Genomic DNA, 72,089 nt, shown 5'->3' on the forward strand with positions numbered 1-72,089 from the left:
AGATAACCGTGTCTGTTTTGTACATGTGAAGTGTCACTTGGACAGACAAGAACTCACAGGAAAAAGGGACAATAAGTACATGTGACCTCTTGTCCTCTCAGCCTCATGTGGAGGCTTCACTTGGGCTACAGCATAGCTAAATGCATTTATTCACAGGGACCTCCATTTCCCTACTCTGCTCCCCTTTTATGAGGCAAGTAGGAGACTTGCCCTTAACACGATAGGTAGTAAATAATTTGACCTCAATCGCCAAGCATTCTGAGTTTAGGTGACACTGTTTACTACAGTACTCTGAAAGTTGCCAACTCCTCAGAATCTGTAGACTTTCTACTTACCATCCTGTTGAAATCCAGATTTGTTCAGAGATTCCTGTGCTTGAAGTATGGGAAGCTCTAGTCACATGGGAAATCGAGACCTCCCACAGGTAGACCAGCTGTTCTGGTCTCAGCTCTGACTCTTCCCTTAGCAGCTAGAGAGTTGCTAGGGTCATGTATCAGACAACTCTTCTTGTCTCTACAGCGTCTTTCATATTTTCTGCTACTTCCTGTGTTTCACAAGGGCTACCTCAAAACTTGCTCCCATCCCAGTCCATTATGATCCTTTAACCCATCCACTTGCTCCTGGGTTGTCTCCCACAGGAATGGCAGGAGGAAGCGCACATTTGGCATAAGGTTAAAGCCTGGCCTTTGAAGCTGGAGTGGAGCCATTCAGTAATCATTAAACTCCAGGTCCTTGTGAAGCAGAACTGTCCAGCCATCTGATGACATGACATTGACCATTTGCTAATGAGTTGCTCACAGAAAGTCTAAATCCATTCTTTGAGAACCTATGACTGCACTGTACTAAAAACTGGACTTAATAAGGGACCAAAGAAAGTAAAATTTAATAGTGTCCTTATCAAAAAAAGAACGAAAAAGGTAAAAGACAAATTAATAACAGATCAGGATTATGACTACTCTCACTCCTTAAAAAAACTTTGAAGAACCACAATTCTTACTCACGCTGCTTTTTATAGAGAGGGAGGGAGGGACTGAGGAACTACACGTTTCCTTCTCAAGGTATTTCCTTAAAAGGAGCCCAGCTAGATGGAATATATAGGAGTCAATTCAACAATATATCCTAATTTGTTTACAACAAGCTACGTTCTGATCAGGGCCCCCTTCTTATCCTTCTCTTCTATATACTATTTCCCATATAAAACAGAATAATATAAATGTAATAAGAAGATGAATCATGCACACAGCTTACTGTCTAAATAAATGAGAGTTTATACTCCACTGGCTTCATCAATGTAACTTTAGTAATACAGGAATCTCTTGCCAAGGAAAATAAAAGTTGTAAAAAAAAAACTATTGCTCATTCCAGCAACTGCCTGAAAGATCCATCAACTCCTCAGTAAAAAGTGTCAAATGACATTTCTCAATGCCAAAGCTCTTTGAATCCCTTGTCTAAAAATCCTCCTGTTGTTGTCCACCAATCCTCAATTATTATGATCCCTACTGAATTCTAACCAAACCATCCCCCACTTTAAAAAACGCACTTTACACCAGACTCCAAAATCAGAATAAATATACCTATACCTAAAGCCCTTCCACATGTGTGACATACTAGTGCCTCTATCGAGATAGTGCTCTTGTTTACAGCATTATGCAAATAATGTCAGCACTGTCTTATGAACAAGTTGTTTGGCTGATATTTGGGAGTAGAGTATATGGGGAGCATAGTTACCACTGTTGTGCATCATATCACAGTAGACTAAGCCTAGAAGCTATGATCAATATCTACGGATATTTCAGAACCCTATTGCCTGAATGATCTACAGGAAAATTCAGAAAAAAACAGTTACCAGTCCAGATATGTAAAAGTGCAATAACACAACCTTAAAAAGTAAAAGGGTCTGAATGTATTGAGTCTATAGATAATCAAACTCATTGTGCACATGACAGAAAACCCTGAACCAGAGAAGGAAGCGATTAATCAGAGCATCTATAAAAATTGGCAGAAGTGGGAGGATCACTTGAGTCCATGTATTTGAGACCAGCCTGAGCAACACAGTGAGATCTTACATCTAAAAAAATAATTAAATAAATTAGCTGGGCATGGTGGCACCCACCTGTATTCCCAACTACTCAGAGGGCTGCAGCATGAGGATTGCTTGAGCCCAGGAGATAGAGGCTGTGGTGAGGTATGGTCATGCCACCACCCTCCAGCCTGGGCAACAGAGCAACACACTGAGGAAAAAGCACGTATATATATAGACATAAAATTCCTTATTTGTGTCACAGATATTTATGAGACATATCCTCCACTAAAAGTGGCATGGGACTGTCTGTTCCCAAAGTTTCTGGTTGGACTAGAGAGAGAGACAAAAAATCTCCTAAGTCCCTTTCTTTCTACTACAAACAGCCTGGGGATGTGGGTGCAGGGACAGTGGGAAAACTCTGGCTTGCCCTGTATGTGCCTGACTCAACGAACATGCCCCTTGCTGCCCAAGTCCCTTATTGCCCATGCGCCTTGCTGTCTTCTGCAGAGGTGTGCAAGTAGACATCGTGACTTTCTTCTGTCTCGCTGACTACGACTAAGTCAGTAGATCCTCAGATCAATCCTCCCAGAAGTTGAAATGTGAGTGAATGTGAGGAGGAGCCCGTGGGCATGGTCCAGGGCCTCCTAGGGAGAAGGGCTTTGAGGTCCCCGTCTTTCTCCTAACAGGCAGTGATGCAGCTATGGTGTTGCTGTTGTAGGGGGCCTGGACAAGGGAGAAAGGAGGGCCATAGAGCACAGGAGGTTCTGGCGAACATGGAGTGAGTTTTGAAGGGGGAAATTATTTGTGGTAGTTGAGTCCTGAGGCATATAAAACCTCCCACAGAGGATGGATTCCAAAGTCCTCAATGGGGACCTGAAAGGGGGTGAAAGAGTGCAGGACTACAGGGTGCCAAATGGGCTTGGGTGAGCCTGGGTGCCACAGCCCACAAGGCAGGTACCAGGCACCAATCTCACTTTGCATGCTCCTTGAATGCCCACCTCAATGCATGTTCACTGGGCATCTTCCAATGGATCCCCTTGCCCATGTGGTGAACTCTGCGGAGCTGTGAGGGTGTGAGGGTTGCATTCCTGCATTCTGGATCCTTTCTCCCCAATTCAGACCCAGCTGATAGATCCTCAGACCAGTCCTCCCAGGAGTTGAAGTCTGAGTGAGTGTGGGGAGGAGCCAGTGGGCTTCTGGAGCATTGGGCAGCATAGTCCCTGACCCTGAAGGGTGAAGAGTCTTCGTCCTTTTCCTGGTGTAATAGCATCACCATGGGCCTTGTGGGGCACTCAAAATGAAGGAGGAAGGTGGGCCACGGAGTGGAGGGGGTGCAGGTGAAGATGAGGAGAGTGCTGGGGGGTGCTATTGGAGTTTTCTTAGTCCTGGAAGTACCTGAAACCCTCAGCAGAAGACACATTCCAGAATCCTTGGTGGGGACCTAGGAAGCAGGGAGGTGGATGGTTAGGAAAGGGCCTGGGAGCTGGGAAACCTGTGGGCTGGTGACCAGGCCCAAGATCTCTTGAGCACCCCACAGAGCTGTCCAGTGACGAGTGCCCTGCACTGTGTGACAACTTCACAACTCCACCCTGGATGTCTGAATAGGACTGTGTGTTCGAACAAAGCTTGGTTGTACAGGGGAAATGGGCCTAGCAAATGGATGTGTGACAAAAACCGTGGTCACTGCAGTTTTAATTCTCTAACTGTATTTTCCTAAATGTCTCCACAGAGTAGAGTTCAGCTGTGAAACCAAACCTCATTGGAAATATCCTGTCTTTTGCCAGGAGCCTTAAGACATTGCTCAGCTAGCTTGACCACCTTAAGTGGCTTTGCAAACATTTCATTCAGAAGGCACACACACTTATACTTGCCCTGGGACTTTCAAAGTGTTTGCAAATTAAAAAAAAAATTGCAAGTTAACATTTGTCCATGAAAGTGGTCAAATATAGCTGTCCTCTCAAGCGCATTTTCCCAATCGTAGTATTGTGTTTGCAGAGTGAAATATGAGTTGGCGAGGAAGATCAACACATAGGCCTAAACCAAGATGATATTTACAACCTCTTCAGCTGATTGGGCCTATGCATGTGAGTGACTTAACATTTGATGTTTTCTATTAGCAGAAATTTCTTTTTGTGGTAGTGTTATTGCACTATTATAGATGCACTGATAAAAGTATCCCATGCTGACAAAAAATGATCATAGCATCTCAGAAGGAAACACTAGCCCAAGAATATTATGTTCTAGTTTCACCTGAATGGATGATCTGTGTTCCCCAGATTTTGCACATGAATCTCTCCTCATGTTTATTGATAACAGATTATACCAATTCATCCCAACATAAATTAAAACTGCTTCCAAAGCCCTTGAGGGTGACTGTCTTAGAGTAACCTCTCTGTAGGAAGAATAACTTTATGAAGAATAGGTTTATGGAATAGTGTTGGAGAAATGTCTTTAGACATTCGTGATCAGAAAAAAACTCTGTATTCTGTGTATTTATATTATTGACATGTATTAATAAAAAAACCTTTTATCTGCACACACACATATATACCCCTAGCCCCTGGAGCCCAGTCATGCAGAGCCTCAAGAAGAGGAACCACAAACTAAAAATCAGGATCCTACACCTGCTCATGAGAGAGATCAGGGTACAGCTGAAATTCAAGATGCTGGGAAAGGAAAGAAAGAATGTCTACGGGGGAAGGAGGCCTATGTGTGCCTCAAGCATTATGCCATGACCAGTAACAGGAGGAAACAAAACATTAGGAAAGGATCTCAAACATTTGCTGACAGTTGACTGGAAAAGTGAGGAGGATATTTTGCAGCACCATGCAGTCCCTGAATATAATGAATCTTTTCTTTTTGTTTGAGATGTATTTTGTATGCTTGAAAATATAGTCCTTGCTAAATCAGGTAAAACCATTTAATTTGACATATACAAATGTACATTACTTCACTAGTTTAATTTGATCTTGTTAGAATGTTGTTGTTTGGGTTTCTGAGCCACGGTGTCAGCAGTGTTGTACATATCCCTTTATAGCATGTAGAATGTCAAGTCATCTTACCTTATAACACCCTGAATAAAGCCTATTTGCATAGGAATGTTAGCTCCATTTTATAAATAAGAAAACTGAGGCTTAGAGATTGAGGCCTATGAAGAAGAGTTGACTCATGGAGATAGAACTCATATTACATTCCAAGATTTGCATTGTTCCTACCATCTATGTTGTTAGAAAACATGAATGATTTTGCTTAAAATGTTTAATACTCGAATGTGTCTGTATGGTAAGGTACTTCAATATTGCCTCACAAGAAAACACAGTTCAATAAAGCAGGATAGCAACTCCAGAAAAGAGCTCAATGAATGACAGCCACTGTTCCCTTTCTTTGGTATTTCTGGCAATATATTTGGAAAAGCTGGATAATTCAGGACACTGGCATGCAGATAGCTATGTTAGTGTGATTTTAAGGGACTTTTAAATGTTGTTTAAATACTATTATAATTAGAAAATTCAGAGTATGATAAGATTATCATGAGACAAATTATTTCCTCAGTGGGTAGCATTTTCAAGCTAAACATTGACAGAATTTGGGCCATGAGTTATTATTTTAGCAATTCACTCTTAAGAGGTTTCCAGAATATGACCATCAACAATACCCAGTAATTTCTTTGAACTCAGGTTCCCATACTTTCACTGGAAGACAGTGATTTTGCTATTATATTTAGCACTTTTTTCTTAATGGGATTTATTTATGGAAAGTCACATATAGGACAGTTGGACCTAAGCATAACTTTAAATTAATTAATTTAATTAATGAATTTTAACTAAAACATTTTCAACAGGGGATGGGCATCAGGACTATAAGGTTTGTCATAGACCCACCAATTTTCTCTCCACTAAAAATACAAAAATTAGCAGGGCATGGTGGCACACGCCTGTAGTCCCAGCTACTTGGCGGGGCTGAGGCAGGAAAATCACTTTAACCCGGGAGGCGGAGGTTGTGGTGAGCCTAGAACTCGCTACTGCACTCCAGCCTGGGCGACAGAGCAAGACTCTGTCTCAAACAAACAAACAAAAACACAAACAAAAACAAAAAGAGCAAACAAAAACAACAACAAAAAAACAGAGTTCAAATGCAGACTTTCTTTGAAAGGTAGTTCAGACCCCAAATGCCTGACCGCAAGACTTAAACACTCTCAGATACGGAAACAAATTGGGTCAAAGCCATATTGAATCATCAAATATGAAAGCATTTCTTACATCTGAGTATAACCAACAGCTAACAATTTTCGGCTTCTTTTCTAATTTCTGCTTTTAACAAATACATAATGCATTTGTCATATCAGTTTGTATGAAATATGCTGAGCACTCAAGGAGATTCTCCCACCTACTCTACCATAATTTTTGAGATTCTGGATGAACCCATAAATCCTACATCCATTTTTGCTCTTATTGTAAATGTATTAAAGTTTGTTTTAATACTGATTTCTGTATTCCTTGGTTCTGCTGAATAGAATACAAAAATAATCTGACTTTCATAATTTGTTTATCATAACAATCAGCTTCAGTTGAATCATAATATCTGAGTTGAGATTGCATTGCTCCTAAGAAAATGAGCAGGCACTCTGCTTGATGTTTGTTTTCCTATATGAAGACCCACATGAGTGTTACTGGATTTTGTCAAATTCTAAATTCTCTGGCTCTTAAAGAATAATTGCATTTTAAAGACTTCCCGCAGTGAAGCCATGAATGACTTAATAATAAAATGGCAAGAGACAGTCTAGCTTCTGTGGCTGATGAAGTAGGGAGAATGCATGTAGGTCAGTAATGCTCAAGGTGGGTATAGGATGCCTCTGCTAAGCATGCTCCCTGCTCTCCTGTCAGTCTTCATGAGCTACTATGTGTAATTAGATTGAAGACACATATGATAGCGTCACCTCTAACCATATCATAGGTCACAAATTACAGGTTTCTGCCTTGAGACATCAGATGATAACATTTAAAGTTCAAAAACCATAAGAAACTAATTCCTGAGTAGTCGATATAAGTATCTTTTACACATATTTTCCAAATTGCTGACTGTTAATTAGAAGAGCTTCTGAATGTAAAGGAAGGACTCCATGTTTAGGGAAGAAATTACCTAAATGCGTTTACTCTCCACTGCTGAACCATTCCATTAGACATTTACATTAAAAGACAGTTTTCAGGCAATTTCCAGGAGTCTATTGAACAAGCCTTAATTGTATTCTTAGGAAAATCATAGCCTTAAATGCATACCTTATTAAAATAGATAACAAATTACATGATAAATGAAAGTGATAATAAAAAATAAAAATAGTAATAGAAGATCCACAGAATAAACTTAAGGGAAAAGGAAAGAGGGAGTGAATAAAAGATATGAATCATTAGGAAAAGGAAACGTAATCCAAAAGCAATAAACTGAAATATTGTTCTTTTTAAAAATAACTATGAATACAGTATCTAATAGTTTACACAATCCTGAAGAAAATGGTAAAAGCTCAACACGGAATATGAATAAGACCCTAACAGAATGCAATAAATGGTAAAATTGAAAGTGAATATATTCTTGAACTCTAGTATTTTCAAAATACGGACGAAATGATTGATAAACTAGGAATACATACATTAGTAAATATATCTCAGGAATACCTGAATATCTAAACATCACAAACACTGTGGAGGAACTTCTGAAAATTTCCAGTTAACACTCAGAAACACTTACTTCTAGAAACAAATATTTGCCTTTTAAAGATGTCTTATTCTGCTTTTCCATTTCCCTCTCCCTCCATTTCTTTTTTCTTTTTCTTTTTTTTTTTTTTTGCCCCATTGTTCATGATATAGGCCTCTATCTAAAATGACAGTGATAGATTAAAACGAGTGTGATCATGTAATTTATTTTACAAAAGGGAATACTTTCAGGTGTAAAAAGAGGCACTCTTCATTTTGACATCATAATGACAGGTGAAAACCTTGGACAAATAGTTACCGTACCTTAAAATCCACAGAAGGGTAAACTAGCTCAAAGCTACATTTTTGCACTTTTGTGCCACAGAGACAAAACAAATACAGTATGGGCTTTTCCATTCGGTGTACTTACGCAGTTCTTGATGTGACATTAACTGTTTTCCAGGAGCTTGTCAAACATCCAACCTATTATTTCAAGCCAAAACACTAAATTATGCAATTTTGTAAATTCCTTTTTTCTTAGATGTTTTGTGTATCAGTGATATTTTTAGTAAATGTATACACAATGTTTGCTTTCTACTTTGAACCACTTTTTATTAGGTTCACTTGATTTAATGTGTTCTGACCTTGGACTGTCTTTTGGTTTTCTTATAGAGCACAGAAAGCAGGGTGGGTTCAAAAAAAGTTGATACTGTATATGCATAGAATTCTATCTTCAAAGTTCCTACAGGGGTCTTATTGAATGTTAGCCATAGGGTGACACTTAGGCTTACAGTTTTAGTCTTTTGCATAAAACCAAAACTTTGCATACCTTTAATGTCATCTAAATACAGTTCTGCTAGTAATATTCCCTCCTGCTATGTTTCTGTTATACGTGACGGGCAACCACAGTTTTAAACGAAGAGAAGCTGAAAGAACGCAAACTGTTTTTATATTGGATATTTGACTTAAAAATATCTCAATAAAGTTTTACAGTTTTATTCAAAGAAGACTTGCACATCTTTTGTTAATTTTATTTCACATATTTTATACCACTGAAAATTGTGGTCAGGTACAGTGGCTTACACCTGTAATCTGAGGACTTTGGGATGCTGAGGCAGGAGGATTGCTTGAGCTCAGGAGACTGACAGCAGCTTGAGCAAAATAGTGAGACCTCCTTCTCTACAAAAGTAAATGATTGACCGAATGTATGTATTTATGTAGCTGTAGTTCAAGCTACTCCAGATGCTGAGGTGAGAGGATCGCTTGAGCCCAGGAGGTAGAGGATGCGAGTAGTCATGTTCATGCCACTGCAACTCCAGCCCGAATGACAGAGGGAGATTTTTTCAAGAGTAAAAAGGTATCATTTCTTTAAATTTTGTATTTCAAAATTTTGAAATTTTGAAAATTGAGTTGGTTTACAAGTGTTGGTATGGTTTGGCTGGGTGTCACCACCCAAATCTCATGTTTAATTGTTCCCAGTGTTTGTGATTGGATCATGGGAGTGGATTTCCTCCTTGTTGTTCTCCTGACAGTCAGTGAGTACTGAGGGTTGGGGCTGAAAGTTCCAACTCTCTAATGGTTTACAAGTGTGTGGCACTTCCTGCTTCATGCTGTCTTTCTCCTGCCTCCATTTGAAGAGGTGCTTGCTTTCCCTTCCTCCATGATTGTAAGTTTCCTGAGGCCTCCCAATCATGTTTGCTGTTAAGCCTGTGAAACTGTGAGTCAATTAAACCACTTTTCTTCATCAATTCCCAGACTCAGGTAGTTCTTTATAGGCGTGTGAAAATGGTCTAATATAGGTGTGATATTGTGAAATGTGTATTTGGTCCTTGACACTGCTTACTGGCATACAGTTTTTAAAATGTTTAGAATCTCTAAAATATGATATTTTATCGTATGCTAATTAGTTGGCTGATGGCTGGTAGCCCCTAAGTAGCTCTAGGATGGGGGATTAGAGAGTTGGGACTTTCAGCTCCACCCGTAACCTTCAGGGAAATGAGAGGGACTCAAGGTTAACTTGGTCAAAAATGGCTGGCCAATGGTTTCATCAATCATAGCTACATAATGAAAACCTCCAAAAAAACAAAAAAAAAAACAAAAACAACAACAACAACAAAATGACAGGGTTCAGAGAGCTTCCGGCTAGCTGAACACAAAGACGGAAGCATGTCTGTAGAGGGCATGGAAGTTCCTTACTCCTTTCCCCATTTCTTACTCCTTTCCCCATTCCTTACTCTATGCCCCTCTTTATCTGCATCCTTTCTAATATCCTATTTTAATAAACCCATAAACATATATGTTTCCCTGAGTCTTTTGAGATGCTGTAGGAAATTAACTCAACCTGAGTAGGACTCATGGAAAACTCAGTTTATAGCTGGTGGGTCAGAAACACAGGTAAAACAACCTAGGGCTTGTAGTCAGGGAAATCTTGTGGGACTGAGCCCTTAACCTGTGCAATCTTACTCTGTGTCAAGGTAGCTTGTGTCAGAATTGAATGAGAGGACACCCAGCTGCTGTGTGCTGCAAAACTCATTGCTTGCTTGGTGTGTATAGAAAAGCCCCCACACATTTGGTCACAAAACTCTTCCATGTTAATTGTTGTGAGGTAAGAACAGAGAAAAAACTTTTTTTATCCATTCCATAGTTATGTTTGTATATTGATTTTCTATCCAGTAACCTTGCTAAATATACTTACTTCAAATTTATCTCCAGATCCTTTCTGAATTTCAACTTACACAATCATATCATCTTTGAATAACAACAGCTTGTTTCTGACATCTCAAACAGTACGCTTTTTCCTTTTTCCTATTTTACAACATTGGACAGACCCACCCAATAGAATGCTGAATAGAACCAGTATTTGTGGCCATCCTTCTCTTATGCCTAATAGGCACTGGAAAGTTTTTTTTAACATTTTACTATGTTTGCTGTGTTTTTTTAATATAGATATACTTTATCACAATAGGAAGTCCCATTGTATTCCTCATTTCCTAAGAGTATTTATCTTCAATAGATGTTGAATTTCATCAAGCACTTGTAGTGCATCCGCACAGATGATCATATGACTTTTTCTTTTATTAATCTGTTAACATGGTGAATTTCATTGGTAAGTTGCTATGTTTAAACAAATCTTGCCTTTCTAGGGGAAAAAATTGGGTCACAACATATTATCCTTTTTTAATAATCTATGTCTTACTAATTTGTTTAGGATTTTTATGTATGTTCTCATAAGTGTCATTAGCCTACATTTTTATGTCATGTACAGATGCTCCTTAACTTACCATGGGATTATGTCCCAATAAATCCATCATAAATTGAAAATTGTGTAAGTTGAAGATGCATTCAGTACACTAACTTAGCAAACCTTATAGCTTAGCTTAGCCTACCTTAAACGTGCCTATTACCCTACAGTTACAGTTACATTTACATTACCCTACAGTTGTGCATTACCCTACAGTTACTTTACCCTACAATTACAGTTACACTTACATTACCCTACAGTTGTGCAAAATCATCTAACACAAAGCTTATTTTATCATAACATTGAATATCTCATGTAATTTATTGACTATTTTCCTGGAAATGAAAAACACAGTGGTTATATGGCTACTCAAAAAACTGTTTCCACTGAATGCATTTCATTTTCACACTATCATAAAGTCAAGAAATTTTAAATGGCAGCATCAGGAGTCAGGGGCCATCTGTATTCTCTTTGTTGGACTTTGGCATCAAGGTTACACTGGCTTCATGAAATGAATTGGGATATAAAACCTCTTTCTGTTCTCTGGAACTGAAATCTCTGCAAGAGTGAATCACTTAGAGATAGGATTTCCCATGTGTGTTTGTTTGAGGATTGCATATCTTTTTTAACTTTGGACACTACTTAAAAGAAAGACAGAAGGGGCAGCTCCAGATTTCCATGGCTTTAAACTTTGTAGGGCACCTCTCTTCCCTACAAAGATGCTTCTACTGATGATGTCACTCTGAAAACAATCTACTCCTGTTTCTGTACTGACATTATCCTCTGTACACAGAAAGTTAAAAATTGCCACTCTATTAACTTGCTTATATAAGTTTTTTCAGAGATGTGTTCTTGCTAAGTTGCCTAGACTGATCTTGAACTCTTGAGCTCAAGCTATTCTCACTCCTCGTCCTCAAAAAGTGCTGGAATTACAGGTGACAGCCACTGTGCCTGGTCTGTCTACCTGATGTTGATCTGTGGTATGTGGTTGTGAATGGATTGGCTAAACCAAAGCTGCAAATAGTTAGGACAATAGCTCCATTTATTTAGTTATTTAAGAAGAATAGGAATAATAACTCACATTTATAGAGTGTTTATCTGTTAGCCAGTTTTCTGAGCTATGTTTCATTGTTTCTGACCTCATTTAATCCTTTAAAAAGGTGAGTCCGAGTTTTCATAAAATTTACAATAAATGACTCTAGTAAGAAGCAGATATGTGGATTCAAGTTTTAAGTTCAGAGTCCGTGTTTTCTTAAAGTAAATACTTCTGAAAGTGTTGAATGCAGAACTAGTGTTGTATATGTTGATTTTATTGGTAATTGCATATTTTCGTACACATCTATGGTAATATATAACACATATATGTTTTTCATTTTTCAACATAAAAGATTTTGGTCTTATCTTGAAGGAGGGGTTTCCCAAAGTATGGCACATAGAGCTAACAGATATTACCAGATGAAACCCTTGGTACAAAAACATTTTTAAAAATGTATAACAACATACCTATTTTACTCTGCTACAGAAAAATAGAACACTAAAGCCATTTGGAACAGTTTGTGGGAACATAGAGAGAAATGATTTCTCAGTCCCCATGGAAAAATGGCACAATAACTTCTGCAAATGCTTCTGACCTTTCTTTAAAAGTTATTAAGAGGCAGGGAAGGAGAAGCACCAAGCCTCTTTTTCCATCTACATAAAACTCCATCACCCTGACAGTCACCACATCTCATTCAGAAACCTCTGCAGCTTCCTGGATCCAGCCTGATATCCTTCTTACTGTAAATAATATACCAATTACAACTCTGAGCTCCATGTGTATCCTCACACCCAAAATGATATTTTTCCAACAAAGGTCCCTACTCAGAATCCACAGTGTTTAGGGAGTGACAGGGGATTATAATTAGCAATTATTTCTCCTTCTTACAGAGATTTTAATGTATATTCTGATCCAAAATGACTGAAAAGATAGAGTTGAAAAAAAAGTGAGACTAAGTGTAGGGGATTCCATTTGACATAAAATACGTGAGAAGTCCCTAGGCTGTAGGGTTGGGTGAAATAATTAGGGCGTAGGTAGAAGAAGGGGGGACCAACCAGGGGAGCTTGCTGAAGCAAAATGACTTGGGTCCTAGCTACCCTGTCTCCTTATAGACTATAGCATGAAATTGGCATGGGTTTCCATCGTGGCTCTGACACTTGGGCCTCAAGATGGTGAGCAAGGTATTTATACCCTGTGGGACTATTTCCACATTTCTAAAGTAGAAATCAGAATATTTAAACTAAAAGATTGCCATGGAGAATAAATGAAATAATATACTAAGTAGGCGTTACATTGCAGATAATTTTGTTTACTAGTTATATATTTTTCTTTTACAATTTATTTTTCCGTTCGATCTGTCTTTACAGCTACATCTATAGGAAGTGATAACTGGTTTGGAATTGTAAGTAAAATACCAAATTGCATTTTAAAATGCATTTGACTTCCAAAGATTATTTGATTTAAATAAATATGTTCATTAATGCTGTCAGACATGCCATGAATTGTAAAATCTGTTTGTAAGTGAACAAAGTATGACTGGGCCAATCCTGAGTCAGTAGTATGTGCTGCAAACTGTTCTCCTGGATCCTTGTGATTTCATAAAGAGTAAGTCAATATTCTGGTCAGGCAACACCACACACATCTCAATACAATGGTGTGTAAAGTGCTCAAGAAATCCCTAAGCAGTCCTGCGGTGGCTAAAAGGGCCACAAGTATCACCACTGCAGTTCTTAGTTTGGCTTGTCATATATCCATAGATTTGACCAATAAGAACAAAATGAGCCCAAGTGAATCCAAGTGATTGATTGCTTGAAGACACAGCCAAAGCAAGACCAGTATTGTGTCAGCACTCTGTCCCTAGTCTCACAGTATGACATTGAATTGGAGGTACAAAATGACAGCGCAAGTGGTGGGTCTCCCGGCCTACGAGGAGCCCACAACCATACCCTAGGGCCAATGCTGGAACCACACTGAATACTGAGATCACGATCACACCTGGCAGCTGTGACTATGGGACAGCAGGGATGACCCAGCTCCTGAACATTCCATGTAGAACGCTTAGGGATGTCATCCACGCTTGTGAAGAGGAGGAACAGGTGTCAAAGACCACCCTGAACTGACTGCCTTCTGAAAGTCCCACTAAAACCAAAGACGCAAATGAATTATTTGGACTGGACGAGGAACCCTAGAGGGAAAGGTCACACAGTGGGAGGCCACACTGGGGGCCTTGGCCAGCTCCTGCCTGAAAACTGTATGTCCTGCTGGGGGTGCCTTATCAAGAGTAAACTCTTGGAGTCCAGGGATATCACCTATGCCCTCTGGGATTTTTTTTACATGTGTGCCCTAACTATCCTGTCACTGCCTCATCCCTGGAAAGCATTCACATCAGCTTCAGCTTCATGGCCAGAGTTGTGCTGAGCCTGCAATGGTGGCTTGGCCTGGCCAAAAAGAAAAGTTTAACACAGAATCTTAGGTAGGAAGTCATCTGCCTTTGTAAGGTAGACATTCATCATTAATCGAATTTGTGTGAGAAGGGATGGGAAATTTGATATGTCAACGTTGCTAGGCCGCGATACACACACAAACGTTCACTTTGACCAGAGTAGATGTCTCCGTGAAAGGTATTTTTACATGAAAACTAACATTTAAATCAGCAGACTTTGGGTAAGCCTAATTGCCCTCCACAATGTGGAGTTGCCCTCATCTAATCACTTGAAGGCCTTCAGAGAAAAAGACTGGGGTCCTCCTCAAGATCAAGAATTTCTGCCTCCACGCTGCCCTTGGATTTGAGGTATCACATCACCTCTGCCTAGGGTCTCCAGCCTGACATCCTGCTCTGCAAGGTTTGGGTGTGCCAGCACACACAGTTCCATGAGCCAGTTCCTCAAAATCAATCAATCAATCTCTCTCTTTCTCTTCACACACACACCCACAGAGGAGCCCTAACCAATAGGCTGCTTACATCTGGAACCCTTAAAGGGCATCACTGAGATCAGTACTGCAGGTTGGTCTCACTCTGCTGCAGGGCTCCTAAGGCAAATGCCTGTGGCGTTCCCCTCCCACCCTCTGCAGACTGACATCCATATGGCTCATCACTGTGGCACCGGGTTTGGTCATTCAACCATGTAGAGATCATTACAATTCCACAAGTGCTCCCTACCCTCCTTCTGCCTGTCACATTCTATGTTCCATCCTGAGGACACTGGGATCTACTGTGTATGTTTCCAACCTTCCAGGAAAGACCTGAGAGCCTAGTGAGGGAGATACACCTGCAAATAGAACTTCAGTGCAGTAATAGCAACGGGCATAGCCGATGTTGTTCACCAACTCATGAGACATCACACTGTGAACACCTCCCACTTAAGTTTCCCCACCATCTAACAACTTATCCTGGAAAATACCCCATTGGTTGGTAAATTGAATTTCCCTCACTGTTTGCCCCAGGGATGCACAGCTACAAAGCAAACTGATACTGGTATATTGTGACAGAGTGGAATCCAAGAATAAAATGCCCTGCAGTGATGTGATTTCCACAGCAGTACATAAGTCTTTATAAGTTCCCAGATGAAGCAATATGCAAGCCTCCCTCAGATTACAAGGAAGTGATATGTATGGAAAATCTAGTTTATTTAAAATTCTGGAACGAGATGTTTGCCTCACTGTAACACTCAGTCCCCAAATGCCAGTAGCTCCTGCCAATTATTCCAACAACTGCAGCTGCCCACAGAAATTTCCAAAATGCCTCAAAGTGGGCGATGATATTCTGGCTATAAACCACAAGTTTAGGATTGAAAGGAAGTGTCCTCAAACTTCTTATTTACATCAAAAGAATAGGAACGTTGTGGTTGGTACAGAGGAAATAACACGGCACCAGGAAGGAGAACACAATGCTCCCCAGGAAGGGCTGCGGGCACCTTCCTCCTCTGTCTTATTTTCTGTGATAAGAATGTGATTCCAGAATAGGTGTAGTGGCTCACATCAGCCTGGGAACATAGGGAGACCCCGTCTCTACAAAAAAAATTATAAAACATAGCCAGGGTTGGTGGAGCATACCTATAGTCCTGGATACTAGGGAGGCTGAGATGGAAGCATTGCTTGAGCCTGAAAGTGAGCCATGATTTCTCCACTCCACTCCAAGGTGAGTGACAGAAAGAGATCCTGTCTCAATTAAAACAACAAAAAAAAGAGAGATTGCAGCACTGACTCGGATGGGCAGAGCAGTGTGTGGAGGCTCACATCATGAATTGTTGCTCCAGAACAACTGCAGGAATAAATCGGGAAATCTGAGAGGACCCACAGACCCTCTGAAGGAAGCGGATTGCTCCTGTAGGACCCGGGAGACATCCCAAATATGGTGAGTGCCCAAACTGTGAAAGTGAGAAAGGGAGATCATCCTACCCTGAGCACACACCCCCACTGGGGAAACTGAAGGTCTAGATTACTGGAGAAGATTCTGGCCTTACCTGGAGATGAGTCAGTTTAGAGAGCTAAGCAAAATACAAGAGTAGAAGAAGCAGCAGAAAAAGCCCTGTGAGCATGCTGTGTTCCCTAGCAAGTCGTCTCTGCCCAGCCACACAAGAGTCTTTCAGGAGGGCAGCCAGAGGCACTGGGAAAAGGCCACAGAAAGAAGGAAATCTATAGCTGGACTTAGTAACAATTTGAACTGATCCCAAAGTGTCCTGGCCAGAACCTGGGGGAGGGTGTGAATCCGGTGTGCAGATTCCACAGGCAGGGGAAGAAGGAAAGCCAACTTATTTTCACAGCTGGGAGCAGGTAGCCTGGGACAAGTTCTCAGCCCTGCTCACCCACTGCCTGGAAACAGACTTGGTGCTGTGGGGTGGGGGATGGTGGGAATGAGACCAGCCCTTCAGATTGTGTAGGAACTGGGTGAGGCCTGTGACTGCCAGCTTTCCCTGACTCCTCTGACAACTTGCATGACACAGTAGAGACAGCCATAATCCTCCTGGGAACATCACATCACAGGATGGTTTACATCACAGGACTCTGTGCAGACAACCCCCAGTACCAGCCTAGAGCCTGGTAGACTTGCTGGGTGTCTTGATCCAGAAGAGAGATAACAATCACTATAGCCTGGCTCTCAGGAAGCCACATCCATAGGAAGGTGGGAGAGTGCTACATCAAGAGAATACCCCATGGTACAAAGGAATCTGAACAATAGCCTTCAGTCCTAGACCCTCCCTCTGACAGAGCCAACCTAAATGAGAAGGAAGCAGAAAACCAGCTCTGGAAATATGACAAAACAAGGCTCTTTAACACACCCCAAAAATCACACTAGCTCACCAGCAATGGATCCAAACCAAGAAGAAACCCCTGATTTACCTGAAAAAGAATTCAAGAGGTTAGTTAGTTATTAAGTTAATTCAAAAGGTTAGTTATCAGGGAGGCACTAGAAAAAGGCAAAGCCCAATGTAAGGAAATCCAAAAAGTGATACAAGAAGTGAAGGGAGAAATATTCAATAAAATAGATAGCATAAATAAAAAACAATCAAAATTTAGGGAACAATGGACACACTTACAGAAATGCAAAATGCTTTGGAAAGTCTCAGCAATAGAATTGAACAAGTAGAAGAAAGAAATTCAGAGCTCAAAGACAAGGTCTTTGAATTAACCCAATCCAACAAAGACAAACAAAAAAGAATAAGAAAATATGAACAAAGCCTCCAAGAAGTCTGGGATTATGGTAAATGACCAAACCTAAGAATAGTTGGTGTTCCTGAGGAAGAAGAGAAATCTAAAAGTTTGGAAAACATATTTGGGGAAATAATTGAGGAAAAGTTCCCCAGGCTTGCTAGAGAACTAGAGACCCAAATACAAGAAGCACAAAGAACACCTGGTAAATCCATCACAAAAAGATCATCACTAAGGCATATTGTCATCAGAGTATCTAAAGTTAAGACAAAGGAAAGAATCTTAAGAGCTGTGAGAAAAAAGTGCCAGGTAACCTATCAGGTTAACAGCAGATTTCTCAGCAGAAAGCCTACAAGCTAGAAGAGATCAGGGCCCTATCTTCAGCCTCCTCAAACAAATCAATTATTAGCCAAGAATTTTGTATCCAGAGAAACTAAGCTTCATACATGAAGGAAAAATACAGTCTTTTTCAGACAAACAAATGCTGAGATAATTCAGCATGACCAAGCCACCACTATAAGAACTACTAAAAGGAACTCTAAATCTTGAAACAAATCCTGGAAACACATCAGAAGAGAACCTCTTTAAGGCATAAATCTCACAGGACCTGTAAAACAAAAATACAATTTAAAAAACAAAAACACAAAACAAAAAAACAAGGTATACAGGCAACAAATAGCACAATGAATGGAATGGCACCTCACATCTCAATACTAACATTGAATGTGAATGGCCTAAATACTCCATGTAAAAGATACAGAATTGCACAATGGATAAGAACTCACCAACAAACTATCTGCTGCCTTCAAGAGACTCGCCTAATACAGAAGGACTTGCACAAACTTAAGGTAAAGGGGTGGAAAAAGACATTTCACACAAATGGACACCAAAAGTGAGCAGAGGTAGCTATTCTTATATCAGACAAAACAAACTTTAAAGCAACAGAAGTTTAAAAAGACAAAGAGGGACATTATATAATGATAAAAGACCTTGTCCAACAGGAAAATATCACAATCATAAACATATATGACCTAACACTGGAGCTCCCAAATTTATAAAACAATTAGGAATAGACTTAAGAAATGAGATAGACAGCAACACAATAATGGTGGGGGACTTCAATACTCCACCAACAGCACTAGCCAGGTCATCAAGACAGAAAGTCAATAAAGAAATAATGGATTTAAGTTATACCCTGGAATGACTGCAGAATAGACATTCTATTCAACAGCACATGGAACTTTCTCCAAGATAGACCATATGATAGGCCACAAAACGAGCCTCAATAAATTTAACGAAATTGAAATTATATCAAGCACTCTCTCAGGCCACAGTGGAATAAAACTGAAAATCAACTCCAAAAGGAACTTTCAAAACCATGCAAATACATGGAAATTAAATAACCTGCTCCTGAATGATCATTGGGTCAAAAATGAAATCAAGATGGAAATTTAAAAATTCTTCAAACTGAACGACAATAATGACACAATCTATGAAAATCCCTGGGATACAGCAAAGGCCATGCTAAGAGGAAAGTTCATAGCCTAAACACCTCCATCCAAGAGTCTGAAAGAGCACAGACAATCTAAGGTCACACCTCAAGGAACTAGAGAAGCAAGAACAAATCAAACTCACACCCAGGAGAAGAAAGGGAATAATCAAGATCAGAGCAGAACTAAGTGAAACTGAAACAAACAAACACACACAAAAAAATAGAAAAAATAAATGAAAAAAAAACCTGGTTCTTTGAAAAGATAAATAAAATTGATAGACCATTAGCAAGCTTAACCAAGAAAAGAAGAGAGAAAATCCTAATAAGCTTAATAAGAAACAAAACTGGATATATTACAACTGACATCACAGAAATATGAAAGATCATTTAAGGCTATTATGAACACCTTTACATGCATAAACTGGAAAACCTTGAAGAGATGGGTAAGTTCCTGGAAAGATACAACCCTCCTCGCTTAAATCAGGAGAAATTAGATACCCTGACCAGACCAATAAGAAGCATCAAGATTGAAATGGTAATTAAAATATTACCAACAACAAAAGAAAAATCCAGGACCAGAAGGATTCACAGCAGAGTTCTACCAGACATTCAAAGAATTGGTACCAATCCTGCTGACACTATTCCACAAGATAAAGAGGGAATCCTCCCTAAATCATTCTATGAAGCCAATATCACCCTAATACCAAAACCAGAAAAGGACATAACCAAAACAGAAAACTACAGACCAACATCCCTCATGAACATAGATGCTAGGAGAAATACCTAATGTAAATGATGAGTTAATGGGTGCAGCAAACCAACATGGCACATGTATACCTATATAACAAACCCGCACGTTGTGCACATGTACCCTAGAACTTTAAGGTTAATAATAATAAAAAAATATTAGCTAACCAAATCCAACAACATACTGAAAAGATAATCCACCATAATCCAGTGGGTTTAATAGCAGGAATGCAGGGACGCTTTAACATATGCTAGTCTATAAATGTGATACACCACATAAACAGAATAAAAAACAACTATCACATGATCATCTCAATAGATGCAGAAAAAGCATTGACAAAATCGAGCATCCCTTTATGATTATAACTCTCAGAAAAATCGGCAGACAAGGGACATATTTTAATGTAATGAAAGCCATTCATGAAAAACCCACAGCCAACATAATACTGAATGGGAGAAAGTTGAAAGCATTCCCTCTGAGAACTGGAACAAGACAAGGATGCCCACTCTCACCACTCCTCTTCAACATAATACTGGAAGTCCTAGCCAGAGCAATCAGAGAAGAGAAAGAAATTAAGGGCATCAAAATTGGTAAAGAGGAAGTCAAACTGTCACTATATGCTGTTGATATGACTGTTTATGTAGAATACCTAAAGATTTCTCCAGAAAGCTCCTAGAACCAATAAAAGAATTCAGCCAAATTTCTGGATACAAAATTAATCTACACAGATCATAGCTCTTTTATACACCAACAGTGACCAAGCTGAGAATCAAATTAAGAACTCAACCCCTTTTACAATAGCTGCAAAAAAATAAAATACTGAGGAGTATACCTAACCAAGAAGGTAAAAGACCTCTACAAGGGAAACTACAAAACACTGCTGAAAGAAATCGTAGATGATAAACAAATGGAAACACATCCCATGATCATAGATGGGTAGAATCCATATTGTGAAAATGACCATACTGCCAAAAACAATCTACAAATTCAGTGCAATTTCCATCAAAATACCACCATCATGCTTCACAGAATTAGAAAAAAAAAAAATCTAAAATTCATACGGAACCAAAAATGGAGCCCACGTAGCCAAAGCAAGAATAAGCAAAAAGAACGAATCTGGAGGCATCACATTACTTGAGTTCAAACTATACTATAAGACCATAGTCACCAAAACAGCATAATACTGGTGCAAAAATAGGCACATAGACCAATGGAACAGAATAGAGAACCCAGAAATAAAACCAAATACAGCCAATTGCTCTTCAGCAAAGCAAACGAAACATAAAGTGGGGAAAGACACCCTTTTCAACAAATGGTGCTGGGATAATTGGCTAGCCACATGTAAGAGAATGAAAATTAACTGAAGATGGATTAAGGACTTAAGTCTAAGACCTGAAACTGTAAGCATTTTAGAAGATAACATTAAAAAACCCTCCTAGACATTGGCTAAGGCAAGGATTTCATGACCGAGAACCCAAAAGCAAATGCAATAAAAACAAAGATAAATAGCTGGGACTTAATTAAACTAAAGAGCTTTTGCACGGCAAAAGGAACAGTCGGCAGATTAAATAGACAACCCATAGAGTGGGAGAAAATCTTCACAATCTATGCATCTGACAAAGGACTGATATCCAGAATCTGCAACAAACTCAAACAAATCAGCCAGAAAAAAATTGAACAGTCCCATCAAAAAGTGGGCTAAGGACATGAATAGACAATTCTCAAAAGAAGATATACAAATGGACAACAAACATGTGAAAAAATGATCAACATCACCAATGATCAGGGAAATGCAAATCAAAACCACAATATGATACCACCTTACTCCTGGGAACACGTCTACACTGCTGGTAGGAATGTAAAGTAATACAACCACTATAGAAAACAGTGTGGAGATTCCTTAAAGAACTAAAAGTAGAACTACCATTTGATTCAGTAATCCCACTACTGGGTATCTACCCAGAGGAAAAGAAGTCATTATATGAAAAAGATACTTGCACATGCCTGTTTGTAGCAGCATAATTCACAACTGCAAAAAAAATGTGGAACCAACCCAAATGCTCATCAATAAATGGATAGCTAAAAAAACTGTGGTATATGTATATATGTGTGTGTGTACATATATATACATATACCACAGTTTATACATATATATATATATATATGAGATGGAATACTACTCAGTCATAAAAATGAATGAATTCATGGCATTCACAGTGACCTGGATGAGGTTGGAGACTATTATTTTAAGTGAAGTAACTCAGGAATGGAAAAATAAACATCATATGTTCTCACTTATGAGTGGGAGCTAAGCTACAAGGATGCAAATGCATAAGAATGACAGAATGGACTTTGTGGACTCGGGGAAAGGATGGGAAGGAGGTGAGGGGTAAAAGACTACAAATTGGGTGCAGTGTATGATGCTTGTGTCATGGGTACACCAAAATCTCACAAATAACCACTAAAGAACTTACTCATGTAAACAAACACCACCTGTTTCCCAATATTTTTTCATTAAAAATAAATAAATAGATAAATAAATAACAAAGTCTTTCAATCTAAAAACAAAAAGTGTTTCGGTGCCAGCTGGGGTGTGTGGTGAAGCTTCATTTCAAAGGTCAACCACTGCCATAGGACATTGACGCTCAGGATGGTTCTGTGGTAGTCATGGCTCTGGGATCCTAGGACTGGTGTTTTTCTCCTCAGCAGAGACAGCCCTCTCCAGGCTGGGACACAGGAAGTAGGGGCCAGGCTAGGTCATCAGGCTGCCAGGGACAGTTGTTTGCTGTGGGATCACAGATGAGATCAGGAGAAGGACAGCTGAAAGGAGAATGGAGACGATCTCTTCAGGTGAGGTGCAGGTGTCTGTTAATGAAGGGAAGACATTGGCCCTAAGTCCTGGCATTGCTCTAGACTCCTGTGGAAGGACATGACAGTGCAAGAAAGAAATCAAGGCTGGTGGGAGGGAGATGGTAGATTACATCACCTCCCATCCTATGTGTTCAATGGTTGCTGATAGGAGCCCATACCCTTTGGGTATCTAAAAGGTCATTTCCTGACACCCTTCCATTCACTGTCCATGACAAGAAGAGATTTGAGATAAACTGAGGCCTTTGGGAAGAAAGGCCAGTAGGAGTTATAAGGTCTTCTCAAAAGATGCACTACCTTACTCTTCTGGTGACTCTTACACTGTGTGCATCGTGTCTTGTGTTCCTGTGTGCTCTCAGGTCGGTCTTCTCAACCTTATGTTGGTCTTGGGAAGAGTGGGTATACTGGAGACGGTCACGTGACCAAAGCGATTTAATAAGGTTTCTGAATGTTTCCTAGGCTGGGCAGTAAATTCCCAGATCCTAGGGCACCACTGTGGCCACAGTACATGAGATTCACCGGGTGTGAATAGTGGAATCTGCATTTTTAAAAGATCCTGGGTTAAAATTTTCATGGACATTTATCTGATAACTACTGGAGCAGGGGAATAGTCTCCTTTCCCAGCTACACAGCTTATTTCTCCTTTGTGAATGTATAGAAGGGACAGGTTTGGTGTGTTCTCTGATGGACGAACCCAAGACCTTCAGGTGAGGAGACTGACACTAACATGCTGCCTGTTATTCTAATGATGCTCTCAAGGCACCATCTCCAAATTATACCTAGACCAATCCTTTCAAGTCTCCATCTCTTAAATATTTCTGAAGAAATCAAATGTCTCTAGCCTGTGCAGTCTCATGCTGTAAAATTCTAAATATTTTGCAATAGCCTTTGGATCTTACTCTTGATTACATAAATACGCAGCACAGTAGAGTTTTTCATGACGCCTCTGACCTGTGGCTCCACCACTCACTGCTGGGTGACACTGACAAACATCCTTAACATCTCTGTGACTTCTTTCTCCATTAGTGCCATGGAAATACTACTAGTAAAGTCATCTGCTTCTTGGGGCAGTTTAAAGCACTGACTGTTAAGACAGTACAGTTGTCAGGACAGCGCCTGCCGTATGACAAATTTCCAATCAATTCTAGCTGTTATTGTTTTGCTGTTTATATTGTTGCTGTTCCCACATTTCCCTGGAGCATGTTCTGGAGAGACAATGCCAAGACTATCTCTGACCCTTTGAATGATCTTTTGATTATCACTTTAGCCCTCCAGGGACTCAATAACTGAAGCTATGTGGCTTGGGGGACAGTTTATTCAGCATTTGCTTTTGGGTTCTTGGTCATGAAATCCTTGCCTTAGCCAATGTCTAGGAGGGTTTTTTAATGTTATCTTCTAAAATGTTTACAGTTATACTATTATACTATTATATTATTATTATTTCCCTCTGTGACACTGCTCTAGTGTCATCTTGCAAATGTTGATATATTGTTGATACAAGAGTGGGGCAGGGAAGTGCTGTGAGGAGAAGAGGAGGGTCCCTGGCGGAGGTTCCACCCTCAGGGCTGTGCCCACGGACCTAGGTGAGGACAGGCGTGTCTGTTTTCGTGTCAAAATGCTGCACTTTCCAAGACCACCTTGGCCTACCATGCTCCCATCCTGTGCCTATAAAAACCCCGAGACCCTACCAGGCAGAGACACACAGGTGGCTGGACATCGAGAGGAACACACCGGCAGAAGAACGTACCGGCAGAAGAACATACTGGCAGAAGAACACACCAGCAGACAGCAGCATACGCTGGTAGGCCATTGACTGGCTGAGCGATGTGGTTGCCAACAGGAATTTGGCCACAGTGGTCGAAGGAGAGTCTGGCCACTGAGTGGCCTGACTCCAGGGGAAGACCACCTTGCCGCTCCCTCCATCTTCTAGCTCCCCATCAATCTGAGAGCTACTTCCACCATTCAATAAAACCTTGCACTGATTTTCCAAGTCCACGTGTGATGCGATTTTTCTGGTTCACTAAGGCAAGTACCCCGGGATACAGAAAGCCCCCTGTCCTATATATATATAGTATAATAATATATATTAAAATATACAATAAATAATAAATAATATATAATTAATATATATTATATATAATTAATAGATTATGCAACATATAATTAATATATATAGTATATCATATATAATATAATTATTATATATAATATATATTATATATAGTATAGTATAATTATATATTGTATATGATAATATATATTATATATATCCTGATTTTTCTCTACATTCTCTGTACCAATTGCTGGGATGAATTGAATGTTGAAGTCTTCTACTATAAATGCAAATGTGTCTATTTATTTCTTCTTTCTGATGTATCGGTTTTCCCTCATGTGTTTTGATGGTGCATATATACTCATGGTGTTTCTGTCTTCTGAATCAATGCACCTCTCTATGATTATTATGTGATGTTCCACTTTGTCCATTGTAATAATCTCCACTATAAAGTGTGTTTTGTAAGGTATTAATTGGGCACCTCCAATTTCTACGTGATTCATATTTGCACGGTATATCTTTTAACCTTTTACTTTGAACTTACTTTTAACATCCTTTACTTTTAACTTCTTTATTTTTAAACTGTGGTTCTTTTTAACAGCATATAATTTGTTCTTGCTCTTTTTATCCAGTCTTACAATCTCTAAAGTTTTACATTTGAGACAGGGTCTCTCTCTGTCATACAAGCTGGAGTACAGTCATGTGATCATAGCTCACTGCAGCCTTGACCTCCTGGGCTCAAGCTATCTTCCCACCTCAGCTCTCTGAGGAGCTGGAACTACAGGTGTGCACCACCATGCCTGCCTCATTTTTAATATTTGTAGAGACAAGGTCTGACTATGTTGCCCTGGCTGGTCTGGCCTTGGCCTCTCGAAGTGCTGGGATTAGAAGCATGAGCCCCTGGGCCCGGCCAAACTCTGATTTTTAATAGACAAGCATAAGCAAATTAAATTTAATGCGGAAACAGTTTACCTTTAAATCTACCAACTTGCTTTTTATTTTTATCTTTCACATCTGCTTTTTATTCAGGTTTTTCTGTTTCCTCCCTTCTCTTAGACCAGCTGAACATTTTATACTACACCATTTTAAACTCCACTATTGGCTTATTAGTTACATATCTTTGTTTTCTAGGGATTGCTCTACGGATTACTACATGCATCTTTAAGTAACAGTAAGCCTTCAAATACTATTACACCACTACACGTACAGGATGTAGGGATGTAATATTTGTTTACTTTTGTTTTTCTTCCCTGTGCTTTTGGGATCATATCCAAAAAATCACTCCCCAGACCAATGTCATGGAGTTGTCTTCTTGTGTTTTCTTCTAGCAGTTTCATAGATTTGGGTCTTATATTATAAGATTTTCATTCATCTTAAGTTTACTTTTATGTATGGTGAGAGATGATGGTAGAATTTCATTCTTCTGCATGTGGATATACAATTTTCCTGATACCATTTATTGAAGGCTGCCCTTCTCTCACTGTGTGTTCTTGATAACTTTGTCAAAAATCAATTGACTGTAAGTGCATGGATTAATTTCTGGACTTGATGATTCTTCATTACTATTTTATTTATTGATGCTGAACATGTATAATTTAATGATGAATAAATTCACTATAAGAAATCTAACAAATCAGATTTGTTAGATTTGATGAACTCCCATCAAAAACACCTACATGAGTTTTGTATGTTTGACTAGTACTTCCATTCCTGGTGAGGTTCAACAAGAGATGAACTTTCTGAGCTTCAGTAACTACTTCCTACCTTGCACGATAATTGCAAGAATGAAATAAATGATAGTGACAATAATAGTAAAGATACTATTAAAATAAGGCTGGGCTCAGTGGCTCATGCTTGTAATCCCAGCACTGTGGGAACCAGAGACAGGAGGATCGCTTGAACCCAGGAGTTCCAGATGGGAACATGGTGCGACCCTCCTGTCTCTGCAAAATAAATAAATAAATAAATAAATAAATAAATAAATAAATAAACATATTAGCCCAGTGTGGTGTTACACGCCTGTACTGTCAGCTACTAGGGAGTATCACATGGCACAATCGCTCATGCCCAGGAGTTCCAGGCTACAGTGAGCCATGTTAATGTCACTGCACTCCAGCCTGGGTGGCACAGTGAGATCTTGTCTCAAAAATAAGCAGTATTAATATAAAACTAACAGTAATACGCTTATGGGCTGAGTTGTGTCCGTTCAAAATTCATATGGTAAAGGCTTAACCCCTACTGTCTCAGACTCTAACTGTATTTGAAATAGGTGGGGTCTTCAAAGAGGTAATTAAGTGAAATGGGGTCATGAGAGTGGGCCCTAAGGCAATTTGCCTAGTGCCCTTATAGGAAGAGGAAATGAGGACACACACATATACAGAGGGAGGACTAAAGCTGACACAGGGAGAAAATAGCTGACTACAAGTCAAAGCGGGAGGCCTTAGAAGAAACCAAATCTGCTAACACCTTGATCTCAGACATGGAGCCTCCAGAATTGTGAGAAAATACATGTCTGTTGTTTAAGCCACCCAGTCGTTGGTAGTTTTTGATGGCAGCCTTAACAAATGAATAGAAATACTTCTAGTGCTCCTGAGGAGGCGAGGATTATCATATCCATTTTATGTGCTAGTACTCCTGCTCCTCTTACTAATATAATGACCGCACAATGATGCCTGTATCTGAGAAATTGAGTGGTACTGAGAAAACTTCAAAACCTGAAGTATGGTAGCTTAAGTCCATGACCAGTGCAAGAGAATTGATTCTCACTTTCTCTCTCATCCTATTTCCACTACTACAATACTCTCACACAATGCTAGGGAGCCTCCTCCATTTGAATGATCTCCCTTAATGATTCATTTAGAAGACAGAAGAAATAAGCTGGGAACTCTCAGAGCTTCCCAAACCCAGTCTATCCATACCTGCCCTGGCATTCTCTGATGCCCTTCTCTGCATACAGTGCTCCTAACTGAAGCCAGTCCCTCACCTCAGTTCAGGATCCCATGACTCCCACCTTCTCAGGGGCTTTGCTTCTGCAATGATCACTCCCGCTCCTGAACCATCAATGGCTCCTTCTATATTGGATCATTCCCGAAGCTAAGGGGGAACTCACCTTCTTCCCCCATACACTTCTATAGCCACTAACGTATTTATCTGCTGGACTTCAAAACAAAATTGTATGAACTTATACAACCAAATTCATTGTAGTCAATTTGCAGAATTATATGGAAAGGAAAATGAACCAGAACAGCCAGAACAATTCTGAACTATAAATTTGGGGAGCTCACACTACCTAATATCAAGAGTCAACATTAATTATATAGTAATGGAGAATATGGTATTGGGGAAAAATTATCAACAGATCAGAATGGAATCCAGCAATAATCTCACTGACATGATAAATTGATTTTTCAGAAAAGGCGAAAAGCCAGTGGAGAAGGATTATCTTTTCGAGAAATTATGTTGTTTTCCTCCTGCCTCTTGGCCGCTATATTTTTTTTATTCCCCTAGGCCCCTTTCCTATATTTCTCCTTTGCACTTCAACTGCTCTTCTGTTTAAGGGTCTGTCTGCCCCACCACAGTGTGACAGCCCTCACAGCAAGTACCACATGTTGTTGGTTGGTCTTCTCATTTCCAGCATCCCAGGTATTTCCTGTAACATGGCAGACATCAATGCATGTCTACTGAATTAATCAATCTTTTGTAATGACCCTAATAGAAAAGCATCTCCTCTGTTTGGGAGTCATTATTGGAGATGATATGTTTCTAGACACCAAACATATGGTCTTTGGTTTTGTCCCAAATGCTCTAGGGTAATAGCTCTGCCATGGTGCCCTGGAGGTCTTGCAGGTAACCACATAGGCCACGTAGGCGAAGCTAGACTGCTGGTTAACCTGAGTCTTAGTACAATACCTTGAATCTCTTTGGAGCAAGAGGAGATAAGCAGCATGGTGGGAGCTGCCACAGATATTTTCTCACCAGCTCCCTATCTCGTTGGAGGCTGACACAAGGCCATTCTTCATCCATCTCCCTAGCATCACTTAAGCACAGGCCTTTCCACATCTTAGGGTACAGCTGTGGGGTATAAAACTGCTCAATACATCAGGGTAAGTGTGTGGCCTCCTCACAGGCAGAAAGACCCACCATTTTTGCTGTCATTCAGTGTTATCCTGTAGGACTAGCCACACGTTGCTGTCACAATGCCGATCTTGCTTTTGCTGTGTCTGCAAGCAATCAACCACTTGGATCCATTTAGGCTCATTGTTCTTACAGGCCAAATCTATGGATATGTGACAAGTCAAACTAACAATTGCAGTGGTCATCCCTGTGGCCCTGTTAGCCCCCACAGGGCTGCTTAGGGACTGCTTGAGCACTTGACACACTATGGTATTGAGTTGCGTGGTGTTGGCTGACCAGAATATTAACTTATTCATCATGGCATCACACATAGCAAAACACACAGTGTTAGGCACATATTGCTAACTTAGGGTTGGCCTTGTCAGACTGTGGTTACTTATGAACCATCTTTAGAACTGATGCCATGTCTGACACCAGATACACTGCTATTTTACCAGTATATTTATTTTAAAGAAATCAGTTTCTGATCTCAAACTCATTTAAAAATGTAACTTGATATCCCTACTTAAAATTCAAAAGGAGTTATCACTTACCAGAGATATAATTGTAAAGGCAAATGAAATGAACAAAATTGAATTTTTTTTATTATGCTTTAAGTTCTAGGGTACATGTGCACAATGTGCAGGTTTGTTACATATGTATACATATACCTAATGTAAATGACGAGTTAATGGGTGCAGCACACCAACATGGCACATGTATACAAAATTGAAATTTTAAGGAAAAAAAAAGAACTATAACTAGTAACCCAAATTTATCTATAATACAATGTTGAGTTCATATATGTTATCTCATGAATTCTCCATAGCAATCATTTACTGTAAATATTCTAATTTCTACTTTAGAAATGGGAAACAACCTCACAGGATATAAGTACCTTATCTACCATCTCAAGGCCTATATGTCAGAGCCATGATGGAAACCCATGGTTATTTTGTGCCATAAGGAGACAGCGTAGCTAGGACCCAAGTAATTTTGCTTTAACAAGTTGTGGTGGTTGCTTTCCCCTTTCTTCTACCTAGGGCCTAATTCTTCATCTGACTCTATAGCCTAGGGACTTCTCACATATTCCGTGGCAAATGGGATCCCCTACATTTAGTCCCACTTTTTATTTGAACCCTAGCTTTTCAGTCCTGTTGGATCCAAAAATATTTTAAAATCTTTGTAATAGGGAGAAATAATTGCTGTGTATATTCTCCTACCCCTCCCTAAGCAGTGTGGATTCTGAGTAGGGCCCATTGTTGGAGAATTATCCTTTTGGGTGCGAGGTTATAAATGGAGCTCAGGGTTGTTATTCGTGTATTATGTATAAGAAGAAGGGTATCAGGCTGGATCGAGGCAGCTGCAGGGGTTTCTGATTGAGATGTGGTAACTATCAGGCTCAGATAAAAAGAAAGATTTGGTGTTTCTCCCTCTCTGCCTTGTATCATTTAAAGAAAGGATGTGTTTGCAGGAGATGTTGTGGCATTTTTCCATGGGAACTGAGACATCAGTTCTTTTCTCCGTGTTCTCACAAACTATTCCAAACGAATTTAGTATTCTTGTTACATTTTTTCTGTTGCACAGTAAAACAGGTATGTCATTATTACTTTTTAAAATGCTTTCATAACAATGATTTCATCTGGGAACCCATATTAGGTTTATGTGCCATATTTTGGCAAATACTTCAAGAGAACAGCAAACACTTTTATGTTAAACAATAAAATATACGTATTTTATATATTACCATGGATTTACATAAAAACATCAGATTACCACTAAAATCAACATACACAACACCAGTTCTGCATTCAACACTTTCACAAGCATTTACTTTCAGGAAACACAAAGACTGTGAACTTAGACCTTGAATCCCCATATCTGTTTCTTACTAGAGTCATTTATTGTAAATTTTATGAAAACTCTGACTCACCTTTTTAGTGGATTTAATAATGAGGTCAGAAATAATGAAACACAGCTCAGATAACTGGTTAACAGATATAAGACAATCTATAAATATGAGTTATTATTTCTGTTATTCTTAAAGAACTCAATAAATGCAGCTATCGTCCTAACTATTCACAGCTTTGGTGTAGTCAATCCATTCAAAAACACACACCACAGATCAAAATCAGGTAGGCAGGCCAGGCATGGTGGCTGTCACCTGTAATCCCAGGACTTTTGGAGGATGAGGAGGGAGAATCACTTGAGTCCAAGAGTTCAAGATCAGCCTGGGCAACTTAGCAAGAATGTATCTCTGAAAAACTTATGTAAGCAAATTGGCAACTTTTAACTTGCTGTGTACAGAGGTTAATGTCAGTACAGAAACAGGAGCAGGTAGTTTTCAGAGTGATGGCATAATTAGAGGCATCTTTGTAGGGAAGAGAGGTGCCTTACAAAGTTTAAAGGCATGGAAGCCTGGAGCTGCCCCTTCTGTCTTTCTTTTAAGTAGTGTCCAAAACTTAAAAAAAAAAAAAAAAAAAAAAAAAAGCATGCAATCTGGAAACAAACACACATGGGAAATCCTATCTCCAAGTGATTCACTCTTGCAGGGATTTCATAGAAAGAGGTTTTATATACCAATTCATTTCATGAAGCTACTGTAACCTTGATACCAAAGTCCAACAAAAAGAATACAGATGGCACCCACTTATGATGCGGCTTCTTGGTTATACTCAGAAGAAAATGCTTTAATATTTGATAATTCAATATAGCTTGGACCCAATTTGTGTCTCCATCTGGTAGTGTTTAAGTCTTGCAGTCAGGAATCTGGGGTCTGAACTACTTTTCAAAGTAAGTCTGCATTTGAACTCTGCTTTCTGTTTTTAAAGGAGTAGTAATGTTCTCTCTTTGTATTATCAAAATTATAATATTATGGAAAACAGAAAGCACATAATTTTGCATCTTAATGGATAGCATATCACTTTCTGGCATTTTAAATTGATATGATTTTTGCAGAATCTTCCCCTGGACATCAGTACCATCTCCCCATTCATCCCCCATCTTTGACTGAGACAGATCCTTGAGATCAGCTTCCAGGTCAGGCACTAAAAAATACAAAGGGTATCAATTGAAGCAGGCAAACAAGAATGATAAACAAGGAAATTATCACATTGTTTTTCCTCAGTGTTAGGAAATAAAATCCTGTAGGCTACTGTGGTAATAAATGTGATGCAAAGATGTCCTGCCTTTGTTTTCCTCTATTATGAAATCTTATTTTAAATGACAATCTGAGGGTAAATCACACTACACCTCAATTTCCTATGCTTTACCATTGTGTATTGTAAACAGTATCAGGTATCTAGGAAATCTGAAGCCTGCTGCATGGATAGCATTTTAATCATAAATTAAATGTAACTTTCTGAAGGATTAGATCAATGTAGTGGCAGATTTATGACAAATCTTATAGTCCTGACATCCATCCCCTGTTCAAGTAACTTGAAAATTTGGGGGTAAAAATAAATGAAAGTTATGCTCAGGTCCAAAGGCCTATATATAACTTTCTATAAAAGAATCCCATTAAGAAAAAAGTACCAAATATAACAGCAAAATCTTCAGTGAGAGTATGGGAACCTGAGTGCAAAGAAATTAATGGGCATTGTTGACAGTCATATTCTGGAAACTTCTTAAGAGTGAATTGCTAAAATAATCCATGGCCCAAATTCAGTCAGTATTTAGCTTGAAAATGCTATCATTTGAGGAAATAATTTCTGTTTCATGACAATCTTATTATACTTTAAACTGTCTAATTGTAAAAGTACTGAAGCAACTTTTAGAAGTCCCTTAAAAACCATACTAATATAGCCAATATAGTAATATACCTGTATGCCAGTATCCTGAATTATCCAGCTTTTCCCAAACATACCGTCAAAAATATTGATGGAAGAGAACATTGGCTGTTTCCTTTGATCAGTATTTCTTTGATTGAGCTCGTTTCTGGAGCTGCTATCCTGTTTCACTGAACTGTGCCTTTTCCTGAGTCCATACTGAAATACCTTACAGTACAAGCACATTCGAGTATTAAGCATTTTAAGCAAAAGCAGTCATATTTTCTAATAACATTGACAGTAGGACAAATACAAACTTTGAAATGTAATTTGAATTCTTTGTCCATGAGTCAAGTGTTCTTGGTAAGCCTTAATCTCTAAGCCTCAGTTTTCTTATTTATAAAGTGGGGCTAACATCCCTATGCAAATGGGCTTTATTCAGGGTGTTACAAGGTAGGGTTACTTGGCACTCTACATGCCATTAAAGGATGCACACAACACTGTGGACACCATGGCTGAGACAATCATACAACAACATTCCAAAAACATCAAATTAAACTAGTGAAATAATGTACATTTTTATATATAAAATTAAATGGTTTCATATGATTTAGCAAGGACTGTATTTTCAAGCATGCAAAATAAACCTAAAAAAAAAAAAAAAAAAAAAAAAAAAAAAAACAGAAGATTCATTGTATCCAGGGACTTCATGAAGCTGCAAACTATACTCTTCACTTTTCCGGCCAACTTTCAGCAAGTGTTTGAGAACCTTTTCTAATGTTTTCTTTCTTCTGTTACTGTTTATGGCATAATGCATGATGCACATATAGACCCCCTCCGCACCCCCCCACCACCATAGACATTCTTTCTTTCCCTTCACAGCACCTTGAATCTCAGCAGCACTCTGAATCTCAGCAGCATCCTGATCTTCTTCTCTCTCCTGACCATGTGTAGAATCTTGACTTTCAGTGGGTGGTTTCTCTTCTTGAGGCTCTTCATCACTGGGCTGCTGGGACAAGGGGTGTGTGTGTTTATGCAGATTAAAACGTTCTGTTATCAATATATGTCAATAATATAAACATACAGAATACATATTTTTCATCATAAGTCTGAAGACATTTCTCCAACATTATTCCATATCCTTATTCTTCATAAAACTACTCTTCCCACAGAGAGGTCATACTCTTAAGACAGTTACCTTCAAGGGCTTTGGAAGCTGTTTTAATTTATGTTGGGAGGAATGTGTGTAATCTCTTATGAATAAACATGGGGAGGAAATCAAGGGTGAAATCTGAGGAGCACAAGATCATCCATCCACACAAAACCAGAATGTAATCCTCTTGGACTTGCCTTTCCTTCATGAGATGCCATGATCAATTTTCAGCATGGGAGACCTTTATCAGTATATGTACACTAGTTCAACAAGACTATCACAACTAGAAATTTCTGCTAACAGAAAACATGGAATGTTAAGGCACTAATGAGCATAAGCCCAATCAGTTCAGGAAACTGTAAACTTCCTCTTGGTCTAGGCTTATATGTTGATCTTCCTTGCCAACTCATATTTCATTCTGCTAACAGAACACTGTGATTGGGAAAGTGCACTTGAGAGGATTGCTGTATTTGACCACTTCCATCGCCATATGTAAACTTGTAATTTTATTAAAATTTGGAAATACTTTGAAAGTAAGTCCCAGGGCAAGTTTAAGGGTGTGTGCCTTCTGAATCGAATGCTTGCAAAGCCACTTAAGGTGGTCAAGGTAGCAGTGTCTTAAGGCTCCTGACAAAAGACACAGGGTATTTCTGATGAGGTTTAGTTTCACAACTGGACTTTACATAGTGGAGACATATAGGAAAATACAGCTACAGAATTAAAATTGGAGTGAACACAGCTTTCATTACACATTCGTTAGCTAGGCCCATTTTCCCTCAAAAATCAAGTTTTGCTGAAATGCATAACCCAGCCCATTCGAACATCCATGGGGGAGTTGAAGTTGCCACACGGCACTGGGCACTCCTCACTGGACACCTATGTGGGCACTCTACAGACCTCAGGGCTTGGGTCACCAGCCCACAGCATTCCCACTTCCCAGGCCCGTTCCTTCCCGCCCTCCCTGCCCCTTCCTCATTCCCCACCGAGGAGTCTGGAATCTGTCATCTATTGGGGTTTCCAGCTGCTTCCGAGACTCGGATACCTCCAACATTACCTTCAGCACTTGCCCCATGTTCACCTGAGCTACCTCCACTCTGTGGTCCACCTTACTCATGACGTCTAAGGCCTTCCCCGGCTGAGGCCAGGGCCTAGGCTGCCTGAAGCTCAGGAAGTCTGCTGGCTCCTCCTCACACTCACTCACACTACACCTCCTGGGGGGACTGGCCTTCGCATCTACTGACTGTGTCTCAGTAAAGGAGATAGTCTAGACCACAGGACCGCCACTCTCTCACCCTCACAGCTCCGTGGCATTCACCACGTGGTCGAAGGGGCTGACTGGACCATGCCCAGCGAACATGCCCACTGAGGTACAAGGAGCATGCACAGTGAGATGGGTGCCTGCCTTGTAGGCTGTGGTACCCTGCCTCACTGCATCCTCCACTTCCTCCAAGGTATCCACTAAGGACTCTGGAATCCATCCTTTTTGGGCAGTTAGTTCCATATGCTCTAAGGATTCAAATACCTCAAATAGTGTCCCCCTTCATAACTCACTCCGTGTTCACTAGGCCATCCTCCCCTCTATGGCCCTCTTTCTTCCCTTATCCAGCACCCCCAAGGGGTGCACCACTGCCTGTTAGGAGGACAACAACCTCAAGACCCTTCCCCCTAGGAGGCTATAGACTGCGCCCAAGGGCTCCTCCTCACACTCACTCACACTTAAACCTCTGGGACAACTGATCTGACAGCAAGGCACATGGGCAACAAGGGGGTACACACAGAGTCAGGCACATGCAGGGCCGGCCAGGGTTTTCCCGCTGTCCCCAGACCCACATCCACAGGCTGTTTCCAGTAGAAAGAAAATGACTTAAGATATCTTTTTTTTTCATCTCTTGCCAAACCATTCTCAGGGGTCCCATGGAAACCTCTCCACATGAACCTTACGGTCCAGGAAGCTTGTTTCACAACATAGATCGCGGAAAACCCTGACAGATATAATTTCCACAAGCATTTGAACAACAGGCACCCCCATCTCTTCTGCTCTCCCTTGTATGGCTACTGCTAGAATCTTGATAAACACCAGTCCCAGGATCCCTTGCAGAGGGTGGTGTGCCACAGCTTCCCAGGTGATGCTAATAATATGCACCTCTTAAAAGATTTGGGAAGTAGAAGTCATTTTCTTATTTTACCCCAAAATGGTCAAAGGTGTGAATGGTCAACATGGGAATGTTTGGGCAGGTGTGAATGGTGAATCTGCGAATGCTTGGGAGGTGTGAATGGTAAATGGAATGTTTGGGCAGGTGTGAGTGGTGAACATGTGAATGCTTAAGCAGGTGTGAAACGTAAATGTGGGAATGTTTGGGAAGGTGTGAATGGTGAATGCCAGAATATTTGGGCAGGTGTGAATGGTGAATGTGTGAGTGTTTGCAGTGGCTTCCAGATTCTCCTAATAATCATCTGCCTCAGGACTTCAAGGGGCTGATACATTTGGCAGACATTTCCTGCAGTTGCCTGAACAGGCATATTTCACTGTACTCCAAATCTAGTATGATTTCCACAATATTTGTGTATTTTATGAGACTTGATTATTCTTCTGTACTATTTTTTTTACTGATGCTGAACATATATAATTGAATAACAAATGATTTCATGATAAGAAATTTCCAATACTGTAATACTCTCACAAAATGCCTCATTCAAATTGAGGAGGGGTTTTGGCATTTTGTGAGAGTATTATAGTATTGGAAACAGGATGAGAGTGAAAGTGAGAAGTAATTCTCTCTTGGTCATGAACTTAAGGCAAAATAATTCAGGTTTTGAAGTTTTCTCGTCACCACTCAGTTGCTCAGATATAGACATAATTACATGGTTATTACACTAGTAGAAGAAGCAGGAGTGCTAGCTTATAAAATAGATACGATAACACCTCCACAAGGGCGCTAAAAGTATTTCTATTCATTTGTTAGGGCTGCCATCAAAAACTACCACCAAGTGGGTGGCTTAAACAACAGACATATATTTTCTCACAATTCTGGAGGCTACACATCTGAGATCAAGGTGTCAGCAGAATTGGTTTCTTCTAAGGCCTCCCTCCTTGCCTTGTAGGCAGCTGTTTTCTCCTGGTGTCCGCCTTAGTCCTCCCTCTGTACGTGTGTGTCATCATTTCCTCTTTTTATAAGGACACCAGGCAAATTGCCTTAGGGTCAACTCTAATGACCCCATTTCACTTAATTACCTCTTTAAAGACCCCACCTATCTCAAATACAGTTACATTCTGTGGCACTAGGAGTTCAGACTTTGCCATATGAATTTTGAGCAGATACAACTCAGCCTATAACAGTATGACTGTTAGTTTTATATTAATACTGTTTATTTTTGAGACATAGTGATTCATTTAAAGGACAGAAGCAATCTGCTGGAAATTATCAGAGGTTCCCAAACCCAGTCTACCCGTGTCTGCCCTAGCATTCTCTGTTGCCCTTCTACATACAACGCTCTTAACTGAAGCCAGCCCCTCACCTCAGCTCAGGATCCATACCCCCCACCTTCCCAAGGGCTTTGGTCCTGCAGTGATCACTCCCCTCTCCTGAACCATCAATGGCTCCCTCGATATTGGATCATTCCCAAAGTTAAGGGGGAAGCTCACCTTCTTCTCCCATGTCCTTCTGTAGGTACTAACATGTTTATCTGCTGCCCTTCAAAGGAAAACTGCCACAACTTATACAACTGACTTCACTGGAGTCAATTTTCAAAATTATCTAGAAAGGAAAATGAACCAGAACAGCCAAAACCATTCTGAAGTATAACTTTGGGGAACTCACACTACCTAATATCAAGAGTCACATTAATTCTATAGTAATCCAGAGAATGTGGTACGGGGGAAAAAAAATCAACAGATCAGCAGGGAGTCGAGCAATGGACTCACAGACATGATAAACTGATTTTCAGAAAAGGCACAAAGGCAACGGAGAAATTATCTTTTCGAGAAATTGTCTTGTTTTACTCCTACTGCTTGGCCACCACATTCATTGTTTTTATCCCCCTGGGTCCCTTCCCTGTGTTTCTCCTTTGCATTTCAGCTGCTCTTCTGTTGAAGGGTCTTCTGTAAAGATGCCCCACCTCCCGCCGCCACCAACAGTGTGACAGCCTCTACAGCAAGTACCATGTGTTGTTGGTTGGTCTTCTCATTTCCAGCATCCAAGACATTTCCTATAACATGGCAGTCATCAATGCATATCTATTGAATTAAATTATCAGTCTTTTGTAATGACCCTAACAGAAAAGCATCCCCTCTATTTAGGAGTCATTATTGGATATGGTATGTTTCTAGGCACCTTACATATGGTTTTGTGTCAGACACTATAGGGCAAAGGCTCTGCCATGGTGTCTTGGAGATCTTGCAGGTCACCACATAGGACATGTAGGCAAAGCCAGACTGCAGGCTAACCTGAGTGTTGGAAGAATATCCGGATTCCTTTTGTTGCAAGGAGAGACAGGAAGTGTGGTAGGAGCTGCCACAGATTTTCTCACCAGCTCCCTATCTGGTTGGAGGTTGACACAAGACCATTCTTTATCCATTTCCCTAGTTTCCGTTAAATACGGGCCTTTCCTCATCTTAGGGTACAACTGTGGAGTATAAAATTGCTCACTGCCTTGGGGTACAGCTGTGGGCTCCTCACAGGCAGAGAGACCCATCTATGCTGTCATTGTATACCTCCGATTCAGTGTCATACTGTGGGACTAGGGACACAGTGCTGACACAATGCTGACCTTGCTTTTACTTTGTCTGCAATCAATCAACCATTTGGATACATTTAGGCTCATTTTCTTATTGGCCAAATCTACGGATGTGTGACAAGCCAAACTAACAACTGCAGTGGTGATCCTTGCGACCCTGTTAGCTACCCCAGGGCTGCTTAGGGACTGCTTGAACACTTGACACACTATTGTGTTGTGTGGTATTGGCTGACCAGAAGGACTTATTCTTCATGGCATCACACACAGCAAAGCACAGTGTTCGGCACATTCTATTGACTTAGGGTTGGCCTTGTCAGACTGCGTTTATTTACAAACCAACTTTAGAATTGATGCCATGTCTGACACCAGCTGCCCCGGTTTTTAATTAACATATTTATTTAAATTAAGTAAGTCTCAGAAGTCAAATTCATTTAAAAAGGTAACTTGATACCTCTACTTGAAATTTAAGAACAGTTATTACTAAACATGTGATTGTAAAGGCAAAGGGAATGAAAAAAAAATGAAATTTTAAAATAAGAAAAGAAATATAACAAACCAAATTTATCTACAATAATAAATACATATGGCCTAATCCATATGTTATTTCATTTATTCTTCATAACAAGTATTTAGTGTAAGTATTCTAATTTCTACTTTAGAAATGGGGACACTGCCCCACAGATTATAATATATTGCCCACCCTCTCATGGCCAGTGTGTAAGAAGCAGGATGGAATCCCATGGGTATTTCATGCCATAGCCTGTAAGGAGACAGTGTAGGTAGGACCCAAGTCATTTTGCTTCATCAAGTTGCCCTGGTTGCTTTTCCCTTTCTTCTGCAGAGGCCCTAATTCTTTCATCCAGCTCTATAGCCTAGGGACTTCTCACATATTTTGTGGCAAGTGGAACACTCTTAGAAAAGATGCAGATGAGGGGACACATAGGGTGAGGTATGTAGGAAGGGGCAGGGAGTTTCCATGGCCTCTATGGGCATGCTACTCTCCATGTGTTCAGCTAGCCAGAAGCTCTCTGAACCGTGTCCTTTTGGGTTTCATGGAGGTTTTCATTATGTAGGCATGACTGATTAAACTGTTGGCTTGCCATTGGTGAACAACTTAACCTTCAGCCCCAACCTTCCCTGAAGTTTGGGCATAGGGCTGAAAGTCTCAACCCTCTAATTCCCCATCCTAGAGCTCCTAGAGGCTGCCAGTCATCAGCCAACTCACTAGCATACAAAAAGACATCACTTTGTAGGAGTTGTATGCCAGTAAGCACAGTCGAGGACCAAATATATATTTCACCATACCTCGCTTGTGTATCAGCTAACTCAGAATACAAAATATCAAAAATGATACTTTTTTTTGAAACAGTCTTGCTCTGTCATGGAGGTTGGAGTTGCAGTGGCATGAACATGACTACCAGCATCCTTGACCACCTGGGCTCAAAGGATCCTCCCACCTATGCCTCCAGAGTAACTGGAACTATAGTTTCATTCATTCATTCATTCATTCATTCATTCATTCATTCATTCATTGTAGTAGAAAGGGATTCCTATGTTCCCCGGACTGATGTCACTTTCCTGAGCTCTAGCAATCCTCCTACCTCAGCATCCCAATGTACTGGGATTACAGGTGTTAGTCATTGCACCTGGCCACAATTTTCAATAGTATCAAAATACCTAGGAATGAAATTAACAGAAGAGGCTGGGCATGGTGGCTCATGCCTGTAATCCCAGCACTTTGGGAGGTCAAGACAGGCAGATCACGAGGTCAGGAGATTGAGACCATCCTGGCCAACATGGTGAAACCCCGTCTCTACTAAAAATGCAAAAATTAGCCATGTGTGGTGGCATGCGCCTGTAGTCCCAGCTAGTCAGGAGGCTGAGGCAGGAGAATTGCTTGAACCCAGGAGGCAGAGGTTGCAGTGAGCCAAGATCATGCCACTGCACTCCAGTGTGGTGACAGAGCAAAATTCCATCTAAGAAAGAAAAAGAAAGAAAGAAAGAAAGAAAAAGAAAGAAAGAAAGAAAGAAAGAAAGAAAGAAAGAAAGAAAGAAAGAAAGAAAGAAAGAAAGAGAAATTAACAGAAGATGTGCAAGACTTCTTTGGAGAAAAGCTTAAAACTTTAATAAGATATTTTAAAGTAAAATATCTAATATAAAAACAGTTTGTGTTGTTTCAGCTTATCTTCCTTTAAACCTGTGATTTCCCTTCACATGTATAGAAACATAACAGGTGGAACATTACTAGCAGAACTGTATTTAGATCACATTAAGATATGCAAATGACACCAAAGTTTTTGTTTCTTACAGTGGACTAAGACCATTAGCCCAAGAGTCATCCTCTGGCTTACATTCAGTTAGACCTCTGTGGAGACTTTGGAGATAAACTTCTAAACATATACATCATTAATATTTTTTAAACACACCCTGCTTTTTTTGTTATTCATTAAATGTTTTGGTTTATATTTTTATTTTTATTATTGTACTTTAAGTTCTAGGGTACCTGTACACAACGTGCAGTTTTGTTACATATGTATACATGTGCCATGTTTGTGTGCTGTACCCATTAACTCGTCATTTACACTAGATATATCTCCTAATGCTATTCCTCCCCCCATCCCCTCCCCACAATAGGACCCGGTGTGTGATGTTCCCCTTCCCGTGTCCAAGTGATCTCATTGTTCAATTCCCACCTATGAGTGAGAACATGCGGTGTTTGGTTTACTGTTCTTGTGATAGTTTGCTGAGAATGATGGTTTCCAGCTGCATCCATGTCCCTACAAAGGACACAAACTCATCCTTTTTTATGGCTGCACAGTATTCCATGGTGTATATGTGCCACATTTTCTTAATCCATTATTGTCACTGATGGACATTTGGGTTGATTCCAAGTCTTTGCTATTGCGAATAGTGCCCCAGTGAACATAAGTGTGCATGTGTCTTTATAGCAGCATGACTTATAATCCTTTGGGTATATCCCTAGTAATGGGATGGCTGGGTCAAATGGTATTTCTAGTTCTAGATCCTTGAGGAATCACCCCACTGTCTTCCACAATGGTTGAACTAGTTTACAGTCCCACCAACAGTGTAAATGTGTTCCTATTTCTCCACATCCTCTCCAGCACTTGTTGTTTCCTGACTTTTTAATGCTCGCCATTCTAACTGGTGTGAGATGGTATCTCATTGTGGTTTTGATTTGCATTTCTCTGATGGTGAGTGATGATCAGCATTTTTTCATGTATCTGTTGGCTGTATGAATGTCTTCTTTTGAGAAGTGTCTGTTCATATCCTTTGCCCACTTTTTCATGGGATTGTTTGCTTTTTTCTTGTAAACTTGATTGAGTTCTTTATAGGTTCTGGATATTAGCCCTTTGTCAGATGAGTAGATTGCAAAAATTTTCTCCCATTGTGTAGGTTGCCTGTTCACTCTGATGGTAGTTCTTTTGCTGTGCAGAAGCTCTTTAGTTTAATTAGATCCCATTTGTCAATTTTGGCTTTTGCTGCCGTTGCTTTTGGTGTTTTAGACATGAAGTCCTTGCCCATGCCTATGTCCTGAATGGTATTACCCAGGTTTTCTTCCAGGGTTTTTATGGTTTTAGGTCTAACATTTAAGTCTCTAATCCATCTTGAATTAATTTTCATATAAGGAGTAAGGAAAGGATCCAGCTTCAGCTTTCTACTTATGGCTAGCCAATTTTCCCAGCACCATTTATTAAATAGGGAATCCTTTCCCCATTTCTTGTTTTTCTCAGGTTTGTCAAAGATGAGATGGTTGTAGATGTGTGGTATTATTTCTGAGGGCTCTGTTCTGTTCCATTGGTCTATATCTCTGTTTTGGTACCAGTACCATGCTGTTTTGGTTACTGTAGACTTGTAGTATAGTTTTAAGTCAGGTAGCAGGATGCCTCCAGCTTTGTTCTTTTGGCTTAGGATTGTCTTGGCAATGTGGGCTCTTTTTTGATTCCATATGAACTTTAAAGCAGTTTTTTCCAATTCTGTGAAGAAAGTCATTGGTAGCTTAATGGGGATGGCATTGAATCTATAAATTTCCTTGGGCAGTATGGCCATTTTCACAATATTGATTGTTCCTATCCATGAGCATGGTATGTTCTTCCATTTGTTTGACACACACTCTGCTTTCTAGTGCTACAAGAAAACCAAAAGACAGTCCAAGGTCAGAACACATTAAATCAAGTGGACCTCTTAAAAAGGGATTTAATGTAGAAAGCAAAAACTGTGCATAATTTTACTAAAAATATAACCAACACACGCAAAAAAACTAAGAAACAAAGGAATTTATAAAAAATGTATAATTTAATATTTTGGCTTGAAACTATGGTCTGGATGTCTAATAGGCTCCTGGAAATAGCATGAAAACTATCTTTTAAGAAAAGAGTTAATGTCACATTAAGAGCTGCATATGAGTGGTGAATAGAAAGGACAGTATCTCATTTGTTTTTTTCGATATTGTGCAAAAGTGAAAAAATGTTACTTTGGGTTAGTTTACCCTTCTGTAGATATTAAGGTGTGGCAAACATCTGTTCCCAGTTTTCACCTATAGTCCTGATGTTAATACAAATATCTCTTTTTACACTTGAAAAATTCCCCTTTTATGATTAATTATATGATCACATTAGTTTTAATCTATCATTATCATTATTGATATCAAAATATGAAAGAGGTATATATCATGAACAGTATGGCACGAAAAAAAAGAAATGAAGAGGGAAATGGAGACATAGAGGAAGACATCTAGAATAACTAAATATTTGTGTTTAAAAGTAAATGTTATCCAGGGACAACTGGCAAATTTCACAAGTTCATGCAGTCTTTGTGATGAATAGATATTCAGGTACTACTGGGATATATTTAATAATGTATGCATTCCTAGCTTGTCAACCATTTCACCTACATTCTGAAAATATTAGAGTTTAAGAATGTATTCACTTTCAGCTGGGTGTGGTGGCTCACATCTGTAATCCCAGCGCTTTGGGAGGCCAAGGCAAGTGGATCACCTGAGGTCAGGAGTTAAAGAACAGCTTGTCCAACATGGCGAAACCCCGTCTCTACTAAAAATACAAAAAATAGTCAGGCATGGTGGTGCGTGCCTGTACTCCCAGCTACTCAGGAGGCTGAGGCAAGAGAATCACTTGAACCCAGGAAGCGGAGGTTGCAGTCAGCCAAGATCACGCCGCCGCACTCCGGCCTGGGTGAGAGAGCGAGACTCTATCTCAAAAGCAAAACAAAACAAAAGAATGTATTTACTTTCAGTTATACTATATATTCAATATCTGTGTCTTCTTCGTATTCTGTATTGTGCTTTTCCCATTTTCTTCAAGACTGAATGGGAAACAAATAGGTAGTCTATTCATAGCTATTTTTAAAATAAACAATGTGTTAAATGTATTACTTTTGGATTAGTTTTCCTAATCCAAACTCCAGGTTCGTACTTGTCTGTTATTAAGTACCTCTTTCCTTTTCCATTAGATTTATTCTGTTGCTCTTTTATTATTATATTGCTTATTATTTTATCATGTAATTTGCTATCTATTCGAATAAGATGTGCAGTTAAGGCTATGATCTTCCTAAGAATACAACTGAGGCTTGTTCAATAGGTTCCTGAAAACTGTCTTTTAATGTAAATAGTTTAATGGAATTGTTCAGCAGGGCAGAGTAAAACATTTAGGTAATTTCTTCCCTAAACATGGAGTTCTTCCTTTAAATTCAGAAGCTCTTCTAATTAACAGTCAACAATTTATAAAAAGTATGTGTAAAAGATACTTATGTTGACTACTCAGGAATTAGTACATTATAGTCTTTGAACTTTAAGTCCTATCATCTGATGTCTCAAGGCAGAAACCTGTAATATGTAACCTACGATATGGTTAGAGGTGATTAAATCATATGTGTCTTTATTACACACAGTAGCTCATGAAGACTGACAGGAGAGCAAAAAGCATGCTTAGCACAGGCATCTTACACCCACCTTGAACATCACTGACCTACATGCATTCTCCCTACTTCATCGGCCACAGAAAGTAGACTGTCTCTTTCCATTTTATTATTCAGTCATTCAAGGCTTCACGGTGGGAAGGCTTTAAAATGCAATTATTATTTAAGAGCCAGATAATTCAGAATTTGACAAAATTCAAGAACACTCATTCAGGTCTCCATACTGAAAAACAAACATCAAGTAGGGTGCCTGCTCATTTTCTTAGGAGCAATGAAATCTCAGCTCAGATATTGTAATTGGACTGAAGCCAATTGTTAGGAAAAACAAATCATGTAAATTGGAATATCTTTCTATTCTCTCCAGCAGAACCAGAGCATGCAGAAATCAGCATTGAAACGGATTTTAATACATTTGATCTGCATTCGCCATTTTCAATAACAGCAAAGATGAGTGTAGAATTTATGGCATTTGTCCAGATTCTCACAAATTGTCATAGAGCTGCCACTAGAATCTCCTTCAGGGCTCAGCATATTTCACAAAGTGTGGTATTACAAATGCATTATGTATTTGTTAAAAGCAGAAATTAGAAAAGAATCTGAAAATTGTTAGCTGTTGGTTATACTCAGAAGTAAGAAAATGCTGTCATATTTGATGATTCAATATGACTTTGACCCAATTTGTGTCTGTATCTGAGAGCGTTTAAATCTTGCAGTCAGGCATTTGGGATCTGAAATACCTTTCAAAGAAAGTGTGTATTTGAACACTGTTATTAAAGTGGAAGTAATGTTATCTCTGTCTGATCAAAAGTATAACATGTAAAAAATAGAAATCACATAACTTTGTGTCTTAATGAATAACGCACTTGCTTCTGGCATTTTAAAGTGCTCTGCTTTTGGTAGAATCTTCCCCTTGACATCAGTACCATCTTCACATTCATCCCCAGTCTTTGACTGACACAGCTCCTGGAGATCAGCTTCCAGGTCAGGCACTAAAAAATACAAAGGTTATGAACTTGAGTAGAAAAACATGAAGTATAAATAAGGAAATAATAATATTCTATTCCACAGAGTTATGACATAAAAGCCTGTAGGTTAGTGTGATAATAAATGTGATGCAAAGATGTCACACCTTTGTTGTCCTGTATTATGAATTCCTATTTTATTTGTTTTTTAATACAGGATTTCACTCTGTCATCCAGGCTACAGTACAGGGGCGCAGTCTCAGGCGACTGCAGCCCTGACCTCCTGAGCTCAAGCGATCCCCCTGTCTCAGCCTTGTGAGTTGCTGAGACTACAGGCACATGCCACCACCAAGGCTAATTTTTGTATTTTTTTGGCAGAGAAAATTTTTTGGTGTTTCCCCATGTTGCCCAGGCTAGTTCCTAACTCTCAGGGTCAAGGGACCCACCAGCCTTGGCCTTCCAAAGTGCTGGGATTGCAGGTGTAAGCCAATGTACCTGGCCTGAAATCTAATTTAAAATGACAATCTAAGGATAAATCACACTATACCTTCATTTCCTATACTTTGCAAGTGTGCATTATAAACAGCGAGTATCAACTGTGTAAGATACCTGAAGTTTGCTGCATGAATATCATTTTAATAATAACTCAAAGGTAATTTTCTGAAAGACTAGGTCAATGTATTCCTGAACTTATGACAAAAACTTACAATTGTGATAACCATATCTTGTTGAGGAAATTTGAAAATTATTTGGCTAAAATTAATTAAAATTATGCTTAGGCCCAAAGGCCCTACATGTAGCTTTTCATAAATAAATCCCATTGAGAATATAGTACCAAAAATAAGAGGAAAATCACAGTCTTCCAATGAAAGTTCAGGAAATTGAGTGACAGAAAGTAATGAGTATTGTTGACAGTCATATTCTGGAAACCTCTTAACCGTGAATTGCTAAAATAATCCATGGCCCAAATTCTGTCAACTTTAGCTTGAAAATGCTATCTGCTGAGGACACAATTTCTGTTTCACGATAATTTTATCATACTTTGAGTTTTCTAATTATAAAAGTATTTAGGCAACTTTTAAAAGTTCCTTAAAAAACATACTAATATACCTACGTGTATGCCAGTGTCCTGAATTATCCAACATATCCTTTTACCAAACATACTTTCAAAAATATTGATCAAAGGGACCAGTGGCTGTCATTTATTGAGCCCTTTTCCGGAGTTGCTATCCTGCTTCACTGAATTGTGTTTTCTCCTGAGCCAATACCGAAGTACCTTACAGTACAGACACATTCGAGTATTAGGCATTTTAAGCAAAATAATTCACGTTTTGTAACAACGTAGATGGTAGGAAGAACACAGACCTTGGAATGTAATATGAATTCTGTCTCCATGACTCAAGCTTCCTGGTAAGCCTCAATCTCTGAGCGACCATTTCCTTTTTATAAAATGGGGTTAATATCCCTATGCAAATGGGCTTTATTCAGGGTGTTATAAGGTAGGGTGACTTGGCACTCTATATGCTATAAAAGGGTGCTTACAGCATTGTGGACACCATGGCTGAGCCAATCATGCAGCAACATTCTAAGAAGATCAAATTAATTAAGTGAAATAATGTATATTTTTATACATCAAATTAAACGGTTTCATCTGATTTAGCAAGGGATGTATTTTCAAGCATACACAATAAATCTTGAAAAAAATAGAAAATGTATTATATCCAGGGACTGCATGAAGTTGTAAACTATACTCTTCACTTTTCCAGTATACTTTGAGCAAATGTTTGAGATCCTTCCCTAACGTTTTCTTTCTTATTACTGGTCATGGCATAAGGCATGATGCACACATAGTCCTCCTTCCCCCCATAGACATTATTTCTTTCCTTTCCCAGCACCGTGAATCTCAGCTGCAACCTGATCATCATCTCTCTTCTGATCAGCTGTAGGATCCCAACTTTCAGTGGGTGGCTTCTCTTCTTTAGGCTCTTCATCACTGGGTTCCTGGGACAAAGGGGAGGCGGTGTGTGTGCAGATAAAAAGTTTTGTTATTAATACATGTCCATAAAACAAATATACAGAATACACAGGTATTTCTAATCATAAGTCTAAAGACACTTCTCCAATACTATTCCATATACTTATTCTTCACAAAGTTACTCTTCCCAAAGAGAGGTTACTCTAAGACAGTTACCCTCAAAGGCTTTGGAAGCCATTTTAATCTATGTTGGGATGGATGTGTGCAATCTGTTATCAGTAAGCATGAGGAGGAAGTCATGGTGGGGAACACAAGATTATCCATGCAGGCAAAACCAGATTGTAATACTCTTGGATTAGTCTTTCCTTCATGAGATGCCATGATCATTTTTATCAACATGGAAGATCTTTATCAGTGTATCTATACTAGTTCAACAACACTATCACAAAATAAATTTCTGCTAATAAAAAACATCAAAATAATAAAGCACTCACAAGCATAGCCACAATCAGCTCAGGAGGCTGTAAACTTCTTCTTGGCCTAGGCCTATATGTTGATCTTCCTCGCCAACTCATATTTCACTCTGCAAACAGAATACTGTGATTGGGAAAGTGTGTTTGAGAGAATAGCTATATTTGACCACTTTCATGGCCAAATGTTAAATTTCAGTTTTTAAAAAAGTTCGGAAATAATTTGAAAGTAAGTCCCAGGGCAACTAGAAGTGTGTACATCTTCTGAATCGAATGCTTGTAAAGCCACTTAAGTTGGGCAATCTAGCAAAGCAATGTTTTAATGCTCGTGGCAAAAGATACAGGATATTTCCGATGAGATTTGGTTTCACAGCTGGATTCTCCATAGTGGAGACATTTAAGTTGATACAGCTAGAGAATTAAAACTGCAGTGACCACGGCTTTCGTCACACACCCATTTGTTTGGACAATTTCCCTCCCTAAAATCAAAGTTTTGTTGGAAAGCACAGTCCCGCCCATTCGAACCTCCAGGGTGGAGTTGAGAAGTTGCAACACATCGCTGGATGCTCCTCACTGGACACTTCTACTGGGAGCTCTACAGACCTCATGGTCGCAGTCATCAACTCATAGCATTCCCACTTCCCAGGCCCCTTTCTTACCGCCCACACAGCCCATTCCTGGGTCCCCACCAAGAAGTCTGGAATCTGTTCCGTTGGAAGTTCCAGGCACTTCCGGAACTCAGATACCTCCAACAGCACCCCCAGTATTCACCCCATCTTCATCTGGCTCCCCTTCACTCGGCGGCCCACTTTTCTTATGACGTAGAGGCTCTTCACCTCTGAGACCACAGACCACGCCGCCTGACCCTCTGGAAGCCCGCTCACTCCTCCTCACATTCACTCACATTTCAATTCCTGGGAGGACTGGCCTGCGGACCTACAGGCTGCGTCTCAGTAGGAGAGAAAGAGTCCAGACAGCTGGAACGCGACCCTCACACTCTCACAGTTCCCCAGCGGTCACCACGTGGGCAAAGGGGTCGAAGGAAAGATGCCAAGTGAACATGCGCACTGAGGCAGGTGTCCAAGGAGCATGCACACTGAAGTCGGTGCCTGCCTTGTGGGTTGCAGTGCCCCCCCTTGCCCCACCCCATCCTGCGTCACGCAGTCCTCCCTCCCCTCCCTGGTTCCCACTGAGGACTTTGGAATGCATAGTCTGTAAGCAGTTTCATATGCCTCGGGGACTCAAATACCACAGACAGTTTCCCCCTTCAAAACTCACTGCTTGTTTACCTGACCCTCCTCCCCTCTATGGTCCTTCTTCCTCCCTTATTCACCATCCCCACCACGGCAAGGCCATGGCTGCATCGCTGCGTGTTAGAAGAACGGGGACCTCAAAGCCTTTCCACCTAGGAGGCCATGGACCGTGCCCGCAGGCTCCTCCTCACACTCACACTCACACTCAAACTTCTAGGACTACTGACCTGCAGACCTACTGGCTGACTCCCAGTCGGCAAGACAGAAGGAAGTCACGATGTCTCCTTGCACAGCTCTGCAGGGACAGAAGGCAGACAGTAAGGCGCATGGGCAACAAGGGACTTGGGCAGCAAGGGGCGTTCACACTGAGTCAGGCACATGCAAGGCCAGCCAGGGTTTTCCCACTGTCCCCAGATCAGAATCCCCAGTATGTTTGTAGTAGAAAGAAAGGGACTTAAGAGATATTTTTTCTCTCTCTCTTGCCCTACCATTCTCATGCATCCAGAAACTTTGGGAACAGAGAGTCCCATGTCACCCTTAGTAGTTGATGTGTCTCAGTAAGACCTTTTCTGACTGAAATAAAGTATTTTAATGCCTATATTTATACATGCTTTTTTTTTTTCAGACAGGGTGTTACTTTGTCACCCTGGCTGGTGGGCAATGGCATGACTTTACCTCACTGCAGCCTGGATCTCCTGGGCATAAGCAATACTCAAGACGCAGCCTCCCAAGTAGTTGGGACTACAGGTGTGTGCCACCATGCCCAGCTATTTTATTTATTTATTTACTTAGAGACAGAATCTGACTATGTTGTCCAGGCTGGTCTCAATTTCTGGGCTCAAGTGATCCTCCCACCTTGGCCAATTTTTATTCATGTTTTGATTAATCACTTCCTTCTCTGGTCTGAGGTTTTCTGCATGCTACCAATGAATTGAACCACTTCTGTGGACTAAATAAATTCACACCTCTTCCTTTTTTAGGTTGTAATATTGCACATTTTAATCTCTGGACTGGTAACTGATTTCCCTGAATACACCTGTAGGTCATTCAGACAGTGTATGGTTTAGAAATATGCATACATATGATATGGTTTGACTCTGTCCCCACCCAAATCTCTCCTTGAATTGTAGTTCCCATAATCCCCACGTGTCATGGAAAGGACCCTGTGAGAGGTAATGTAATCATGAGGGTGGTTACCTTCATGCTGTTGCCCGGATAGTGAGTAAGTTCTCACAAGATCTAATGGTTTTATAAGAGGCTTTTCCCCTTTTGCTCATTCTTCTCTCTCCTGCTGCCATGTGAAGAAGGATGTGTTTGCTTCCACTTCTTCCATGATTGTTAAGTTTCCAGAGGTCTCCCCAGCCCTGCAGAACTATGAGTCAATTAAACGTCTTTCCTTTATAAATTACACACTCTCATGTATGTCCATATAGCCGTGTGAGAACGGACTAATACAACATTGGTCCTAGGATTTAGACTTAGTCCTATTGTGACATGATGTACAGCAGTGGTGACTATGCTCATCATATACTCTACTCCCCAAATATCAGCCAAATAACCTGTTCATAAGACAGCGCTGACATTATTTGCATAAAGCTATAAGGTAGAGCACTACCTCCACAGAGGCACTAGTATGTCAGATGTGAAAGGGCTTTAGGTATATTTGTTCTGCTTTTCATGTCTGGTATAAAGTGGGTGTTTTAAAGTGGGGGATGGTTTGGTTAGAATTGGGTAGGAATGATAATGATTTAGGATTGGTGGACGCAACAAGACAAGACTTTTTAGGCAAGGGGTTCAAAGAGTTTTGGGATTGAAAGATGTCATTTGACACTTTTTATTGAGGAGCTGATAGGTCTTTCAGGCAATTGCTGAAAAGAACAATAACTTTTTTTTGAAACTTTTATTTTCCTAGGTAAGAGATTCCTGTATTAGCAAAATTATGATAATGAAGCCAGTGGAATATAAACTCTTGTTAATATAGGCAGTAAACTATGTCCATGACTCCTGTTCTTATTACTTTTATATTACCTAGCAGTTTGATGTGGGAAATAGTATATGGAAGGGAAGGACAGGAAGGTGGCCCTGATCAGAATGCAGCCTTTTATAAACAAATTAGGATATATTGTTGAACTAATATCTATATATTCTATCTAGTTGAGCTTCTTTTTTTTTTTTTTCTTTTGAGATGGAGTCTCGCTCTGTTACCCCGACTGGAGTGCAGTGGCGCAATCTTTGGCTGACTGCAATATTTGCCTCTCAGGTTCAACTGATTTTCCTGCTTCAGCTTCGCAAGTAGCTGGGATTAGAGGCATGTGCCACAATGCCTGGCTAATTTTTGTATTTTTAGTAGAGACGGGGTTTCACCATGTGGGCAAGACTGGTCTCGAAATCCTGACCTCAAGTGATCCACCCACCTCGACCTCCCAAAGTGCTGGGATTACAGGTGTGAGCAACATGCCTGGCCACAGCTGCACTCCTTTTTTTAAATTACTATACTTTAAGTTCTAGGGTACATGTGCATAACGTGCAGGTTTGTTGCATATGTATACATGTGCCTTGTTGGTGTGCTGCATACATTAACTCGTCATTTACATTAGGTATATCTCCTAATGCTATCCCTTCCCCCTCCCCCCTCCCCACAATAGGACCCGGTGTGTGATGATCCCCTTCCTGTGTCCAAGTGATCTCATTGTTCAATTCCCACCTATGAGTGAGAACATGCAGTATTTGGTTTTCTGTTCTTGTGATAGTTAGCTGAGAATGATGGCTTCCAGCTGCATCCATGTCCCTACAAAGGACACAAACTCATCCTTTTTTATGGCTGCATAGTATTCCATGGTGTATATGTGCCACATTTTCTTAATCCAGTCTGTCACTGATGGACATTTGGGTTGATTCCAAGTCTTTGCTATTGTGAATAGTGCCCCAGTGAACATATGTGTGCGTGTGTCTTTATAGCAGCATGACTTATAATCCTTTGGGTATATCCCCAGTAATGGGATGGCTGGGTCAAATGGTATTTCTAGTTCTAGATCCTTGAGGAATCGCCATACTGTTTTCCATAATGGTTGAACTAGTTTACAGTCCCACCAACAGTGTAAAAGTGTTCCTATTTCTCCTCTCCAGCACCTGTTGTTTCCTGATTTTTTAATGATTGCCATTCTAACTGATGTGAGATGGTATCTCATTGTGGTTTGATTTGCATTTTTCTGATGGCCAATGATAATGAGCATTTTTTCATGTGTCTGTTGGCTGTATGAATGTCTTCTTTTGAAAAGTGTCTGTTCATATCCTTTGCCCACTTTTTGATGGGGTTGTTTGCTTTTTTCTTGTAAACTTGATTGAGTTCCTTATAGGTTCTGGATATTAGCCCTTTGTCAGATGAGTACATTGCAGAAATTTTCTCCCATTCTGTAGGTTGTCTGTTCACTCTGATGGTAGTTTCTTTTGCTGTGCAGAAGCTCTTTAGTTTAATTAGATCCCATTTGTCAATTTTGGCTTCTGTTGCCGTTGCTTTGGTGTTTTAGACATGAAGTCCTTGCCCAAGCCTATGTCCTGAATGGTATTACCTGGGTTTTCTTCCAGGGCTCTTATGGTTTTAGATCTAACATTTAAGTCTCTAATCCATCTTGAATTAATTTTCATTTAAGGAGTAAGGAAAGGATCCAGCTTCAGCTTTCTACTTACGGCTAGCCAATTTTCCCAGTACCATTTATTAAATAGGGAATTCTTTCCCTATTTCTTGTTTTTGTCAGGTTTGTCAAAGATCAGATGGCTGTAGATGTGTGGTATTATTTCTGAGAACTCTGTTCCGTTCCATTGGTCTGTATCTCTGTTTTGGTACAAGTACAATGCTGCTTTGGTTACTGTAGACTTGTAGTATAGTTTGAAGTCAGGTAGCATGATGCCTCCAGCTTTGTTCTTTTGGCTTAGGATTGTCTTGGCAATGCAGGCTCATTTATGGTTCCATATGAACTTTAAAACAATTTATTCCAATTCTGTGAAGAAAGTGATTGGTAGCTGAATGGAGATGGCATTGAATCTATAAATTTCCTTGGGCAGTATGGCCATTTTCACAATATTGATTCTTCCTATCCATGAGCATGGTATGTTCTTCCATTTGTTTGTGTCCTCTTTTATTTCACTGAGCAGTGGTTTGTAGTTCTCCTTGAAGAGGTCCTTTACATCCCTTGTCAGTTGGATTCCTAGGTATTTTATTCTCTTTGAAGCAATTGTGAATGGAAGTTCATTCATGATTTGGCTCTCTGTTTGTCTGTTACCGGTGTATAAGAATGCCTGTGATTTTTGAACATTAATTTTGTATCCTGAGACTTTGCTGAAGTTGCTTATCAGCTTAAGGAGATTTTGGGCTGAGACAATGGGGTTTTCTAAATATACGATCATGTCATCTGCAAACAGGGACAATTTGACTTCTTCTTTTCCTAACTGAATACCCTTGATTTCTTTCTCTTGCCTGATTGCCCTAGCCAGAACTTCCAACACTATGTTGAATAGGAGTGGTGAGAGAGAGCATCCCTGTCTTGTACGAGTTTTCAAAGGGAATTTTTCCAGTATTTGCCCATTCAGTATGATACTGGCTGTGGGTTTGTCATAAATAGCTTTCATAACTTTGAGATACATTCCATCAATGCCAAATTTATTGAGAGTTTTTAGCATGAAGGGCTGTTGAATTTTGTCAAAGGACTTTTCTGCATCTATTGAGGTAATCATGTGGTTTTTGTCTTTGGTTCTGTTTATATGCTGGATTACGTTTATTGATTTGTGTATGTTGAACCAGCCTTGCATCCCAGGGATGAAGCTCACTTGATCATGGTGGATAAGCTTTTTGATGTCCTGCTGGATTCGCTTTGCCAGTGTTTTATTGAGGATTTTTGCATCAATATTCATCAGGGATATTGGTCTAAAATTCTCTTTTTTTTGTTGTATCTCTGTCAGGCTTTGGTATCAGGATGATGTTGGCCTCATAAAATGAGTTAGGGAGGATTCCCTCTTTTTCTATTGATTGGAATAGTTTCAGAAGAAATGGTACCAACTCCTCCTTGTACCTCTGGTAGAATTCGGCTGTGAATCTGTCTGGCCCTGGACTTTATTTGGTTGGTAGGCTATTAATTATTGCCTCAATTTCAGAGCCTGCTGTTGGTCTATTCAGGGATTCAACTTCTTTCTGGTTTAGTCTTGGGAGAGCGTAAGTGTCCAGGAAATTATCCATTTCTTGTAGGTTTTCTAGTTTATTTGTGTAGAGGTGTTTATAGTATCTCTGATGGTAGTTTGTATTTCTGTAGGGTTGGTGGTGCTATCCCCTTTATCATTTTTTGTTGCATCTATTTGATTCTTCTCTCTTTTCTTCTTTATTAGTCTTGCTAGCGGTCTATCAGTTTTGTTGATCTTCTCAAAAAAAAACAGCTCCTGGATTGATTGATTTTTTGGAGGGTTTTTTGTGTCTCTATCTCCTTCAGTTCTGCTCTGATCTTAGTTATTTCTTGCCTTCTGCTAGCTTTTGAATGTGTTTGCTCTTGCTTATCTAGTTTTTTTAATTGTGATGCTAGGGTGTCAATTTTAGATCTTTCCTGCTTTCTCTTGTGGGCATTTAGTGCTATAAATTTCCCTCTACATACTGCTTTAAATGTGTCCCAGAGATTCTGGTATGTTGTATCTTTGTTCTCATTGGTTTCAAAGAACATCTTTATGTCTGTCTTCATTTCGTTATGTACCCAGTAGTCATTCAGGAGCAGGTTGTTCAGTTTCCATGTAGTTGAGCGGTTTTGATTGAGTTTCTTAGTCCTGAGTTCTAGTTTGATTGCACTGTGGTCTGAGAGACATTTTGTTATAATTTCTGTTCTTGTACATTTGCTGAGGAAAGCTTTACTTCCAAATATATGGTCAATTTTGGAATAAGTGCGATGTGGTGCTGAGAAGAATGTATATTCTGTTGATCTGCGGTGGAGAGTTCTGTAGATATCTATTAGGTCCGCTTGGTGCAGAGCTGAGTTCAATTCCTGGATATCCTTGTTAACTTTCTGTCTCATTGATCTGTCTGATGTTGACAGTGAGGTGTTAATGTCTCTGATTACTATTGTATGGGAGTCTAAGTCTCTTTGTAAGTCTCTAAGGACTTGCTTGATGAATCTGGGTGCTCCTGTATTGGGTGCATATATATTTAGGATAGTTAGCTCTTCCTGTTGAATTGATCCCTTTACCATTATGTAATGGCCTTCTTTGTCTCTTTTTATCTTTGATGGTTTAAAGTCTGTTTTTTCAGAGACTAGGATTGCAACCCCTGTTTTTTTTTTTTTTATTTGTTTGTTTGTTTTCCATTTGCTTGGTAGATCTTCCTCCATCCCTTTATTTTGAGCCTATGTGTGTCTCTGCATGTGAGATGGGTCTCCTGAATACAGCAAACTGATGGGTCTTGACTCTTTATCCAATTTGCCACTCTGTGTCTTTTAATTGGAGCATTTAGTCCATTTACATTTAAGGTTAATATTGTTATGTGTAAACTTGACCCTGTCATTATGATATTAGCTGGTTATTTTGCTCACTAGTTGATGAGATTTCTTGCTTTCATCAATGGACTTTACATTTTGACATGTTTTTGTAATGGCTGGTACCTGTTGTTCCTTTCCATATTTAGTGCTTCCTTCAGGATCTCTTGTAGGACAGGCCTGGTGGTGACAAAATCTCTAAGCATTTGCTTGCCTGTAAAGGATTTTATTTCTCCTTCACTTATGAAACTTAGTTTGGCTGGATATGAAATTCTGGGTTGAAAATTCTTTTCTTTAAGAATGTTCAATATTGGCCCCCACTCTCTTCTGGCTTGGAGAGTTTCTGCTGAGAGATCTGCTGTTAGTCTAATAGGCTTACCTTTGTGGGTAACCCGACCTTTCTCTCTGCCTGTCCTTAACATTTTGTCCTCCATTTCAACTTTGGTGAATCTGACAATTATGTGTCTTAGAGTTGCTCTTCTCAAGGAGTATCTTTGTGGCATTCTCTGTTTCTCCTGAATTTGAATGTTGGCCTGCCATACTAGGTTGGGGAAGTTCTCCTGCATGATATCCTGCAGAGTGTTTTCCAACTTGGTTCCATTTTCCCCCTCACTTTCAGGCACACCAATCAGACGTAGATTTGGTCTTTTCACATCATCCCATATTTCTTGGAGGCTTTGTTCATTTCTTTTTACTCTTTTTTCTCTACACTTCTCTTCTTGCTTCATTTAATTCATTTGATCTTCAATTGCTGATACTCTTTCTTCCAGTTGATCGAGTTGGTTACTGAGGCTTGTGCATTTGTCATGTAGTTCTCGTATCATGCTTTTCATCTCTATCAGTTCTTTTAAGGTCTTCTCTGCATTGATTATTCTAGTTATCCATTCATCCATTCTTTTTTCAAGGTTTTTAGTTCTTAGCACTGGTTACGTAGTTCCTCCTTTAGCTCTGAGAAGTTTGATTGACTGAAGACTTCTTCTCTCCACTTGTTAAAGTTATTCTCCGTCCAGCTTTTTTCTATTGCTGGCAATGAGCTGTGTTCCTTTGGAGGGGGGATGTGCTCTGATTTTTTGACTTTACAGCTTTTCTGCACTGCTTTTTCCCCATCTTTGTGGTTTTATCTGCCTTTGGTCTTTGATGATGGTGATGTACTGATGGGATTTTGGTGTGGGTGTCCTTTCTGTTTGTTAGTTTTCCTTCTAACAGTCAGGACCCTCAGCTTGTTGGAGTTTGCTTGAAGTCCACTCCAGACCCTGTTTACCTGGGTATCAGCAGCGGAGGCTGCAGAAGATAGAATATTGCTGAATAGTGAGTATTGCTGTCTGATTCTTGCTCTGGAACCTTCGTCTCAGGGGTGTACCCCACCATGTGAGGTGTGAGGTGTCAGTCTGCACCTAGGGGGATGTCTCCCAGTTAGGCTACTCAGGGGTCAAGGACCCACTTGAGCAGGCAGTCTGTCCGTTCACAGTTCCCAATCTCCATGCTGGGAGATCCACTGCTCTCTTCAAAGCTGTCAGACAGGGGCATTTACCTCTGCCAAGTGTCTGCTGCTTTTTGTTTTGCTATGCCCTGTCCCCAGAGGAGGAGTCTACAGAGGCAGGCCGGCTTCCTTGAGCTGTGGTAGGCTCCACTCAATGTGAGCTTCCTGGCAGCTTTGTTTACCTACTTAAGCCTCAGCAATGGCGGGCGCCCCTCCCCCAGCCTCGCTGCTGCCTTACACTTAGATCTCAGACTGCTGTACTAAAAATGAGGAGGCTCCGTGGGCATGGGATCCTCTGGGCCAGGTGTGAGATATAATCTCCTGATGTGCCGTTTGCTAAGACACTTGGTAAAGCGCAGTATTAGGGTGGGAGTTACCCAATTTTCCCGTTGTTGTGTGTCTCAGTGTCCTTTGGCTAGGAAAACGGATTCCCTTCCCCCTTGCACTTGCCAGGTGAGGTGATGCCTCGCCCTGCTTCAGCTCTCGCTGGTCAGGCTGCACCCACGGACCAGTGCCAACTGTCCCACACGCCCCGGTGAGATGAAACCAGTACCTCAGTTGAAAATGCTGAAATCACCCGTGTTCTGTGTTGTTCACGCTGGGGGCTGGAGGCTGCAGCTGTTCCTATTCGGCCATCTCTGCACTCCTTTTAAGGAAATACCTTGAGTAGGAAAAAAGAGATTCCTCAATCTCTCTCTCTCTCCAAAAAGTGGCTTGAGTAGTCATTGTAGTTCACAAAGTTTATTTAAGGAGTGAGGGCAGTCATAAACTATTATTTAGTTTATCTGTTATCTTTTTGGTTTTATCTTGGCAAGGACATTGTCATTACTAAATTTTACTTGCATTTTTACCTTATTAACTCCAGTTTTTAGTATAGTGCACTCAGAAATTTTCAATGAATGAGAGATAGTGACACCTGGGTTTAGATTTTCTGTGAGCATCTAATTAGCAAATGGTGAAAGTCATGCCATCAGATAGCTGGATGGATGTGCTTCACAAGGACCTAGATTTTAATGATTCCTGAGTGGACACACTCCAACTTCAAAGGGCAGGCTTTAACTTCCTCCCAAATTTGAGCTTCCTCCTGTTATTCTCATGGCAGGTGACCTTGGTCCAGCTGGATGAGTTCAAAGGATCATAATTGGATTGGGATGGGAGTAAGTTGTGAAGTAGCCCTTGTGGCACTCACAGGAAGCAGCATAAAGTATGAGAAACTCTTTAGAGGCAAGAAGACTTGCCTGATACATGATGCTACAACTCTGTGGGCTACTAAAGAAGTTGGAGCTGAGACCAACACAGCCTGTCTACCTGTGGGTGGGCTCAATTTCCCACATGACAAGAGCTTCCCATCCTCCAAGCACTAGAATATGAACAAACTTAGATTTCCACAGGACCATGGGTAGGTGGGACAAAGTCTACAGATTCTGAGCAGCTGGCAGTTTTCAGAGTACCATAGTAAACACTGTCACCTGAGCTCTTCAGAGTGCTTGTTGGTTGAGGTCAAATTATTTACTACCTACCATGTTAAATGCAACTCCCCTACTTGCCTCATAAAATGGGAGCACAGTAGGGAAATGGAGGTCCCTGTGCATTCACATGGATGCAATCCACGACATTCACCTGTGCTGCAGCCCAAACAAAGCCTCCTCATGATACCAAGAGGACAAGAGGTCACATGTACTTTCTGTCCCTTTTGCATGTGATTTTGTCTGTCCAAGTAACACTTCACCTGTGCAAAACAGACATGGTTATCTGCTGATGGAACACACATTTCCTCTGCAATTATACCTTTTGTGGTAGCCTTTGTGGCCCATATCAAAAACGACCTTTTTAGCCAAGTGCAGTTGCACACGCCTGTAATCCCAGCAATTTGGGAGGCTGAGACGGGTGGATCACTTGAGGTCAGGAGTTCGAGATCAGCCTAGCCAACATTGTGAAACCCCGCCTCTACTAAAAATACAAAAATTAGCCATGTGTGATAGCATAGTCCTGTAATCCCAGCTACTCGGCAGGCGAAGGTGGGAGAATCGCTTGAACCTGGGAGGCAGAGGTTGCAGTGAGCCAAGATTGGGGTGACAGAGGGAGACCCTGTCTCAAAAGAAAAAACAAACAAAAAAGACCATTTTTTTCTGAAAAGACTGAATTCCCAAGGAGGAAGACAGCATTGGGTTCTCATGTGTATTTGAATATACTTCTGTAATAACACTTATTAACCACTGAGGATATCTTGTGAAAGGCTGTAATCTTTTCCATACTGGTTTGTCATCCATAGTGGTTCATAAGATTAATGTTGTCCCCCACAAACAGCATTTTAAAGAAATGAGATAAATTAGTAAATAGCATTCACTGCATATAGAATATTCAAATAGAGTGCACACACACATATACATACATATATTTACCTACTGAATTATGTACAAACTATGTATTTCTCATGAATTATAATTTTAAAAGTTTGAAGGTCATTACTTTAGAGGTTATTGGACAAACTGTCTAGGGGCCATTCCTTTAGCCATTGATGAGGATGATAGATTAAAACTTGCTCAGAGCAAGTTCACTGTTGTCTGTAGCTTTCTACAAAATGCTTGAAATAGCTCTTAGTGATGTTTAAATTTGTCAGTTTTACTGTGAGCATTTGACTCTCAGCAAACTCACTTGTGAACTCATGAGCTGGTGAGAAGGAAGGCTGATGAGTTGTGGGGCAGGGTGTGTTCATGTGTGTGCTTCTGCACTTGTCTGATGGTGCTTTGATATGTTCCCTTTTATTCCCCCCTTTATTATTGACTGTGTCTTATGGTTCCTATTATGCACTTCATTCGCGTCCAGTGACAGCGACATCTGTGGTATTCAGTGTTGATCAATTTTACATGCATTCAAAAATATTTTCAAGCATGAGTATTTATTCTTAAAAACTTTTCCTTAAGTAATTTGAGGAGTTCAATGCAATTAAATATTAGTATTTAATGTTAGATCTTATTGGGCAATAATCCTGCTAAATTTCTAATCATACTAATTCCTCTTACACCTGAGCTTTTATGTCACCATAATGCTTAGATAAATGACACATTGACCATGACAGAGATGAAAGATTTTTAACAAATCAACTTGAGAAATATGCAATCATGGAATATTTGGAAGCATCATCCTCTTATAACTGATGCAAAACAGGTGAACCCAGATTTGGAGCTTAGCCCAGGAGGGTTCTTGGTTTTGCCCAGGAGAAAATTCAAGTGTGAGCTGGTGGTGTTAGATGGCAATACTTTTATTGAACAGTACTTCTCCTTTCCAAGTAGGGCTAAGTCACAGGCAGTGAGCCAGGAGTCAGCAACCTATGGACTCTTGGCAACTGTATTTATACTCGTTTATACCCACTTTAAATTATGAGTCAATTTAATGCAAATTGAGGGGTGAATTATTTAGAACTTTCTAGGAAGAGGGTGTTAGCTTCTGTGTCATTGCCATGGAAAGTGGTAGCAACTAACTTCTGGCTGGTTGCCATGGAGAGGGGTGGTAACTTCTGGAAGGTTGCCATGTCATATAAACTGTCATGAGTCAGTTTTATGCTGATAAGCAATGAATGCAGCTAGGGATTGCTCTCATCGCCATCTGCTGGTTCATGCGGGTTTCTTCACTTCATCCTCTGGACCAGGAATTTTTGTATAGATGGGGTTTCACCATGTTGCCTAGACTGGTCTCAAACTACTGAGCTAAAGCAATCCATGCCCCTCACCCTCCCAAAGTGTTGGAATTACAGGCATGAGCCACCGTGCCCAGCCCATTTCAAGACCTTTGCTTGTGTGTGTGTACAAAAAATATTTACACTGTCATATTATATAAAGGATAATTTTTCTGTTTATATATTGTTTCAAGGTTGTGGATGACTTTCATTATTTTTTTCTTTATTAAGAAATGTTTCATTAATAAATAATAATAATATATATTTATGGAGTACAATGTGATGTTTTGATGTATGTGTACAATTTAAGAGGTGAGTAAATTATAAAAGACTGGATAGAAGTGCAACAAATTGTTTACCTCAGAGTGGTGAAATTGTGGATGTTAGTTTTGATTCTGCTATTCCATATTTTATAATTTTCTATAAAAACCATCTACTACTTTTTAATCACAAAAGAAATAATATTTAACATCAAGAAAATTAATATTAAATTTCTTTACAGAGTATACAACCACAAATCTTTGATGAAATAAATAGTAATGTGCTATATTGAGTACATTTTCTTGATAAAGACAGCTTTCCTCTTTAGGTATCATTTGGTGGGTGGAGGATAGAAAGAACCTTGGATTCTGATTTTGCTTGGTTAAAGTTAATGACATGTAGCTTTTTGTGCCAGAAATAAGGCTATGATATTTGCTGTAATAGTATTTCCTGACATCTATCCCATATTTATCTTTATTTGTTTTATCACTTCAGTGAAGGCAAAGAATCATGGTGTTCAGTCAGCAGACAAGAAACAAAAGTCCATCACTCTGAATGCTCAAGGATATCTCGGCTTTTCAGAGTAGCCACTTAGGAGTCTGTCATCTGTAAATTTGCCTTAGCCTCTTCCAAATATGTGTATATTTTCTCATCTATCATTATATACATGGGGTTCAGAAATTGGCTATTTTTATATAACTCTTTTTGTGCAAAACTTACATAGATTGGCTCCTTTACTAACTCCCAATCTTCTCCACTGTCATGACTCTGAAGCCAGTCTCTTTTCTGTGAAAGCAGCATCAATGACATTGATTCTTCTACTAATGGGTTCTCTGATTTAACTATTATAACAACCTGAAGGAACCAAAAACCTGTGGCACGTGTCTTAGTGGGCACTGAGCTAAGAGATGAAAGAAGTTCTGTCTTACTTTTTCTACCTTATACTCATTGAATAGCACATTTAAAGGAAATTTCTAAAATTAAAATTGGAATAAAAACATTATAAAACTGACATTGGCTACATTATGCAACTCCAAGCAGTTAACAATTGTGAGAAACTTTCTCCCCCCAAAAAAGTGAAAATTACCTTCTTTACTTTGCTGTTTTTAATAGCAAAGGTGCGTTCCTGCAGTCCCAGCTACTCGGGAGGCTGAGGTGGGAAGGTCACTTGAGTTTAGAAGGTCGAAACAGCAGTTAGCCTTGATCATATGACATACAGAAACCTTGTTTCAAAACAAAAGCAGGACAAAACAAGGCAAAAGATCTGAATAGATATTTCTCAGAAGAAGATATACAAAGGGCCAAGAGGTATATGAAAAAATGCTCAACATCACTAATCATCAGGGAAATCCAAATGAAGACCACCAATGAGATCTCATCTCACACCCGTTAGAGTGCCTATTATCAAAAGGATGAAAGTTCTGGTGAGAAAATGGAACCCTTGTACATTATTGCTGGCTATTAATATAGCCATTAGGGAAAAGAATATGGAGGTTCCCCCTCAAAATTGCTAGCCCACTACTGGATATATATCCATGAAATCAGTATGTTGAAAAGATATCTGCACTCCCATGTTTATGAAGCATTATTTACAATAGCCAAGATATGGAATTGCTGCAGGACAAGTGAGCCTCAATATTGTGGCTTAGTCTAGGATGATTATTGACTTCACCCAGGAAAGAATTCAAAGGTGAGCTAGTGGTGTTAGGCAGCAGTCTTTTATTGAATGGTACTGCTACTTACAAGGCAGGGCTAACTCATAGGCAGTAAACCAAGAGTCAACAACCTATGAGGTCTTAGTAACTGTATTTCTACTCACTTATACTCACTTTCATTTACATGTATATTAAGGGTGGGTTAATGCAAATTTAGAGGCGGGGGCAGGTTATTTCGAACTCTTTAGGAAAGGGGTGGTAACTTCCAGCCCATTGCAATGGCAAGCTGTTGTAACTTCCGGGTTCTTGCCAAGGCATTTGTAAACTATGATGCTGCTGAGTGGGAGTGTCCCATGCTAATAAGCAATGAGGGCAGCCAGAGATCACCCTCGTGGCCATCTGCTAGTTTCTGCTGGTTTCTTCACTTTATCCTGTCTGAATCAGATCCTGTTTTATTTTATTTTATTTTAAAAAACTTTTCTAGACGGAGCCTCATTCTGTCACCCAGGCTGGAGTGCAGTGGTGTGATTTTGGCTCACCACAACCTCTGCCTCATGGGTTCAAGCGATTCTCATGCCTCAGCCTCCAGAGTAGCTGGGATTATAGGTGCATGCCACCATGCCTGGCTAGTTTTTGTATTTTTAGTAGAGAAGGATTTTCACCATGTTGACCAGGCTGGTCTCAAACTCCTGACCTGAAGTGATCCGCCCACCTCAGCCTCCCAATTCAGATCCTGTTTTGGTCAGCAGGGTTATAGCCAGAAACATGTCCTGCTGGTCTCCTACCTCAGATATATGTTTGTGTATTCACCTGAGCCCTGGGCCAAGTTTCCCAGATTGAGACCATGGCATCATAAAGCTGGATGCTTTATTGAGGGGATAGGGTAAGATCAAAAAATAATCCATACTTTTCGACATGTGAGTAAATAAATAAATGGATGAAAATGTATGCAATAATATAAAGCAGAATAATAGATATTAGATTAGTACAGGGTCACCAAATTTTTCTTTAAAGGGCCTGGTAGTAAATACTTCAGTTTTTGTGGGCCACATCGTTTCTGTGGCATATTGTTGTGTTTTTAAAAAATAATACTTTAAAGTGTAAAAAAAAAATCCTTATCTCCAAGGCTGTGCAGAAATAAGCCATGGGCTGGAGTTAGCTTGCAAGCCATACTCAGCTCATCCCTGGATTATATTTTAATTCAAATATTTGAATACTGTATTTTTGTATCAGTAGTCAAAATATTGACAAAGAAGAGCTCTACCTCCACATAAGATGCAAAAAGCCTCAACAGAAAGTCACTTTACCCCTAACAATGAGAAATAGCTTAATAATGTATGACATTACAATTTTTTATTAGATGGTCAGAGAGCTGAGGTAACAAGTCAGCCACGTTCCCATGATATATGTTCCATGATATAAAAGGGTGGACAAGTCATTCTGAGGACAGATGAGACACACAAACTGTGTCACCTCTGGCACAGCCTGTGTGAAGAAATGACAGCCATAAAACTGGGTAAGAAGGAAACAACTGAAAATGTAACAAATTCATAAAGGCCAAACACAGGCAATTGGGAGAGCTGGAATCCCTGGAAGTCTCAGACACAAGTGGAATCCATGCACAGACAGAATGAGATCCTGTCTCAAAAACAAAACAAAACAAAACAAAACAAAACAAAACCAGTCAGAGTTTATAAGACTGGATAAAAAAAAAAAAGCAAGAACAAATTATATACTGTTAAAAAGAACCCCAGTTAGAAATAAATAAGTTAAAAGTAAAGGATGGACCTTGCAAATATGAATCACATAAAAACTAGAGGTACTAAATTAAGACCTCACAAAGCATACTTTATAGTGGAGATTATTACAAGGAATGGAGTGGGGCATCACACAACAATCATAGAGAGGTGCATTTATTGAGAAGGCATAAAACCATGAATATGTATGCAACTTCAAAATATATGAGAGAAAAACTGACATATCAGAAAGAAGAAATAGACACATCTGCAGTTATAATTGAAGATTTAACATTCCTCCTAGCACTTGGTAGGAACAAAAATTCAGGAGATATATATATATATATATATGTGTGTGTGTGTGTGTTTATATATATATATATATGTGTGTGTGTGTGTTTTTAAAAAATAATACTTTAAAATGTAAAAAAAAAAATCCCTATCTCCAAGGCTGTGCAGAAATTAGCCATGGGCTGGAGTTAGCTTGCAAGCCATACTCAGCTCGTCCCTGGATTATATTTTAATTCAAATATTTGAATACTGTATTTTTGTACCATTAGTCAAAATATTGACAAAAGAGAGCTCTGCATTAGTGAATTTCAAGACTCAAGATTATCAATATATCAGTTTCTCCCAAATAATCTATACATTCAATGTAAACCCAGTCAAAATCCTTGCAGCCTTTTGTTTCTATAATAGAAATTGACAAGCTAACTTTAAAATTTATATGGAAAAGAAAAGGGACTATAATAGCCTAACAATTTTATAAAGGACAAAGAATATTGAAGGACTCATATTACCTGATTTCAGGATGTGTATGACAATTATGGTAATCAGGACAGTGTGATACTGGACAGTGCGAGATGGTCTCCTCTCTTCTCCTTTCAGCTGTCCTTCTCCTGATCTCATCTGTGATCCCACAACAAACAGCTGCCCCTGGTAGCCTGACAACTTAGCCTGGCCCTTTTTTCCTGTGCCCCAGCCTGGGGCTGCCCTTGCGTAGGAGAAGGACACTAGTCTCAGGATACCAGAGTTACGACTACCACACAGTCATCCTGAGCATCAATGTCCCATGGCAGTGGTTGACCTTTGAAGTGAAGCTTCACTGCACACCCCAGCTGGCCCTGAACCACTTTTTTTTTTTATCACAGAAAGCAACACAGAGGAGGAAGGTGCCCATGATCCTTTCTCGAGAATATTGTGTCCTGCTCCATGGTGCTGTGCTATTTCCTCTGTACCGACTGCAACATTCCTATCCTTTTCATGTAAATAAGAGTTTTGAGGGGTGGCCAGAATATCATTGCCCACTTTGGGGCATTTTGGAGGGCAGTTTTGATTGTTGGAATGACTGGCAGGGGCTACTGGCATTTGGGGACTGAGTGCTACAGGGAGGCAAATGACTTTTTCCAGAGTCTTAAATAAACTGGATTTTCCATACATGTAAACTGAGAGGCTTGTAAATGGTGCTTCATCTGGAAAGTTACAAAGATTCATTGACTGCTTTGGCAATCACAGCACTACAGAGCATTCCATTCTTGGATTCCACTCTCACACAACATACCAGTATCAGTTTGCTTTGTAGCTCCGCATGCCTTGGGGAAACAATGAGGGGAATCCAACTTACCTACCAAAGGGACTGTTTCCAGGATAAGCTGTTAGTTGATGGGGAAAATCAAGTGGGTGATGTTGGTAGTGTGATCTCTCATGAGTTGGTGAACACACCGGCTATGCCTGTTGCTGTTACTTCATCAAACTTCTCTTTGCAGGTGTATCTACCTCACCAGGTTTTCAGGTCCTTCCTGGAAGGTTGGAATCATATCCAGTAGATCGCTGTGTCTTCAGGATAGAACAGAGGACATGACAGGCAGAAGGAGGGCAGGGAACACTTTTGGAATTGTAGTGATCTCTGAATGGCTGGATGACCAAACCCTGCATCACAGTGATGAGACACATGGATGTCAGTCTGCAGAAGGTGGGGTGGGGGGGAACACCACAGGCCTCTGCTTTAGGGGCCCTGCAGCAGAGTGAGACCAATCTGCAGTACTGATCTCAGTGATGCCTTTCAAGGGTCCCAGATGTAAGTAGCCTATTGGTTAGGGCTCCTCTGTGTGTGTTTGTGTGTGTGTGTGTGTGTGTGTGTGTGTGTGTATGTATGTATATGTATATGGACAAAGAGAGAGAGAGAAAGAGAGAGAGAGAGATTGTTGAAATTGATGTTGAGGAACTGGGTTATGCAACTGTGGGGGCGGTCAAGTCCAAATTATGTAGGGCAGGACATCATTCTGGAGACCCAGGTAAGGTAACTCAAATCCACAGACAGTCTGCAGGCAGAATATTTTCTTCATTGGGTAAAACCCAGTCTTTTTTTCTCTTGAAGGCCATGAAGTTATTGGATGAGGCCCACCCACATCATGGAGTGTAATTTGCTTTACTCAAAATCTACTGATTTTAATGTTAGTCTCATTTAAAATTACCTGCACAGAGATACCCAGTCTGGTGTTTGAACAAATACCAGTCAAGTTGACAAATCAAGTTTACCATCACAGCCAACTAATATAAATCCCAGTAACCATGAAGGTTTATTTTAGAAAGGCAGCTGACTTCCTACTTAAATTTTTGTATTAACCTTTTTTGCCCAACCCAAGCCACCAATTCAGGCTCAGCATAGCTCTGGCCAGTAAGCTGAAGCTGATGTGAAGGCCTTTCATGGCTAAGTCAGTATCAGGATAGTTAGGGGGCACATGCAAGTACATGATTATATCCCTGGAAACCCAACATTTACCATTTTAAGAGCACCCCCAGCAGGACATACATTAGCCAGACAGAAACTTGTGAAGGCCCCCAGGGTGAACTCCCACTGTGGGACCTTTCCCTCTAGGGTTCCCTGTGCATTCCAAACAAGTCATTTGTGTCCTTGGTTTCAGAGGGACTGACAGAAGGCAGTCAGTTCAGGTTCTGTTAACCATTGACACCAGTTCTTCCTCTTTACAAACCTGGATGACATCTGTAGGTGTTCTGCGTGGGATGTTCAGAAGCTGGGTTGCCCCTGCTGTCCCTCCCCTACTTGCAACTCTGTCAGATGTGATTGTGTGCTCAGCAGTCAGTGTGATTTCAATATACTTATAGTAGCTTGGGATGACTGAATGGGGAGTGTTCTTTCAGGAAAAAGGAAAGGTTTTCAGGAACCATTTTGAAAAACAGAGATCATTAATGTTCCCTCTCTCTGGCTTGACTCTTTCCAGGTGTCAGATTTCGTGTTTTCTTCATTGTTAGAAAATTAGTGAGTGCCATTCTGTAATCAAAACTTTCCATTTCATTTATTATCATCGATTCTCCTCTAGACCTTTTGTTTGAAATGGTCATATGCAAGCAGAACAAAATAATTTTCATAGAGGTTTTCTTGATTTGTTTTGTTTTGTTTTGTTTGAGACAGGGTCTTGCTTCATTGCCCAGGCTGGAGTGCTGTGGTGCAATCATGGCTCTCTGTAGTCTCTACCTCCTGGGCTCAAGCGATCTTCATGCCTCAGCTCCCAAAGCAATAGAATTACAGGTATGAGACACTGTGCCCAGCCCAGAAAAAAACAATTTAATAAATAACCAGTAATACTCATCATGTTCTGAAATTGATTGGGATGAAAATTCACATTTAAAAACAAATTTAAATGGGTTTGCATAACTTCTTACCCCTTTTGTCTCTGTCATTTATTTAGTGAGCAGGCGGAAAAGCTCAATGCTTTGCTGGTGACAGCTGTATTGAATGGTCAAAGTGCCTTACCAAGGTGTGTGTACCAGGAGAAAGGTTACGGAAGCAGAACCAGGCTATTAGTCCTTTGTTATGTAGGGGCCCAGAGCCTTGGCCCTTTAAAGGTTCACTGGAAATCCCTGACATGAGGCAGATTAATAGGATAAAAGGCATACAAATTTATTTAATATGTATGTATGGAAGGCTTCAGAATTAAGATCCAAAAATATACGGGAGATTGTCCATTTTCATGCTTAGGTTCAACAAAGTATGGACAGCCAGGCAGAAATATGATTGGAAAAAAAGGGTAAAATCTAATGCAAACAGATTGAGTGGAGAAACCCAGCAAGACCCGTCTGTCTGGATTCTTCTAGGCCTTTCTGAGCAGCATTCCTTCCTTCTGGGTAGTGGGGGCAGGACCCTTTGGAATGGGTGTCTTATGACTTATAGTCAAACAAGGTAGGAGAGTTAATTTCTTTATGGTCTGTTTTTCACACAGAAAAACAGAGGGAAAACTAGAGTCATAGTTTTAGACTTGATGACTAGCTTGGAGAAAAGGGCTTCTGGTTTCTATGACCCACTTTGGGCAAGAGGGATCCTAGTTTCTATGGCTAGCCTCAAGGGAGAATGGGACTGAGAGATAAGAGGGCAGGATAAGGTCACAGAAAACTTTTACTTCTGAGGCCTCCATTCTGGGATATTGTTTTCTGAGCCACAACACTGGAAAACTGCAATTAGTCTAGAAAGTGGAACCCGTCCTGATGCAGTGGCTCATGCCTGTAATCCTAGCACTTTGGGAGGTTGAGGCAGGATGATCCCTTGCGGCCAGGAGTTTGAGACCAGCCTGGCCAACATAGTGAGACCCCGTCTCTACACACACACACGCACACACACACACCAGCCGGGCATGGTGGTTTGTGTCTGTAGTCCCAGCTACTTGGGAGGCTGAGGTGGGAGGATCACTTGAGAGGGTGGTCGACAGTACAGTGAGCTATTATTGCACTGCTGCACTCCAGCTTGGGTGACAGAGTGAGGCCCTGTCAAAAGAAGAAGGAAGGAAGGAAGGAAGGAAGGAAGGAAGGAAGGAAGGAAGGAAGGAAGGAAGGGAGGGAGGGAGGGAGGGAGGGAGGGACGAAGGAAGGAAGGAAGGAGAAAGGAGGGAGGGAAGGAAGGAAGAAGAAAGGAGGGAAGGAAGGAAGGAAGGAAGAAGAAACGAGGGAAAGAAGGAAGGAAGGAAGGAGAAAGGAAAGAGGAAAGAGGAAGGAGGAAGGAGGAGGAAGGAGGAAGGAGAAAACAAAAAAGAAAGGGGAATTCCAAGTCAATACCAGTGACATATTCCCTAGAGGAGATCTAGAGACTGATCTGTCAGGAGTCCATGGAGGAGTCACTCCCTATGATATATTATCCCCTCTCCTTCAGTTTTGGCAGGAATAACAAATGAGGAATGTAATTAGACTTTGCATCAGAAATACAGGGCTGATAAGCCCCTAGATTGTAAATGGTCCCATCAGAGAATAAGTTGTCCTTTTCCATGGGCAACTGCAAGTGACCGAAATGGCCCAGCAAGCATCCTTGATGTTTCTATTGTTGAAGTCCTTACAGAGGGGTTTCTTAAATCTGTAAAAGTCAGCCACACGTGGTGGCTCATGCCTATAATCCCAGCATTTTGGGAGGCCGAAGCAGGAGGATCTCTTGAGCACGTCATTTTGAGACCAACCTGGGCAACACAGGGAGACCCCATCTCTATCAAAAGATTAAAAAAATAAAAATAAACAATTTTAATTTTGTAAAAGTTGCAGAGTCAGAGTCCTGTGTATTGAGCCTGTACCTGCTTCAGGTTCTGCACAGCTCCTACTGAGGCTGAAATAGCCCACAGCAGACAATATCAATTTCAGCTTACAGTGAGGTCCAGGCCATTAGGATCTATGAATTCAGCATATGAAAAAACAAAACAAAACAAAGAGACTTTTCTTTGGCAGCAGCAAAAAGAAGGTGAAAACCAGACAGCCTTGTTCCAAGCCGAAGTAACAAGCAAAACTATCCTAAGCCCAATTTTCTTGTCAGCCTTGGAATATAATAGACCCGGCCTGTCGCGGTGGCTCAAGCCTATAATCCCAGCACTTTGGGAGGCCGAGACGGGCGGATCACGAGGTCAGAAGATGGAGACCATCCTGGCTAACACGGTGAAACCCCGTCTCTACTAAAAAATACAAAAAACTAGCCGGGCGAGGTGGCGGGCGCCTGTATTCCCAGCTACGCGGGAGGCTGAGGCAGGAGAATGGCGTGAACCCGGGAGGCGGAGCTTGCAGTGAGCTGAGATCCGGCCACTGCACTCCAGCCTGGGTGACAGAGCGAGATTCCGTCTCAAAAAAAAAAAAAAAAAAAAGAATTTAATGCACCCACTCAAAAATGTGCACATCTGGCTGACAAATCATCACTCTCTAAGGGTCAGATGTCTGATTTCATTAGAATTCATTAACAATTGAAAACCACTTCAAAAACTTTAAAGTGCACCTCCACCTGGACATTGCCTGTCTCTTCATGCTGCCTTCCTTATTCCAAAAGCAAACATCAGAGCAAAAATCCTCAGTTACGGAGACTCGTTTTCTCTGTAACATTCAAAGCTAAATTTGACTTTAAATTCCAATATCCTCACCTGAGTCAAAAAACAAGAAAGTTGTATCCCATTAAAATCTTTTTCCCCTCCAGCTTTCCCTGAAGGGGATGGTCCCTCTAGCATTTATGACATTATAAGTATATAACATTTCACATAACTTTTATTATATATCTGGATGCAACAGTCATAAATCAAAAAGCCGTTTTTAATTCCTTTTTTGGCTCTCATTGCAATTATAAGGTTAACATCATAGCTGCCAGGAGAGATTTTTCTGGAAGGCTGGGAGGGGCTACAGTAGCAGCAGCAAAGCTGAAGAAAAGACTGGAGGATTTTTTCCTTTTCCCTCTACTTGGTTTATCTAAGTTTTGCTCCAGTGCAGGGAACTGATTTAATTTTTTCCCTTCCACTTGGAGGAGAGAGAAGCCCAAATTTTTAACATTTTTTGCCACCCCAAAATTACTTTTGTGCATTCCCAGGCCCTTTCTTCTATTTGGAGGAAAGGAAAAACACCAAAATCTTCACCTGGCTGTGTTCCCATCCCCCAATTTCCAGCATGGCAAAAGATGCCAAGATGCCAAGGAATGCAGTGATTCAGGTCTCCCAGAGTTAGATGTGTTCTTTTTAAAGTCTATAAGTAACATTTACCTCTCACAAGAGACAACAGCTAGCTACTGTTTCATAGTATGTATAAGGCCATAATCACCTGAGCAACTTCATCACTCCCCACTCCTTCAGTCTTTCTTTACTCAAACAAGGCTCTCACCATATTTTAGTGAGTCAGGCTCATTCTGGCAAATCCCACCACTGTGACAACTGTGTCAGGGGTCCCCAAGACCACTCCCATTTTCAATTATTTGCTGGGAGGACTCACAGGGCTCACAGTCAGCATATAGCTGGACTAATGGTGGTGAAGATTTATTACAATGAAAGTATACAGCAAACTTAGCAAAGAAAAGGTGTATGGGCCAATGGCCTGAGGAAAGCAGCCCAAGTTTCTAGGAGTTCCTTTCTAGGAGAGTCACAGATTTCGTTCTCCGAGCAATGAATTGTGACTTGTGTGATGTGACATTTTCTACCAGGGCAGCTCATTAAAGAGTCAGTGTCCAAGACTTTTACTGGATGCTGGTCATGCAGGCACCCTCTGATTAGCATGTGCTAAGATGCTAGACTTCAAGAACGAAAGCACCAGGCCAGGTACGGTGGCTCACGCCTGTAATCCCAGCACTTTGAAAGGCCAAGGCAA

At 40.2% G+C, this 72,089-nt stretch overlaps 1 protein-coding gene across 1 annotated transcript; it reads right to left on the minus strand.

The window, feature by feature from the left end:
* Positions 1 to 35,124: 35,124 nt before the first annotated feature.
* Positions 35,125 to 48,028, minus strand: LOC139360686 (X antigen family member 2). Its single transcript, XM_071088534.1, has 4 exons — positions 47,948 to 48,028; positions 47,374 to 47,479; positions 45,356 to 45,505; positions 35,125 to 35,336 (listed from the first exon to the last, which is right to left on the minus strand). The coding sequence occupies exons 1-4, from the start codon at positions 48,026 to 48,028 to the stop codon at positions 35,125 to 35,127; spliced, it is 549 nt and encodes a 182-aa protein (XP_070944635.1).
* Positions 48,029 to 72,089: the final 24,061 nt, after the last annotated feature.

Source organism: Macaca nemestrina, chromosome X, assembly GCF_043159975.1.
Source record: "Macaca nemestrina isolate mMacNem1 chromosome X, mMacNem.hap1, whole genome shotgun sequence".
NCBI classification, from domain to species: Eukaryota; Metazoa; Chordata; class Mammalia; order Primates; family Cercopithecidae; genus Macaca; species Macaca nemestrina.

What these genes read in the sequence shown, in the direction of transcription:
- LOC139360686 (XM_071088534.1), bottom strand. Translation starts at nt 48,028, where the DNA reads ATGAGTTGGCGAGGAAGATCAACATATAGGCCTAGGCCAAGAAGAAGT. An exon ending in AGCTGATTGTGGCTATGCTT is followed by an intron (nt 47,480 to 47,947) that starts GTGAGTGCTTTA and finishes CCTTTGTCCCAG; the next exon opens with GAACCCAGTGATGAAGAGCC. An exon ending in GTTATTCATTAAGACACAAA is followed by an intron (nt 35,337 to 45,355) that starts GTTATGTGATTT and finishes TTGAATCCTTAG; the next exon opens with AGCATATGGAACTAACTGCC.